This window comes from Paroedura picta, chromosome 1, assembly GCF_049243985.1.
Source record: "Paroedura picta isolate Pp20150507F chromosome 1, Ppicta_v3.0, whole genome shotgun sequence".
Classification (NCBI taxonomy): domain Eukaryota; kingdom Metazoa; phylum Chordata; class Lepidosauria; order Squamata; family Gekkonidae; genus Paroedura; species Paroedura picta.
The window spans coordinates 198,070,501-198,142,211 of NC_135369.1; the positions used below are offsets into that span (position 1 = coordinate 198,070,501).

At 47.5% G+C, this 71,711-nt stretch overlaps 1 protein-coding gene across 2 annotated transcripts; it reads left to right on the plus strand.

Moving 5' to 3' along the window:
• Positions 1–4,705: 4,705 nt before the first annotated feature.
• LOC143826957 (serotriflin-like) lies at positions 4,706–46,760 on the plus strand. Of its 2 annotated transcripts, XM_077316000.1 has the most exons (10): positions 4,708–4,990; positions 5,467–5,529; positions 5,624–5,734; positions 7,064–7,125; positions 22,932–23,123; positions 25,874–25,964; positions 29,409–29,554; positions 33,113–33,207; positions 36,546–36,634; positions 45,977–46,760. In XM_077316000.1, the coding sequence occupies exons 4-10, from the start codon at positions 7,066–7,068 to the stop codon at positions 46,102–46,104; spliced, it is 801 nt and encodes a 266-aa protein (XP_077172115.1). In that variant the 5' UTR covers positions 4,708–4,990; positions 5,467–5,529; positions 5,624–5,734; positions 7,064–7,065; the 3' UTR covers positions 46,105–46,760. The 2 variants fall into 2 exon arrangements, with proteins under 2 accessions (XP_077172125.1, XP_077172115.1); XM_077316010.1 differs by lacking the exons at positions 5,467–5,529; positions 5,624–5,734 and having other exon boundaries at positions 4,706–4,990.
• Positions 46,761–71,711: the final 24,951 nt, after the last annotated feature.

A 71,711-nucleotide genomic window follows, 5' to 3' on the forward strand; every position in this document is an offset into this window, starting at 1 on the left:
TCTTCCCCCTCCGCGTTTTCCACGTGACCCGAAATCGCCGTTTCGGCGGCCGTGCATAATGGGCCTATGAGAAGAAACAGGATCAGTGAGAGTTAGGGCAGAATGTATTTCTCTTCTGTTTAATTTGAACAAAAAGTTGTCCTTGGTGGTTTGATTTGCCTTCCTTGTTGCAGCTATGCATTCAAACCCACTAAATTTGATTTTAAAAACTGTGAAGGGTGGCCATTTGCACAACCCTTCCACCTAATGCCTGACAACGAAAAGTTCTTTGCTGGGAATTTCAGAGAAGGCAAAAGGCTTCTTCCTGCTGGACAAGCCAAAAGGGTTTTGGTAACTGCCCCAAGCATGGAAGTGACAAGTAACACAGACATATAGACGCTGGAAATGGGCCTTGACTCACAAACTTAGATATTGCAATAAATTCATTTTATCACAAAACTCTTTCTTATCACAAAACTCTTTCTTATTCTGGATGATGCAGACTGACATGCCTATGGTAACCCCTCTGGAATAGAGGTGGATATATTGGCTAATTTCAACAAAGTCAGTTTTATTCTGTGAGGTGTTATTTTTAAATGGGTGTTTGAAAAAAGCGATGTAGAAGACTCAGCTCAAAATTAATGAAGGTAAAAAGCAGTTGAGAGTTGTTGAAACATTAGGTTCTTGTTAGATCCATGGGTTCATAGACCTCAGGACGCTGGGAGTTCATTTCAGTTCTAGTGTGACCCCAGCATTATAGGACAAGAATCAAAACGGAACTGAAGAAACCTGCAACCAACCCCAATTTATATACAAAAGCCCCTCAATCAATCTTCTCGCCTGTGCAGAGACCTTGGGGTACTTGTGGATTGTAAACTAAACATGAGCAGGCAGTGTGATGCAGCGGTAAAAAAGGCAAATGCCATTTTGGGCTGTATCAACAGAGGCATCACATCAAAATCACAAGATGTCATAGTCCCATTGTATACGGCACTGGTCAGACCACACTTGGAGTACTGTGTGCAGTTCTGGAGGCCTCACTTCAAGAAGGACGTAGATAAAATTGAAAGGGTACAGAGGAGAGCGACGAAGATGATCTGGGGCCAAGGGACCAAGCCCTATGAAGATAGGTTGAGGGACTTGGGAGTGTTCAGCCTAGAGAAAAGGAGGTTGAGAGGGGACATGATAGCCCTCTTTAAGTATTTGAAAGGTTGTCACTTGGAGGACAGCAGGATGCTGTTTCCATTGGGTGCAAAGGATGCGCAGTAATGGGTTTAAACTACAAGTACAACGATATAGGCTAGATATCAGGAAAAAATTTTCACAGAGTAGTTCAGCAGTGGAATAGGCTGCCTAAGAAGGTGGTGAGCTCCCCCTCACTGGCAGTCTTCAAGCAAAGGTTGGATACCCACTTTTCTTGGATGCTTTAGGATGCTTAGGGCTGATCCTGCGTTGAGCAGGGGGTTGGACTAGACTTTAAACTGACTGGATCCAGCACATGGGATCTAGCCACACATTGGTCAATTACAGTGCAGGCTTATGATCCTGGCTTGGACCTCAAGTTCGGTCCTTGGCAGAACTACAGACACAACAGTCGTAACATTAGGAAAGATGGGCATAGAGCTGTCCCCCTCCAGAATTGATTGATGGCAGAGATCAGTTCCCCTGGACAAAATGGCTGCTTTGGAGGCTAGACTCTGTGGCAGAGGTCCACGGTGTGGTTCCTGTGGGGGAAATGGCATCCGCCAACACCTTTCCTGGCATCCATTAAGTTATTTTAGGAAGTGGATGGGGTCATGCAGGGCTCTTGTCCAGCTTGGCTTCTGATTGGCCACTAGAAACCTGACACAGGGTGCTGGGCATGAGCACAAAAGGGCTACCATAGGAGGTAGAGCCAAGCCCACATAGGAAGCCCAGGTGCCACACAACTTTGAAAGAGGAGTGAGACTAAATAAAACTAGCCCTGTGGAGGCAGCAGCAGCTATATCGATGGTATTTTTATCTGCACAGCTCATTGGCTCTCCAGTGGACATTCAGAAGTCCTGCCAGGCAAAAGACCCCACACGCTTTTTGAAATAACTAGGTGGGTGTCAGGAAAGGGATGATGGGCACCACCCTGGGAACTGCTGATTTGAACTATGTTAGGCATGTCCTACTGTTGGCCAGGCATCCTATTTTTTTGGGGGTGGGGTGGGGTGGGAGGAGAATCCTTCCCTTAAAAAAAATTCACAAGAGGCAAGTCCCGGCCCATCGGAGGTCACATAGTAAAAAGGACAATGTCAAAGGACATTGCTAATTTAGAATGTTCCAGATGCTGATTCAAATGGAACCAACAAAGCACTGGCCCTGCTCTCCTTCAAAGAACACTTTGCCCATGTATGATACAATCACTGAAACTTGGGGAGGAGCGTGTTTCCTGCTGCAAATGTTTTTAACAACGCCCCCCTCCCTTTTTGACTTATCCCTCTTGGTTAAAGCCAGTTAAGGGACCTGCTATGTGCAATTAGAGGGAGGGCAGACATATCCTAAATAAATAAATACATTCAAATGAAAGGTGTCATGCTGATTTTTTAAAATTGCAATTGAAATGCACATCCTTTAACCCATGTAGAAGTGGCTGAACAATTATTTAGTTCTGAAAGATTGCATTTGTAATTTACTCTTGTAACCATTAACTGAAACAAATTACAGCATTAGCATTGAAAACACTGTTCTCTTTCAACTGAACCAATCTGAATAATGTTTCAACCCACATGGTTCACTGAACCTTACTACCATGTTCTTGGTTTATAGCCTTCAGTGATGCTTAAAGCATCATTAAAAATTTTGATCCTTGATCCCTTAAAAAAAAATTAATTTCGGGAAGTTGCCAAACCTTATCTAGGAAGCCTTTGTGCATTCGATAATGACAAGAGCAGGAACTGAATGTCCAATTTAGCATCCCCCTGTTGCTTTGGAAGGCCAACAAACTGGTCATGAAGACCAAGGTCCTCAGAGCTTTATGCCCCGCCACCACCAACCAGCTAATGATCCCTGGCCCTAAAGAAGTCTGCCTGGCCTCAATCAGGGCCAGAGCCTTCTCTGCCCTGGCCCCTACCTTGTGGAATGAGCTCCCAGATGAGATCAGGGCCCTGACAGAGCGAAAGCTGGGCCTGCAAAAGGGAGTGGTTGAGACCAGGTGACCAGCAACATCTACAAGGCCCCTGCTCCTTCCCTCCCAGAAATCCTCCCATGTGTTCTGCTCTGGGCCTGTTTGCATTGTTATATTCTGTTACCTCTGTTATAGTTTAATGTTAATGTTATTATTATTATGAAAAACTAAGAACTGTTATCTGCTTTTTATACCTTCAAGGCCATATGTGTACCTGAGGGACCACCTCCCTGCCTATGCCCCCAAAAGCGCTCTACGCTCCACCGCCACCAACCGGCTAATGGTCCCCGGCCCTAAAGAAGTCTGCCTGGCCCCCACCTGGAGGAATGAGGTCCCTTAGGAGATCAGAGCCCTGACAGAGCTAAGACAGTTCTGCAGGGCCTGCAAAAGGGAGCTCTTCCGCCAGGCATTTGGTTGAGACCAGACATAACCAACAGCATCTGAAGGGCCCCTGCCTCCTCCCTCCCTCCCTCCCTGAACTCCATCAGTGCGCTCTGGACCTGTTTGCACTGTTGCACTGTTTGCATTGTTTGCACTTTTACAATGATCTGTTATAGTATCAATGTTACGGTTATTTATATGTTATGGTTTGTTTCTTGTATTGTTTATACGTTTTATGTAAACCGCTCTGAGCCTCAAAGGGAGGGAAGTATATGAATATGAATATGAATATGAATAAATAAGGCCCTGCAAAGGGCCTTAGGTATAGTTTATCACACAAAAAGGGGGGAGAGACCCCAACAGAAACATCTGAGTTGCAGTGACATTGTCAATCAAATTTGGGTAGCCAGGTTCCCCCTGGCAACTGGCAGGATATGGGGTCTGAAAGAGTGCTACATCCCAACTGGGAAACTCCTGGAGATTTTGGGAGGGCAGGAACCTCAGCGTGGTACAATGTGCATCCTCCAAAGCAGAGGTCCCCAACCCCCGGTCCGGGGACTGGTACCGGTCCGTCGATCTGTCGGTACCGGGCCGCAGCTCCTCCTCATCCTCCTCCCCAGCTGCTGCCTCGGGGGCTGCCCTGCCACTCTGCCACCGGCTCACTTTTGGTGCTCTCCAGCGGCCGCCATGGCTGGGGCTCCCCCTTGACGTAGCACTGTGCAGCTGCTGCTGGCAGCGCCCCCCAGTGGGTGGGGGGAAGTCAGGGGCGCCGGCGGGAAAGCAAGCGGAGGAGGGGCTCAGGCGGCAGTGACATCCCTCGGCAAAAGACTACCCCCCCGGGCCACGGTAAAATTGTCAAGAGTTGACCGTTTCCCGGTGATGAAAAGGTTGGGGACCACGGCTCCAAAGCATCCGTTTTCTTCAAGGGGACTGATTTCCATAGCCTGCAGAAGAGCTGCAATTCCAGGGCTCCTTCAAATCCCACCTGGAGGTTGGCATCCCTAGGACCAAGTAGCTTATTGTGTGGCTCTAAGATGTCTCAAGAGAGCCAGTTTGGTGTAGTGGTTAGGAGTGCAGACTTCTAATCTGGCATGCCAGGTTCGATTCTTCACTCCCCCACATGCAGCCAGCTGGGTGACCTTGGGCTCGCCACAGCACTGATAAAACTGTTCTGACCGGGCAGTGATATCAGGGCTCTCTCAGCCTCACCCACCCCACAGGGTGTCTGTTGTGGGGAGAGGAATGGGAAGGCGACTGTAAGCCGCTCTGAACCTCCTTCGGGTAGGGAAAAGCGGCATATAAGAACCAACTCTTCTTCTTCTTCTTCTCAGCCCTAACCTGGTTAGGCCAGGCTTGCCTGATACCATCAGATCTCAGAAGCTAAGGAGCGCTGGCTGTGACAAATATGTAGATGGGAATTGGTTAGAGAACTGCACTCAAAGAGTTGTTGTCAATGGTGTTTCATCAGACTGGAGAGAGGTGAGTAGCAGGGTACCTCAGGGCTCGGTGCTCGGCCCGGTACTTTTTAACATATTTATTAACGATCTAGATGAGGGGGTGGATACACAGTTTTCTTGGATGCTTTAGGATGCTTAGGGCTAATCCTGCGTTGAGCAGGGGATTGGACTAGATGGCCTGTATGGCCCCTTCCAACTCTATGATTCTATGATTCTATTCTATGATTTTCACACTCTGAAGGAGCCTGAAAGAGGCTTCAAACAACTTTCCCTTCCCCACCCCCTACACTAGACACCCTGTGAGGTTGGTGGGAGCGCTCAGAGAGAACTACTCTGTGAGAACAGCAATAAGAGAACTGTGACTTGTCCAAGGTTACCCTGCTGTCTACATGTGGAAGAGTGGGGACTCAAGCCTGGTTCTTCAGATTAGAGTCCACCACTCTTAACCACTACCATGCTGGCCAGGCCGTCTTCAATAATGATTTTCTTGATTATTAGGGTCCTCACTTCGGGATGTGAATCCAATGAAGATTTGTTCTGCACATATTGCTAGAACCTGAGGTGTGAGTACAAGACTTCTAAAGAACTAATTAGTTCTTTCAGTAATTCCAAAAATGCAGATGGGTCCTGATGTGGGTTTTGATGTTGTTTGCAGTTTGTTCCAAAGCAGGAAGTGTTCCTGCTATATATACACCTCTTCAGTGCGGTTTAATTTTAATTCTCAGCTGGTGCTCCTTGGAGGACGCAAAGGGACCACACTTGAAAGGTAAATTCTAATAAGCCTTTATTGTAAGTGCCAAAATCCTATGGACCAAATTAACAGTTCACATTCCAAACTAGGACCAACTGCTGGCTTTCAAACCTGGTGTATTTGTTTGTTTTTTAAGTCAGTGAAACAAAAATACAGTTTAGGACAGTTCTCCAAATTGGGAAAGTGCCACTTAATAAGGAATGTTTGACTCTGACTCCCCTCCCCCTTCCAATTGCTTTCAGCCCCATTTGGAAAAAAAGATGTGACGTTATTAGTAGGACATGAACACTGCTACCCAATGCAGAACTATACCCTTTTATGCTCAGTTAGCTAGACTATGGTCAGTATAGCTAGGGTTGCCAATCTCCAGGATGAGCCTGGAGACCTCCTGGAATTCCACGTGACCTCCAAATGACAGGGACTAGTAGTTTGCAGCTCCTTGCAATTCTTCCCCACTCCCCTCTCATCCATTCCACTGAAGTCCCCACATACTCAACAGAGGGGGAAAGCAGCCTTCCATCCTTCTGACTCAGCCTTCCATCCTGGAGCCAGTTTGGTGTAGTGGTTAGGAGTGCGGACTTCGATTCTGCGCTCCCCCACATGCAACCAGCTGGGTGACCTTGGGCTCGCCACGGCACTGATAAAACTGTTCTGACCGGGCAGTGATATAAGGGCTCTCTTAGCCTCACCCACCCCACAGGGTATCTGTTGTGGGGAGAGGAATGGGAAGGCGATTGTAAGCCACTTTGAGCCTCCTTCGGGTAGGGAAAAGCGGCATATAAGAACCAACCCTTCTTCTTCTTCTTCTTCTTCTTCTTCTTCTTCTTCTTCTTCTGAGGTCAGTAAAATAAGTACCCAGCTTCCTGCTGGGGGGTCAACAGTAATGACTGGGGAAGGCATTGGCAAAACACCCTGTATTGAGTCTGCCATGAAAACGCTAGATACAATCACACAATTCCTGGGATTTCTTGAAGCCTGAAGAATGTATCAGGGTTTTCTCAATGTTAAAAAAATTGAGGAAGGCTGCACTAGTTTTTGCCCATTACAAAATGAGCCTTTATGCAAGTGCGTTGTAATGTTATTGGACATGCTAAAAAAACAACAAAGTGGCTCTCTTAATATCAAAGGGCATGATGGAAGGCAAAACAGACACCATTTGAAAAAATGCAGTCTGATCCTTGCTTAAACACCCTATTGAGGAACAGATGCAGCAAACTCAAGACATAACGATGTTGAAACAAAGTAAGAGAGGAAATGGTCCATATGGGTGAACTTTAGTACTCCAATGCATACAGAAGTGAAGTTCCCAGACCCAGTACTATATGGCGTTGTCTTTTTCCCTAGAAATGCACCTGCTGATCATGTTCCTGCTCTTGGCTACTGTTCCGGACCAATCTCTAGAAGAGGTACAAACCAAATACAGTGAGCTATGATTGCAATATGTCAATGATGTTTATCAAGTACTCTCACAAGTTCTGGAAATACTTTCCAACCAGCTCTTCCGACCCTAGTTTGGAGATTCCTAAACAGGATATCTGTAGGGGGTCCACTGAAGTGGTGTGATATGGGGGGTCCGGACTGTCTTCTCAGTTCCTACTCTTCTTTCCAGCCTACGTGAGGCACAGCCACCATAGTGGTAGTAAAGGCAGTGGGAGGGAGCAAATGGAGGGCTGAGGGTGGGGGTAGCGGTGGAGGGCTGAGGGTGGGGGTAGCACTTCTGGCGGTGTGGGATGGCATGGACAGCTTCCAGGGCTCCTCACATCTGAAAAAATTATTTCAGGGACTCCTCTGAAAGGTTGAAAAAGGATGCCCTAGTTATTAACCAAGCTACACATCAAATTTCAAAGGGCCAAGACTCAATACGGGGGACAACAGAAAGCTAGCAGAGTGATATTGAGAGCTACAAGAGTGTTACTAGGTTGCATTGAGGTTGCATGTAGGGCAGGTGGCACTTTGTCAGCTGGTAAGGAAGAAGAAGAAGGAAGAGGAGTTGGTTCTTATAGGCCACTTTTCTCTACCAGAAGGAAGCTCAAAGCGGCTTACAGTTGCCTTCCCTTTCCTCTCCCCACAACTGACACCCTGTGAGGGAGGTGAGGCTGAAAGAGCCCTGATATCACTGCTCAGTCAGAACATTTTTATCAGTGCTGTGCTGAGCCCAAGGTCACCCAGCTGGCTGCATGTGGGGGAGTGCAGAATCGAACTCGGCATGCCAGATTGAGTTCAAATCCCCTGGTCCGGATGAAATGCACCCGAGAGTACTCAAAGAACTTTCCAGAAAACTTGCACAGCCCTTGTCCATCATCTTCGGGACCTCTTTAAGGACTGGAGATGTCCTGGAGGACTGGAAGAGAGCAAATGTTATTCCGATCTTCAAAAAAGGGAGGAAGGATGACCCGGGAAACTACAGACCAGTGAGTCTGACCTCTGTTGTGGGGAAGATAATGGAGCAGATATTAAAGGGAGCGATCTGCAAACATCTGGAGGACAATTTGGTGATCCAAGGAAGTCAGCATGGATTTGTCTCCAACAGGTCCTGCCAGACCAACCTAGTTTCCTTTTTTGACCAAGTAACAGGTTTGCTGGATTGGGGAAATTCGGTTGATGTCATTTACTTGGGTTTTAGTAAAGCTTTTGACAAGGTTCCCCATGATCTTCTGATGGATAAGTTGAAGGACTGCAATCTGGATTTTCAGATAGGTGGATAGGGAATTGGTTAGAGAACCGCACTCAAAGAGTTGTTGTCAATGGTGTTTCATCAGACTGGAGAGAGGTGAGTAGCGGGGTACCTCAGGGCTCGGTGCTTGGCCCGGTACTTTTTACCATATTTATTAATGATCTAGATGAGGGGGTGGAGGGACTACTCATCAAGTTTGCAGATGACACCAAATTGGGAGGACTGGCAAATACTCCGGAAGATAGAGACAGAGTTCAACGAGATCTGAACACAATGGAAAAATGGGCAAATGAGAACAAGATGCAATTTAATAAAGATAAGTGTAAAGTTCTGCATCTGGGTCAGAAAAATGAAAGCATGCCTACTGGATTGGGGATATGCTTCTAGGTAACACTGTGTGTGAACGAGACCTTGGGGTACTTGTGGATTGTAAACTAAACATAAGCAGGCAGTGTGATGCAGCGGTAAAAAAGGCAAATGCCATTTTGGGCTGTATCAACAGAGGCATCACATCAAAATCACAAGATGTCATAGTCACATTGTATATGGCACTGGTCAGACCACACATGGAATACTGTGAGCAGTCCTGGAGGCCTCACTTCAAGAAAGACGTAGATAAAATTGAAAGGGCACAGAGGAGAGCGACGAGGATGATCTGGGGCCAAGGGACCAAGCCCTATGAAAATATGTTGAGGAACTTGGCAATGTTCAGCCTGGAGAAAAGGAGGTTGAGAGGGGACATGATAGCCCTCTTTAAGTATTTGAAAGGTTGTCACTTGGAGGAGGGCAGGATGCTGTTTCTGCTGGCTGCAGAGGAGAGGACACGCAGTAATGGGTTTAAACTTCAAGTACAACGATATAGGCTAGATATCAGGAAAATATTTTCACAGTCAGAGTAGTTCAGCAGTGGAATAGGCTGCCTAAGGAGGTGATGAGTTCCCCCTCACTGGCAATCTTCAAGCAACGGTTGGATACACACTTTTCTTGGATGCTTTAGGATGCTTAGGGCTGATCCTGCGTAGAGCAGGGGGTTGGACTAGATGGCCTGTATGGCCCCTTCCAACTCTATGATACTATGATTCTATGATTAGGTCCGCACTCCTAACCACTACACCAAACTGGGTCTACGCCACAACACCAAAATGGGGGGAGGGAACACTGCCTCAGCCTACCGCAGCCCTTGTGGCATTTTAAAATTATATTTTAACTCAGGCTAAGCAAATCCCCAGAGATTTTTCAACCAAGAGTTGGTAGCCCTGATCTGTGAACACCTATATTGTCCTGATGCTGTCCAGAGGACAACTTTGTTTGGCACTACATTTCTTCTCTCAATTTCCTTGGCTTCATTAGACTACACTGCCCTTCTTATACCATTGGCTGTGTTATCCTGTGCTTATGAACACTGGTGAAGTCATCACTTCAGACGTAGGGTGTCGTCAGCCAAACCACAAAAGTCACCATACAGGTCTCAGTATATGTAAAGGATTCTGAGGGGAAGCCAGAAAAATGGGAATGGAGCCATAATGTCACAGAATCAATGCAAAAGCCTGGGCAAAAAGAATGCATATCCCCAGGGAGGAGAGGAGCGTTTGGTCATCCAGAGAAACAAACCCCAGAGAAAGTAGGGCTGCCAACCTCCAGGTGGCACCGGGAGATCTCCTGCTATTATAATTGATCTCCAGATGGTCTATTTAGCCTAGAGAGGAGACTGAGTTGGTTCTTATATGGTTTCTCTACCATCTTCAAGTATTTAAAAGGGTGCCATATGGAGGATCACCTCTTGTGATCTGGACACTATACTCTTAATACGCCTTTTAATACAGCCCCAAATCTGATTTTCACTGCTGACTCATGTTCAGTGTATGGTCTACTAAGACTCCCAGATCCTTTTCACATTTACTACTGCCAAGAAAAGTCTCATGCATCATATAGTGATGCATTTGATTTTTCCTACCTAAACACAGAACTTTACATTTATCACTATTGAAATTAATTTTAGCCAAATTTTCTAGCCTGTCAAGATTATCTTGTATCCTGATTCTTCTGTTGTGTTTGCTACCCCTCCCAGTTTAGTGTCATCTGAAATTTTAATAAGCACCTACTCTATTCTTTCATCCAAATTATTTATGAATATGTTGGACAACATGTCCAGGAAAGATCCCTCAGGCACTTCAGTCATCACTCCTCTCCAAGAAGATGAACCATTTACAAGCATCCTTTGGGTATTATCTGTCAATGAGTTCTCAAACCACCTAACAGTAATAGGATCTATACCACATTTTGCCAACTTACCAATAAGAATATTATGTGGAACTTTATTAAAAGCCTTACTGAAATCAAGGTAAACAGTGTCCACAGCATACCTATGATCTAGCAAGGTAGTAACTTTCTCAAAAAAGAGATAAGGTTAGTCTGACATGACTCATTCTTGAGAAAGCTATGCTGAGTAATCACAGCCATCTGCTCTAGCTGCTCAAGAACCGACTGTCTGATGATTTGTTCTAAAATTTTGCCAGCTATAGACATCAAGCTGATGGATTGGTATTTATCCGGATCCTGCATTTTCCCCTTCTTGAAGATGGGGACGTTTGCCCACCTCCAGTCTTCTAGCACTTCACCTGTTTTTAAAGAATTGTCAAAAATAATGGACAGATGCTCAGAAATTAGACCTGCAAGTTCTTGGATGCAATTCATCTGGCCCAGAAGATTTGGTTTCATTTAAAGAAACTAGGTATCGATGGACTAACCCTATAGTGAGGGCCACAACTCCCACTCCTCATCACATGAAATTGAGCATGATTCCCCTCACAAGAGAAGACTGAGGAGAAGTAGGAATTGAACAATTCAGCCCTCTCTTCATCACCTGTCACTTTTGGATCCCCACAATGGTCCTACCATGTCCCAATTCTTTTTCTTATTTTGAATATAACCAAAGAACCCTTTCTTGTTGTTTTTAGCATTTCTTGCTAGCCTAAACTCATACTGTGCTTTAGCTTTTCTAACACTTTCCCTACAAGCATTGATTATTTGTTTATATTCCTCCTTGGTTATAAGGTCCTCCTTCCATTTCCTAAATGTGTGGGAGTGCCGCACATGCACATTTGCGGCCGCGCATGGCACAAATGCACATGTGCAACCCAGCCGCACATGCGTGCATGCATGGGAGTGCCGTGCATGCGGGTTTGCGGCCGCGCATGGCGCAAAAATATATGCACCGCCCAGCACGGCCCGACGGAGAGAGGGAGCCGCAGCCTGGTGCCAGGGCCTTTGCAGCCCGGCACCGGGCCACAGCCCGGTGGTTGGGGACCACCGATCTACTTGGTTAAGACACATTGAGGGAAAAATTAAATCTATAGGGATCTCTTTAGACTCCTTGTATCTGGTATCTGAAAAGGCTGCATTTAATTCAATTAAACGCAGACTGTTAGACATAGAAATGCAGGAACTTAGCAGTAAAGCTGGAAACGTTTGCTCGCCATTCAGCTTGGGGATCTCACCAAGGTCTCAGCCCCTAGCTGCGTTTTTCTACCATCTAATCATCCCACAACAGCATAGAGCATTCATGTTAGCTAGACCTAATGCTCTACCTTCTGCTGTTCTATATGGGAGATTTCAACAGATCCCGCATTCAGCTAGGTTGTGCCCCTGTGGACAATGCTGTATAGAATCAATTACACAAATTTTCTTCCGTTGTCCATTTATTCCTCGATCCGAGCTAACTTCCTTAACTCAGGTAAAGGTAAAGGTATCCTCTGTGCAAGCACCGAGTCATGTCTGACCCTTGGGGTGACGCCCTCCAGCGTTTTCATGGCAGACTCAATACGGGGTGGTTTGCCAGTGCCTTCCCCAGTCATTACCGTTTACCCCCCAGCAAGCTGGGTACTCATTTTACCGACCTCGGAAGGATGGAAGGCTGAGTCAATCTTGAGCCGGCTGCTGGGATCGAACTCCCAGCCTCATGGGCAGAGCTTTCAGACTGCATTTCTGCTGCCTTACCACTCTATGCCATAAGAGACAGTACTAGAGGGCCGATATTTTAAAAATGCCCCTTCCTCAGAGACTATGCCCCTGCCCCAGAAAGAGGCACTTCTTAACTCACTGCTGTGTAAATGAGAACTGCATTCGGATGAACGTAAGATCCAGTTTCTTTTGACATCCCAGAACCCTGATATAATTGAACCAGTTGCAAAGTTTTTTATATCTTGCCATGAGAAATTGTGAATGTATTATGTCTTCCTCTAACGCATGATCTCTGCCTTTGTTCTCACTAGCAGTGGATCCTTTTGCACTTTCCCTTCTTATATTGTACTTTTGTATGCTATTAAAGGCTTGTTGTTGTTGAGTCTATGATCCAAACTGTCCCCTACCCCCAATACCCACAGACATTCTCCATAAGGAGAGGAAGTACACCTGCCTTGCCCCACCCCAAGAAGGTTTCACACAGAAAAAGTGCTGGGGGGAGTTAGTTCTACTCAAAAAAATCCATTCCTCACAGTTCCTATGTAACTCATTCAAAACACCAAGTGGTTTTCTCATCGATCCTGATGGTGAGGGGAAGAGGAATGAGTTGGGAGCTGATGATAGTGGAGGCAAACCGCTGGCTGCGTTAGCAATGTCGGCAGGTGGGATTTGGATTATAGAATCACAGAATCATAGAGTTGGAAGGGGCCATATAGGCCATGTAGTCCAACACCCTGCTCAACGCAGGATCAGCCCAAAGCATCCTAAAGCATCCAAGAAAAGTGTGTATCCAACCTTTGCTTGAAAACTGCCAGTGAGGGGGAGCTCACCACCTCCTTAGGCAGCCTATTCCACTGCTGAACTACTCTGACTGTGAAAAACTTTTTCCTGATATCTAGCCTATATCGTTGTACTTGAAGTTTAAACCCATTACTGCGTGTCCTCTCCTCTGCAGCCAACGGAAACAGCATCCTGCCCTCCTCCAAGTGACACCCTTTCAAATACTTAAAGAGGGCTATCATGTCCCCTCTCAACCTCCTTTTCTCCAGGCTGAACATTCCCAAGTCCCTCAACCTATCTTCATAGGGCTAGTCCCTTGGCCCCAGATCATCTTCGCCGCTCTCCTCTGTACCTTTCAATTTTATCTACGTCCTTCTTGAAGTGAGGCCTCCAGAACTGCACACAGTACTCCAGGTGTGGTCTGACCAGTGCCGTATACAATAGGACTGGGACATCTTGTGATTTTGATGTGATGCCCCTGTTGATACAGCCCAAAATGGCATTTGCCTTTTTTACCGCGGCATCACACTGCCTGCTCATGTTTAGCTTACAATCCACAAGTACCCCAAGGTCTCGTTCACACACAGTGTTACCTAGAAGCGTATCCCCCATCCAGTAGGCATGCTTTTCATTTTTCTGACCCAGATGCAGAACTTTACACTTATCTTTATTAAATTGCATCTTGTTCTCATTTGCCCATTTTTCCATTGTGTTCAGATCTCCTTGAACTCTGTCTCTATCTTCCAAAGTATTTGCCAGTCCTCCCAATTTGGTGTCATCTGCAAACCTCCACCCCCTCATCTAGATCATTAATAAATATGTTTAAAAGTACCGGGCTGAGCACCGAGCCCTGAGGTACCCCGCTACTCACCTCTCTCCAGTCTGATGAAACACCATTGACAACAACTCTTTGAGTGCGGTTCTCTAACCAATTCCCTATCCATCTAACTATCTGAAAATCGAAGTAAACAACATCAACCGAATTTCCCCGATCCAGCAAACCTGTTACTTGGTCAAAAAAGGAAACCAGGTTGGTCTGACAGGACCTGTTGGAGACAAATCCATGCTGATTTGTCTTGGATCACGGGATACGTTTTCTGGGACCATGGGATAAGTTTTCTAGAAGGCCTCCTAGCACAGGATGAACTTCACATATACAAGTTGGGAAAGAATGGGTTTGGCAAGAACCTGAGGAGATTCATCAGGTGGGCTTTAAACTGAAGTCACAAGGGGAAGTAGATGTACATCAGCCATGTTCAGGATTTAAACATCATGTGGTATGAAATGCACATAACAATTTACTATGAGAGGACATGCAGTGATGGGTTTAAACTACAGGTACAACGATATAGGCTAGATATCAGGAAAAAAATTTTTCACAGTCAGAGTAGTTCAGCAGTGGAATAGGCTGCCTAAGGAGGTGGTGAGCTCCCCCTCACTGGAAGTCTTCAAGCAAAGGTTGGATACACACTTTTCTTGGATGCTTTAGGATGCTTTGGGCTAATCCTGCGTTGAGCAGGGGGTTGGACTAGATGGCCTGTATGGCCCCTTCCAACTCTATGATTCTATGATTCTATGATTCTATGACTATGCTCAAAGTAGGGCTTTTCCCTTGGCCAGGGGCCAAGTACTTCCTTCAGTGGTCTTGGAGGGGTGATACAAAAAGTCCCCTAAGGAAGACAGGTTGTGTCCCTGTGATCAGTGCAGATAGAAATTATGGAACATACTAGAAGCAAACCCCATTTCTAAAAATGGGCAGAAGAGGACCGGCGTGCGGAGCCTCCAGGCGGCTGAGATGGGGGGTGGAAGCCTCCGGCTTGTCGGGCAGGCAGAGCAGTGGCGGTGAGCGGCATGGGCAGGGCTGGGGGGTGTGGTGCACAGCGGGGTGACGGGGCACACTACCAGGCATGCACCGAGCTCCACGCATACATGGTAGATCGCGGCGACACCTGGGGGGCAGGGCAGGCAGAAGCATAAAGCCGAGCGCCACCAGGCATGTGCGGGACTCCCGCGTCGTGGTGCCGGCCGCATGAGTCATGCAGCCTAGCCGCGAGCAGGCTCAAGGGGCAGCAAAGCGGGCGCTGCGGAGAATGGTGAGTAGGGTCAGGGAGAAGGGTGCGCGGGTGGCGAAAGGGACGGTCGGGGTCAGGGTGGGAAGTGAGGGGGTGGCAGGGGTCGGAGAGGTGCGACGCGGCCGTGGGTGCGACGTGGCGGGGTTGGGCACAGGAAAAGAGGTCGGGAGGTGCATGGGGGTTAGCGTGCAGTAGGTTCCCGGGCAAGGGCTGTCGCTGGGTGGAGGGAAAGCAGCAGGGGCTCCGCGTAGCAGCGGCGTCTGGAGACGCTCCTTCCCGGCATCCCCCCCTCGTCCGCAGGCAAACGCTGTCAGTTGGAGGCAGGAAAATGTGTGGAGGGCGCAGCGGCGAGGACGGCTGGCTGGGAGGACTGTCGAGTTGGCGGCGCGGTGTCCCTAGGACGGGCCAAGTAGCCAATGGGGAGCCACAGCTCCCTATTGGCCAGTTGGCCCTGGAGTGCCACTCGGAGGAGCGAATCAGGAGCCGCTTTGAGGCTCCTGATTCACTCCTCCGAGTTTTTGTCATGGACAGCTCACGCCCACTCTCCGCCCACTTAGCCGTTAGCCTTCTATTTATAGCCCTTAGCCTTCTATCCAGTGGAGTGGTGTAAAGATACTTCTCTGTCGCCCCTTTTCTGTTGCCATGTCCCAAGCTCTCCACTCTTAGTAGGCACCCTGGGTAATCAGATCCAATGTACACAGAAGTGCTGCTGATAGATGGAAATCCTCAGGTTAGCACTTACTGTATCAGCACTTATTGCAAAGTGGCAGCTTTTAGAATGCACCATTACTGATGACTTTATTTACACAGTATAGTATTTTAATATTATTTTATCTACTGTTAAGACATTGTTGTTGTTGTTATTGTTGTTCTTGTTGTTAGGTGCGAAGTAGTGTCCGACCCATCGCGACTTCATGGACAATGATCCTTCAGGCCTTCCTGTCCTCTACCATTCCCTGGAGTCCATTTATGTTTGCACCGCCTGCTTCAGTGACTCCATCCAGCCACCTCGTTCTCTGTCGTCCCCTTCTTCTTTTGCCCAGAATCGCTCCCAGCATTAGGCTCTTCTCCAGGGAGTCCTTCCTCCTCATGAGGTGACCAAAGTATTTGAGTTTCATCTTCAGGATTTGGCCTTCTAAGGAGCAGTCAGGGCTGATCTCCTCTAGGACTGACCGGTTTGTTCGCCTTGCAGTCCAAGGGACTCGCAAGAGTCTTCTCCAGCACCAGAGTTCAAAAGCCTCAATTCTTTGACGCTCGGCCTTCCTTATGGTCCAACATTCGCAGCCATACATTGCAACTGGGAATACCATAGCCTTGACTAGACGCACTTTTGTTGGCAGGGTGATGTCTCTGCTTTTTAGGATGCTGTCTAGATTTGCCATAGCTTTCCTCCCCACTAACAAGCGTCTTTTAATTTCTTTGCTGCAGTCCCCATCTGCAGTGATCTTGGAGCCCAGGAAAATAAAATCTATTTCTTCTCCATCTATTTGCCAGGAATTGAGAGGGCCGGATGCCATGATCTTCATTTTCTTGATGTTGAATTTCAAGCCAACTTTTGCACTCTCCTCCTTCACCCTCATCAACAGGCTCTTTAGTTCCTCTTCACTTTCTGCCATTAGAGTGGTATCATCTGCATATCTGAGGTTGTTAATATTTCTCCCTGCAATCTTGATTCCAATTTGTGACTCATCTAACCCCGCCTTTCTCATGATGTGCTCCGCATGCAAGTTAAATAGGCAAGGCGATAGTATACAGCCTTGCCGAACTCCTTTTCTCACTGTTGCTTCTTGACCTGCATATAAGTTTCTCAAGAGACAAATAAGATGCTCTGGTATTCCCATCTCTTTAAGAACTTGCCACAATTTGTTGTGCTCCACACAATCAAAGGCTTTAGCATAGTCAATGAAGCAGAAGTCGACGTTCTTCTGGTACTCCGTAGCTTTCTCCATGATCCAGTGTATGTTGGCAATTTGATCTCTAGTTCCTCTGCCTCTTCTAAATCCTGCCTGTACTTCTGAAAGTTCTCGGTCCACATATTGCTGGAGCCTAGCTTGTAAAATTTTGAGCATAACGTTGCTAGCATGAGGAATGAGTGCAATGGTGCGGTAGTTTGAACATTCTTTGGCATTGCCCTTCTTTGGTTTTGGAATGTAAACTGATCTTTTCCATTCCTGTGGCCATTGTTGAGTTTTCCAAATTTGCTGGCATATCGAGTGTAGCACTTTTACTGCATCGTCTTTTAAGATTTTGAATAGTTCAACTGGAATGCTGTCAACACCACTAGCTTTATTGTTGCTCAGACTTCCTAAGACCCATTTGACTTCACATTCCAGGATGTCTGGCTCCAGGTCAGTGATTATCCCATCATGGTTTTCAGGGATGTTAAGCTCGCTCTTGTATAGTTCTTCTGTATAATTTTGCCACCTTTTTAAAATCTCTTCTGCTTCTATGAGGTCCCTACCATTTTGGTTCCTTATCATACCCATCTTTGCATGAAACATTCTCTTCATATCTCCAATTTTCTTGAAGAGATCTCTGGTCCTTCCTATTCTATTGTTTTCTTCTATTTGTTTGCACACTGTTCATTTAAGAAGGCATTCTTATCTCTTCTAGCTTTTCTCTGGAATTCTGCATTCAATTGGGTGTATCTTTATCTTTCTCCCTTGCCTTTCACTTCTCTTCTCTCCTTAGCTATTTGTAAAGCTTCCTAAGACAGCCATTTTGATTTCCTGCATTTCTTTTTCTTTGGGATGGTTTTAGTTGCTACCTCTTGTACAATGTTGCGAACCTCCGTCCATAGTTCTTCAGGCACTCTGTCTATTTGTCACCTCTACTGTATATTTGTCAGGGATATGATTTAGTTCATATCTGAGTGACCTAGTGACCCTACTTTCTTCAATTTAAGCCTAAATTTTGCAACAAGAAGCTGATGATCTGAACCACAATCAGCTCCTGGTCTTGTTTTTACTGACTGTATAGAACAGTGGTCCCCAACCTTTATTAGGCTGGGGACCGGCAGGGCATCGGGCCACGCCCACGCTTCTGGCCGCGCCCGCGGGCTGCACCCGCGCATCGAGACGCGCCCGGCCGCGCCCGGCCACGCCCGCGGATTGGCCCGCGCCCGCGAGCCATGCCCACTGATCGGCCCGCGGCCTGCACGGGCGCAGCCCGGCCCTGATTCCCTCTTCCCGCCCTCCCGCAGTAAGTAGCTTCCCGGGCTGCAAGCTTGCGGCCTGGGAAGTTTTTTACTGCGGGGCGGGGGGGGGGGCGGGGAGAGGGAGCTGCAGCCCGGCGCCATGGCCTTCGTGGCCCGGCGCCGGGCCGCGGCCCGCAGGTTGGGGACCACTGGTATAGAACATCTCCATCTTTGGCTGCAGAGTACGTAGTCAATCTGATTTCTGTGTTGACTGTCTGGTGATGTCCATGTGTAGAGTCTTGGGTTGTTGGAAAAGAGTGTTTGCTATGACCATTGTATTCTCTTGACAAAATTCTACCAGCCTGTGCCCTGCTTCATTTTGTACTCCAAGGCCAAACTTGCCTGTTATCCCAGTTATCTTTTGGCTTCCTACTTTAGCATTCCAATCCCCCATGATGATAAACACACCATTTTTTGGCGTTGCTTCTAGAAGGTGTTGTAGGGCTTCATAGAACTGGTCAAATTCATCCTCTTCAGCAGCAGTGGTTGGGGCATAGACCTGGGCAGAGTCTGCACTTACTTTCTTTATTCCATTGTCAATCCTGTTGAATTCAGATCGCTTTGAACTTCCTCCCCCCCTCCCCATTGAAACAGGAAAGTCTTCTGCACTTGGTTAGGGTAGTTCAGAAGGTGGGGGGAACCAAGCCTCTTTCTTTCTTTTCTTGAGGGGGGGGGGAGAGGAGCCAGGCAGGGAGCCTCTTTCTTTTCTTGGAGGGGAGGGGGAGAGGATCGAAAAAGGCAGAGGAGGGAGGAAAAATCCAGGACCGACAGAAGTTGAGAGAAATTAGGGGCTTCTCCTTTAAGTAAGCGTGTCCGGAGCTTTCTTTCCCAAGCTGGATATTCAGGCTTAAAAGCAGTCTGAGATATCGCACAATACAGGTTGGGTCACTCCGGATCAATCCTTCTTGCTGCAGAAGGAAAATTAAAATCGCCCAAAATCCAAACGGAAATTGCATTCTGTGTAGAGGGCAGGGACTGAATTGATCTGGGGTTGGAATAAAAGCTCCGTGCAGTTTACACATTGGATTACTGTGATGTTGAAAGGTTTGCCTTGGATTTGAACTGAGATCATTCTGTCATTTTGGGGATTGTATCCCGACTGCTTTTCCTACTCTCTTATTGATTATGAAGGCTACTCCATTTCTTCTGCAAGATTCTTGTCCACAGTAGTATACCTGATGGTCGTCTGAATTAAATTCACCCATTACTGTCCATTTTAGTTCACTGATTCCTAAAATGTCGATGTTCAGTCTTGTCATTTCTCGTTTAACCACGTCCAGCTTGCCTTGATTCATGGATCTGATGTTCCAGGTTCCTATGGAATAAAAATCTTTACAGCATCGGACTGTCTTTTCACTACCAGTTACTTCCACAACTGAGCTTTGGCCCAGCTGCTTCATTCATTCTGGTGCTACTCGTACTAGCTGTCTGCTCATACCCAGTAGCATATTGGACACCTTCCGACCTGAGGGGCTCATCTTCCGGTGTCATCTCGTTTTGCCTTTTGAACTTGTCCATTGGGATTTCATGGCAAAGATACTAGAGTGGTTTGCCATTTCCTTCTCCAGTGGATCACCTTTTGTCAGAGCTCTCAGCCATGACCTGTCCGTCTTGGGTGGCCCTGCACGGCATAGCTCATAGCTTCACTGAGCTACGCAAACCCCCTTGCCACAGCAAGGCAGCGATCTTTGAAGGGGGTGTTAAGACATAGTCCCTTCTAAACATGTACTTCTCACTGAATGTTATCTTATGCACATAACTATATTTATATTATATTCTGACTAGGGGCAAAGCCCGTTGTCTCCAAGAAGACAACGGGCGCTAGAGCTTGGCAGTGGGGAGAGGAAGGGGAGGAGTTGTCCAGTCTGTAAGGGCATGGGGTTGAATGTGTGTGTTGTGTGGGAGGCTGTGGTGGTGTAGTGGCAAATGAGGCCATGGTTGTGGAGATATGGGTGTCAAGAACCTGTGGTATGGAATGTTCGTTGATTGTGGGAGAGGACTGACCTTTGGGAATTGTGGCATAGTGGTTACAGGTGAGCTTTCCAGAGCCATGTCCTCAGATATGTGAAGGGAAAATCACTGGAGACTCTTCTTAGGGGAAGATTACATGGCAACTAGTTCTTCCCAGTTCTGCGTCATTTCCCTTCTTGTGTGAATTAGGCCACATTCACTGAAATGCCCCTCTGCCCTAATACACATGGGGTAGTCACAGTACACAGGTGTCCACCCTGTTCCTTCTGTCTCCCATATTTTCACTGTTGGTAAAATGTTATGTGCCCACATGCTTCTTTCATCGTTGCTCCTTAGAAGAACGGATTTTTGTACCCTATTGCTTACTACACAAAGGAGTCTCATAGCGGTTTACAAACACCTTTTCCATTCGTCTCTCCACAATAGTCAACCTGTGAGATATGTGGGGTTGTGAGAGATCTGAGAGAACTGGGAATGGGCCACAGTGACCCAGCAGGCCTCAGGTGTCTCAAAGCATTTTCCAATCGTCTTCCCTTTCTCTCCCCATAACAGACTCCCCATGAGGGAGGTGGGGTAGCGAGCCTCACAGGGAAGCTGGCAACCCTAAGAGGAAGACTGTCTGTGCACAGCAGTCTTGACCTTAGTAAGGTTTTTTATACTGTTTTTTTTATTTGCCAGGCCAAGATTATTTGCCAGTTACTATTTCAGTTACTATGTGTCTCCAGACATTTACTTGTTCTCTATTTAGTTTCAGGCTGTAAATATTTATTTAGATCTTCCTGCACTTTTCAGACTCACAGGACTGATGCTGGCCCAGAATACAAACAGTTGCTGGTAAGGGCTGGCCATAACCCATAGGCCAGGAGGGACACACCTGCACCACTCCCTCCCTACTGCAGGCAAAAATGGCTCCTTTGAAGGCTGGACTCTGAGGCATTGTATGATTTTGAAGTCCCACCTCCAAACCTCCAGGAATATTTCCAACCCAGAGGTAGCCAACCTACAGGTGCTCCTTTGAAGGCTGGACTCTGAGGCATTGTATGATTTTGAAGTCCCACCTCCAAACCTCCAGGAATATTTCCAACCCAGGGGTAGCCAACCTACAGGTGTGGCCTGGAGAGCTCCTGGAATTACAGCTCACCTGCAGAGTATAAAGATCAGCTCCCCAGGCAGAAAGGGCTACTTTGGACAGGGTGGTGGTAGAGAAGAAACATTTAAGGCTTCCCACACAGGTTGTTGTTGAATTGAAAGACTTGAGGCCTACTGCACAGGGTTGTTGTGCAGATGAAACAGGAGACAAAAGAGCCAGTTTCCTCTGCAGAATAGAATCATAGAATCATAGAGTTGGAAGGGGCCATACAGGCCATCTAGTCCAACCCCGTGCTCAACGCAGGATTAGCCCTAAGCATTCTAAAACATCCAAGAAAAGTGTGTATCCAACCTTTGCTTGAAGACTTCCAGTGAGGGGGAGCTCACCACCTCCTTAGGCAGCCTATTCCACTGCTGAACTACTCTGACTGTGAAAAACATTTTCCTGATATCTAGCCTATATCGTTGTACTTGAAGTTTAAACCCATTACTGTGTGTCCTCTCCTCTGCAGCCAACAGAAACAGCATCCTGCCCTCCTCCAAGTGACAACCTTTCAAATACTTAAAGAGGGCTATCATGTCCCCTCTCAACCTCCTTTTCTCCAGGCTGAACATTCCCAGGTCCCTCAACCTATCTTCATAGGGCTTGGTCCCTTGGCCCCAGATCATCCTCGTCGCTCTCCTCTGTACCCTTTCAATTTTATCTACGTCCTTCTTGAAGTGAGGCCTCCAGAACTGCACACAGTACTCCAAGTGTGGTCTGACCAGTGCCGTATACAATGGGACTATGACATCTTGTGATTTTGATGTGATGCCTCTGTTGATACAGCCCAAAATGGCATTTGCCTTTTTTACCGCTGCATCACACTGCCTGCTCATGTTTAGTTTACAATCCACAAGTACCCCAAGGTCTCGTTCACACACAGTGTTACCTAGAAGCGTATCCCCCGTAGGCATGCTTTTCATTTTTCTGACCCAGATGCAGAACTTTACACTTATCTTTATTAAATTGTATCTTGTTCTCATTTGCCCATTTTTCCATTGTGTTCAGATCTCGTTGAACTCTGTCTCTATCTTCCGGAGTATTTGCCAGTCCTCCCAATCTGGTGTCATCTGCAAACTTGATGAGTAGTCCCTCCACCCCTTCATCTAGATCATTAATAAATATGTTAAAAAGTACCGGGCCAAGCACCGAGCCCTGAGGTACCCCGCTACTCACCTCTCTCCAGTCTGATGAAACACCATTGACATCTGATAATCTGATAAGATTTGTGGTGATCTATGACGGTAATGACTGGGGAAGGCACTGGCAAACCACCCCGTACTGAGTCTGCCATGAAAACGCCAGAGGACGTCACCCCAAGGGTCAGACATGACCCGGTGCTTGCACAGGGGATACCTTTACCTTTACCTTTACTATAATAAAGATTGATTGAAAGTTATTAATGATGTTTTTCTTACGATCATTAGGATGACGAAGAGCAAGAAGGAGAAGGGGAAAATGAAGAGGAAGAGGAAGAGGAAGAAGAAGAAGAAGAGGAAGAGGAAGAGGAAGAAGACATAGGAAGTGGCGTCAGTCCAAAGATCCAGAAGCAAATTGTTGACAAACACAATGAAATCAGAAGAAATGTGGATCCACCAGCCAGCAATATGCTGAAAATGGTAGGATGCTGTTCAAGTTATGCTGCGTTTCATAATGGTCAGGTGACCACAAATGCCCATTGACTTATTAGCCAGCATAGTGTAGCGGTTAACAGGGGTGGACTCTAATCTGGAGAGGTGGGTTTAATTCCCTATTGTGAAGACGGCTGGTTCTTTTGGAACTTTCTCAGCCCCACCTGCCTCACACAGTGCCTATTGTGGAGAGAAGAAAGGAAGGTGATTGTAAGCAGCTCTGAGACTCCTTGGGATAGAGAATATCTGAATGCAATGGGAAAATGGGAAAATGAGAACAAGATGCAATTTAATAAAGATAAGAGTAAAGTTCTGCACCTGGGTCAGAAAAGTGAAAAGCATGCCTACTGGATGGGGGATACGCTTCTAGGTAACACTGTGTGTGAACGAGACCTTGGGGTACTTGTGGATTGTAAACTAAACATGAGCAGGCAGTGTGATGCAGTGGTTAAAAAGGCAAATGCCATTTTGGGCTGTATCAACAGAGGCATCACATCAAAATCACAAGATGTCATAGTCCCATTGTATACAGCACTGGTCAGACAACACCTGGAGTACTGTGTGCAGTTCTGGAGGCCTCACTTCAAGAAGGACATAGATAAAATTGAAAGGGTACAGAGGAGAGCGACGAGGATGATCTGGGGCCAAGGGACCAAGCCCTATGAAGATAGGTTGAGGGACCTGGGAATGTTCAGCCTGGAGAAAAGGAGGTTGAGAGGGGACATGATAGCCCTCTTTAAGTATTTGAAAGGTTGTCACTTGGAGGAGGGCAGGATGCTGTTTCCGTTGGCTGCAGAGGAGAGGACACGCAGTAATGGGTTTAAACTACAAGTACAACGATATAGGCTAGATATCAGGAAAAAATGTTTCACAGTCAGAGTAGTTCAGCAGTGGAATAGGCTGCCTAAGGAGGTGGTGAGCTCCCCCTCACTGGCAGTCTTCAAGCAAAGGTTGGATACACACTTTTCTTGCATGCTTTAGGACAGAGGTAGTCAACCTGTGGTCCTCCAGATGTCCATGGACTACAATTCCCATTAGCCCCTGCCAGCAAATGCTGGCTGGGGCTCATGGGATTTGTAGTCCATGGACATCTGGAGGACCACAGGTTGACTACCCCTGCTTTAGGATGCTTTGGGCTGATCCTGCATTGAGCAGGGGGTTGGACTAGATGGCCTGGATGGCCCCTTCCAACTCTATGATTCTGTGATTCTATGAAAATTGTGGCTGTATGATCTCTCTAGCAGCAAAGGGTTATCTTGTTTTAGAGGAGCGGCCCAAGGTGACACTGAGTCGCTATCCTGGCCTCAACCAAACACCTGGCAGAAGAGTAATGAGGCATCTGTGGCAGAACAGTATTGAGGCATTCTGAAGCTACCAGACAATGGTCACAAAATGTGACAACTACCCATTTTAAGATGGACAGGTTTCAAAAGAAAAGGATTGAGTCCATACTTTTAGTCATTCTCAACCGGAGTTACCAGTTTTACTCCAGAACCCCAGAGGAGTTACTCCAGTTGGGGGTGGGGTAATTTTGAAATAATTTTTAATCTTGAAATTTAACTAAGCCATGGAGGAGTCAGGAGAACAGAATGGTTTTCTGCTTATCTGTCTAGTCTGCAGTGGTCGTGTTGAAGTCACACACAATGGGAAAGGCGTGTGAGGGAAGAGCTGAATCTGCTGCATCCCCCCATTGGCTCCTCCCATTTCCCCCTTCTCAGAATTCCTTCTCCGAGCCCTCCTGGCAGCTATTCAAGCAGGAGAGGACTGTGTCCAGTATCACAGTCCACCCTCCCAAGCAGCCATTTTCTCCAGGGAAACTGATTCTTATAGCCTGGAGAGGAGCTGTATGACAGGGGATTCCCAGGTCCCACCTAGAGCCTGGTATCCCTATAGTTGTTCTCTACAATAACTGGTGTGGATTACTTTTGGTTGTCATGCATGGCAAATGAACAACATAGTTAGGATTAAAGCAGTCTACTCATTTAAAGCATGTTCATATACCCTTCTGGCAATAACGGATTTTCCATTTTCTCGTTTTCCTTACTTCCATATTCCTGTTGCTTCAGGATTCTTTTTTTGCTATTCTGCATGTGTTTTGCTCCCAAGTGGTTGAATTGATATTACTTGGCTTTATCTCCTGCAGATATAACATGCAGGTTTTTATGCCAAACATAACCTGATGTAATAGAAAATGAACCACCAGGGGGAGCAAACCATGTGCAGAACAGGGAAAAAGGAATCCTGAAGCATCAGGCATTCACAGAGGAAAATGAGAATGGGGAAAAACCCTTAGTTGGTGCAATTCCAACCCAACCCAGGGTTCTAATTTTTCATTCTCTTATCTCTATCTGGATGAGCAAGAGCAAGCGGATTTAGACACAGCCAGTTCAATCTAAGGTGGCCAGCTCCCTCCTGGCAACTGGAGGGGGGGATGGGGAGACACTAGGGCAGGACGGGAGGCACTGCTGACATTGCAGTGCTGTGTATCCGTCACTTTCAATGTGATCCAGAAGTGATGCAATGTCAGGGTGATGTTCTGGTATTTGGACAAAGACTCTATGGCAGGGGTGGCCAAACTGTGGCTCTCCAGATGCTCATGGACTACAGTTCCCATGAGCCCCTGCTAGCATGGCCAGTTGGCAGGGGCTCATGATAACTGTAGTCCATGGACATCTCGTTGCAAAGTCTTTGGCATGGGCTAACTGCAATGTGCTGTTTGTTCCACCGACCCCATACAGGTATGGGATGACACAATTGGTGAAAGAGCCAAAAAATGGGTCGACAAATGTCAGCAAACCATGAGTCCCCAAAGTGAGAGAACTATAAATGGTAAGTTTTCTGAATAGAGGAAGGGATGGTTCACAAATTCATGGTGTCTGTGGGCACCAAAGCTTAGACCTTGAATAAAACTTGATGGTCTTAAAGTACTACTGGACTCACAGACTGCACACCTCCCCCAAAACTACTTGGCATGCCGCTTATGCATTCCTTCAGAGTATCTCTTGACACAGCAGCAGTCAAAGCGGCCCTCAACCACAATACAAAACGAAGAATGATTGAACAGAACATTACAATCGATCATTGGGTATGTCAGATCTCACATGTCTCATAAACTTTAACAGGTAGTGGTGCATTTCGGGTTGCCAAGACTAGATTTGTTTGTCTGTTTCTACTCTCTCCCACATTTTTCAACATCTCCATGCGCCCTCTGGCCCAGCGAGTCTGGGGTTTGGAGTTGTGCTGTCACGCATATGATGCAGATGACATCCAGCTCTATCTCCTGATGGATGGCCGGCTGGACTCCCCCCGGAATAATTTGCCAGCTGTTTGGAAGCCATAGAAAAGTCGCCTGAAACGCAACCCCTCCAAGACAGAGGTCCTGTGGCTGGGAAGGAAGGTGGCAGGATCAGGAAGTGCACCTCCCCTGCTTGGATGAGGTGCAGATTACAGCTGTGCCTGTAGCCAGGAATTTGGGGTTGATTTTTGATGCCTCTGTGTCTATGAAGGCTGAGATCACAAAGGTAGCCTAAGCAGCATTTCCCCATCTACACCAGGCTAGGCTACTAGTGCCCTACCTGTCTCCAGAACACTTGCCACAGTGATCCACGCAACGGTCACTTCCAGATTAGATTTCTGTAACTTGCTCTATGCCGGCCTTCCCTCGTCTCTGACCTGGAAATTGCACGTGGTGCAAAATGTGGCTGCAAGAGTTCTCACGAGATCATCTTGGAGGGCCCATATCCAGTGTATGCTGTTGCATGGGTTACCAATTAGCTTCCAGATCAGGTTCAAGGTTCTGGTTCTTACCTTGAAGGCCATCTGCAGCCCGGGCCCTTCTTATCTGAGGGACTGGTTGTCTCTTTATGACCCCCATAGGGCTCTTCACTCTGCGGGTGTGAATTTGCTGCATTTTCAGTCCTGGCCTCAACCTGGTGGAATGAACTCCCAGAAGAGCTGAGGGCCCTGGCAGAGTCTTCCCTCAGGAAGACTTTGTAGGGCGAATGCTTCCCAGGGGCTGGGGTGGGCGGGCCACCTGTGTTTTCGCGGCCCGGGCAGACCCCCACCCCCATGGCAGCGGCCCAGAGGGTTCTGCCGGCCCCGGGGCCAGCAGAAGAGTGCCAGTCCACCCACCCCTCCGACAGCTCTCTAGAGGCTTCTGCTGGCCCCGGGAGCAGGCTCGCAGTGGCGAGTCCGCTCCCAGGGCTGGCAGAAGCGCACCAGCCACTCCCACCCCCCAGCAGCTCTCTGGAGGGTTCTGCCGGACCCGGGAGCGGGCTCGCAGCAGTGAGTCCACTCCCGGGGCCAGCAGAAGAGTGCCAGCCACCCCCCCCCCACCCCCGGCAGCGCTCCGAAGCCTTCTGCTGGCCCCGGGAGCAGGCTCGCAGCGGTGAGTCCGCGCCCGGGGCCGGCAGAAGCGCGGAAGCCACCCCCACCCCCCGGCAGCTCTCCGGAGGGTTCTGCCGGCCCCAGGAGCAGGCTCGCAGCAGCGAGGCCGCTCCTGGGGCCAGCAGAAGAGTGCCAGGAACCCCCCCACCCCTGGCAGCGCTCCGGAGGCTTCTGCCAGCCCCGGGCTCGGCCTCGCAGCGGCGAGGCCACTCCCGGGGCCGGCAGAAGAGCGCCAGCCACCCCCCCACCCCCGGCAGCGCTCCGGAGGCTTCTGCCGGCCCCGGGAGCAGGCTCGCAGTGGCGAGGCCGCTCCTGGGGCCGGCAGAAGAGCGCCAGCCACCCCCACCCACCCCCATATTTAAATATAAATATAAATATAAATATAAATATAAATATAAATATAAATATAAATATAAATATAAATATAAATATAAATATAAATATAAATATAAATATAAATATAAATATAAATATAAATATAAATATAAATATAAATATAAATATAAATATAAATATAAATATAAATATAAATATAAATATAAATATAAATACAAATACAAATACAAATACAAATACAAATAGTTGGGTTTTTGGACTGCCCCTCTCGCCCCAGCTGTCTTGGGGTGGTGTACATCAAATATAATTAACATAGCCACAAACTCTTTAAATTCACTAAAAATCTCTAAATATTTACATCCCTTGATCCCCCCACACACACATGCACAATTAGTTGCCAGAACAAAGCAGCCATTTTATCCAGCGGAATTGGTTTCTGCAGTTTGGAGTGTAGCTGAAATTCCAGAAGGTCTACAGGGCCTACCTGAAGGCTACAGCCTCACTGGATAGACCTTGGATAGATCTTTGTTGGATAGATCCTGAGCCTCCGGGGAGGGCGGTATAGAAGTATGATAAATAAACAAACAAACAAACAAATAAATAAATAAATCCCTTCTGGAAGGCTCTTTCTCAGTCATGGGGGAGCATCAGAAAGGGCCCAGAACTAAGCTGCCGCAGATCATAATCACAAGAGACAGAAGACCTTCTTGGAAAGAATGCAGGTACGGCATGGATTGCTGTCAGGGGAGGTGGTCCTGAAGACACATGAGCTGCAAGTCATGAAGTATCAGTACCTTCAAACCCAGAAACAAACAGCCAGCAAAGAGACTCCAGGACTGGTGTAATGTAGTACCAAGGGCCAGGCCCAATGCTAAATGGGCCACCACATCTTGCATCAGCTGGTTTCCAAACTGACTACTTGAGCAGGGGGTTGGACTAGATGGCCTATATGGCCCCTTCCAACTCTATGATTCTGTGATTCTATGATTCTATAAATGTAGGTGAATACTGCTTAATTCTATTTTGCACTGTTTATGGGTCTGCCTTGAGTGCTGTCAAGCTCACATGGGCTTGGAATCCCTTGGTGAAACTCAGCTTCTCAGGTGCATAGAAATCCAGTTAGGATCAGGCCCATGGAGCATTGGGAGAAAGCACTTAGGGTTTCGTTCCTACACCGTTCTCCCAATCTTACACTGACAACATTTTGATGTCACTTCACACTAGAATCCAGAAATGATGTTAGTAACACTCTAGGGATTTTCCTGATATCTATGGTAAAAAACTACAGAACCCATAAGGTGTCAATATCGTCACTTCTAGGTTCCAGCTAGAAGCAGTGTTGATGCCTCACCAATGCCCTTTTCTTCATGTACCCTCCTAAAAGTTTCCCACAGGTTCACAGCATGCATCTGGCCACCCTCTCTCCTCCCATGGAAGTAAGCCCCATTGAACCACACTGAGTAGGATCTTGCATACCTGCTTAGTATCACTCATTCTTTACTACTCAGTTTTGACAACTGACTCCCCCCCTTCCCATTTCTTCATTTACAGATACCTTTTGTGGTGAAATTTTATTCCAGGCCAATTATATCAACTCCTGGATAGAAGTACTGGAATTCTGGCACAGAAAAAAAGAGAATTTTCAATATGGCGTTGGGCCTATTGATCCACAAGTAAATATATATCCCTATACACAGGTATGAATACAATAAGTATCTGCTAAGTAACTTTTTTTTAATGCTCAGTCACTCCTTACTGTGGACAGGTTTTCCCGTGTCTGACAAGTGCTTTGAGAAATGGGTAGGGCCAAGTGTGGGTTTTGCCCAGCAAAGTTTCTGATTGGCCACTGGTGGTACAATTGGCTGCTGCACAAGGATCTTCACTGTATGACCAAGGGTAAGTTGTTTTGACAATTATGACAATGGCTCCAACCTCATGAGGACATGTGGCATGTCAGAATTCCATAGGTGTCCAAAGAATTCTAGATTTTGACATGGCATGTCAGAATTCCAAAGGCTCAGAATGGTCGGGGACGGATTCAAAGAGTGGCTTAATGGTGAACCAGTGCACTGTGCACTGCGCACTGTGGAGTTTCTCCCTGTTCTTTAGTCTCTGGCCATAGCTCATTACATCACAGAACAGGTTCTTTCCAAAGTTCCCTAAATTTTGGGAGCTCACCGCAGGTAGAAGGAGCTTCCAACGTTCTGTTGCACGGAAGCTTCTTGAACAATTTTACATTACTTTAGCATTTGACCACATTTTAGTTCAATGTAATAGACCCTTAACATGACTTCACTAGGACCCATTCCACACACATTGGATAATGCACTTTAAATGTGCGAAACTGGCAAATCTACTTCTAAAGTGCACTGAAAGTGCATTAGCCAATGTATGTGGGGAAAGGTTGTGTTGATCTTGCACTGAGAAGAGGGTTAGACCAGATGGCCTATATGGACCCTTCCAGCTCTATGAGTTTATGACTTGGAAAAAACCCTGAAAATGTGGTTTAAAAAAAGAGTATATAGACTTTTTAGAAAGGGATAGGTTTCTCATTCCTGAGTCCTGAATGTTGGGTCATGATAAATCTTATTAGAATGGGACATCTAATAAATGGTTTCCTCCTATAGTGGTAGACTTTCTATTCCTTCATTGCCACTTGATAGGCTGGCAAGGTGGAATTTGGGGAGTTTGCTGACATCACCACAACTTCATTTTTGGCACAAAACCAGAGGTATTGCAGGGATGCTCTATGATCCGCAGAGGCATCATCACAGCATGATCATATAACTTCCAGCCTGGCACCAGTTCCTGTGCCCCAGCATCTCCTGGCAGCCCGCTTCCTCTTCCTATGCCTTATCCCGAAATGATAAAATCAGAGTCCAGTAGCACGAAGAGTGCCTGCACTCGCTCACGCCCGGAATAAATCTTTGTTGGTCTCAAAGGTGCTCCTGGACTCTGATTTTATTGTGCTACTTCAGACCAACACGGCGACCCATTTGAATTTATGCTGAAATAGTTTGCTTACTTCCCTTTTTAATGTAGTTAGGCTGTGTTATATAACAAAAACAGAGAATACATGTTGTTGGAGAGGTTGTGGGGAAATTTGAAGTTTTCTATATATGTGGTGGTCCTGTCATTTGGTGTATAATTTTTGGAAAACAGGGTTTGCAGAGATTAGTTTTATTACAAATGAATATTTTGAACCTAAAGTGGAGCTTGCACTTCTTAATTTATTTCTTGGTGATTGTAAATGTAGTAAGCAGAAAATCTTGTAAATATTCTTTTAGGTGCTGCCAAGATGGTTATTGTGGCCAATTAGAAGATTGTTAAGAATATTTTCTTGAAAAATTGGAGATAACTTTGTAATTTTGTAAAAATTGTCTAATAATATTAGAGTGATACAAGGTTGGAAGATTGAAGATGCAGTTAAGAAATTATAGGGGACTCTTTTGGGGTACTTAAGTAAATATCCAGACACTAATATTTGTAACTCCAATGATAAATTCAAGTGGATAGCTGTGTTGGTCTGAAGTAATATAAAATTTGTGTCCAATGGCACCTTTAATGCCAACAAAGATTTACGCAAGGCATGAACTTTCGTTTGCATGCACACTTCCTCAGACAGATTGTATTATACTGATTAAGGGGATGAAGCGAGAATTGTTTTGAATATGAATATGTCTATTAATTTTTGCATGGCGGTTTAATTTCTTTCCCCTTGTGGTTAAAATTTAAAAATAAATACATAAACAAAAGCCTGGAGTCACACAGGAATATGTGTGAGTGTAGGTGTCATAGACAAAGATAGACAATATGGCCTTTTCAAGCCCCTATCCCAGAAAATCCTACTCAACATCCCTTTGATCTAATAATCAAGCCACGGGTTCATGCTCAGAAGTGGTTCCCATTGTTCCTCAGCAAGATGGTCAGTTCACATCTAAGAGTAGGGTTGCCAGGTGGTGGCTATGGATCTCCTGCTATTAGGGGCCATTCTGCTCTTTCTATGTCCTTTTGAAGCTGGATTTTCCTGTGTGAAACAGGAAAGTCTACTTCTAAACTGCATTGAAAGTGCATTATTCAGTGTTTGCGGATTGGGCCTTAATCTCTAAACCAGCCTTACTCAATTTTTTTTTTTACTGTCAAGAGACCCCTGAAACATCCTTCAGGCTTTGAGAAACCCCAGAAGCAGCGTGATCCTGCAGCATATGGCTGGGAAGCAGAGCTGTGGACACTCCCACCCAGGGTCCCTCCCCTTCCCACTCCCTTCAGGCCCATCATTGGCCATTTTGGGAGGGGGGGGTGACGACCATATATGGTCATATCACCCAATAAATGTTTGACAATTTTAAAAAATATAAAAAACAATTAATCAACTCCTACCCATTCTGGAAACCCTTCAATACCACACAAGTCCAAAAATAGCAGGAACAAAAGTGAGAAAAATGAGAAAGCCCTAAGAATCTGATTAGGAGAAGAAATTAGCTTCTATAATGGCAAATGTGGTGTTGTGGCTAAAGGAACTGAAGTGGTTAAAGGCGCTGGAGGTGTTGTTGTTGGTAGGTGCGAAGTCATGTCCGATCCATCGTGACCCATGGACAAAGATCCTCCAGGAGCTGGAGACCCAGGCTCAATTCTCAAATTCGGCCGTGGAAGCTTGCTGAGTGACTGCGGACCAGTTGCATGCTCTTGGCCTAACCTACCTGGTGAAAGTAAAACAGGGGAGAGAAGAATGATAGAAACCATGGTGAGAAAGGCAGGGTATAAATAAAAGTGAAACGGAGGAGGTGGAGAGGGGACAGGATGGCTCTCTTCAAGTACTTAAAAGGTTGTCCGTTAGAGGAGGGCAGGGAGCAGTTCCTGTTGGCAGCAGTAATGGCACAATGCCTTTATTGGCATAAAACAAGTTAGGAGCAAGGGGAACAGAAACAGAACTGTCATAATACACCAGGCAGTTTAGATATTAAAACTGTAGACAAAGAATCAGCTATAATAAAAAAATGGAATCTGCTGCTTAAGAAGACGGTGAGCTCTCCCTCCCACTGGCAGTCTTTAAACAGCAACTGGACAGATACTTCTCCCGAATGCTTTAGGCTGATCCTGCCTTGAGAAGGGGGTGGGCCCTTTCCAACTCTATGCTTCTATAAATACATAAGCATTGTCAGTGTCAGACTGAACTCAGTGCTCAGTCAAAGACTGCATCAAAATGTACAATGTTCAGGTGTAATATGGATGGTTTTCCTCTTTAACACTCACAGATGATTTGGTATAACTCATACCGGGTGGGATGTGCAGCTACTCATTGTGAAGGTTCCAAATACCCTTTCTTCTACGTCTGCCAGTACTGCCCGTCGTAAGTATTCATTCCAAAAACACTCTCTTTTCTAGATTCCCACATACAATCTGATGCTTGTGCAGAACGTACATGTGTCCTGGATCAGTTCCATTCATTCCCATGGAATAATCTGATCAGTGAGCAAAAAAAAGGGGACACTTGCCCGTCTCCAGAAAGTAAACAGGGAGCCAAGCTTTTGTACCCTCACTTTGTACCTGCTTAACCAGGCTCATGAACAGAGTTTTTAAAAAGGGGGAGGGATACAATGCATTCTAGAACCTTCATGAAACTTCTTAATTAGTTCTTTCCCACTTTTTCTTCATTTGCTATTATTTTTCTATCTCATATTATTGTTAATTGGTTTTCTTTGACCCAATGAGTAGCTTTTTGGACTATTTCTTTTTTTAAATCTGTTTTTGGGGTTAAACCCCCCCCCCCTTGTGCATGACCTTGTGCTTAACTGCTATTGATAAGACTGGGGGCGGGGCGGATGTGTAGATCTATTGTCATCCACTACAGTCCAGTTTTTAGAATGAGACCATCTAATGCTGCTTTCTAAAAATGTGAATGGGAGGTTGTTTGGAGAGGGAGAGATTGGTATTGGAAGCTGACTGCTCTACCCTGTCACAAACAGATCTTTTGGCCTTAATTCATCCCCGGAACATTTTTGGAAGTTGTAAAAGCTCTCTTTCCTTAAAACTCATTATCAAAATGACACTGAGACTTCTGTTATCAATCAATTAACAAAAGATTTCATTTGACAAAAAGGAAAGGATTGAGGAATGTACGTTTTGTTATGCAAATCAGTTATTTTACAGTTTGGCGTTTTTTATGTTCTTTCTTAGAATCTTAGTTTTCTTTAAGAGCGCCACACCATGGGGCGCCGGTGTGTAACTCAGCACACACATGCAGGCGCGCCTGCGTGTGTGCACCGAGTTATGCACTGGCGTCTGCACCTCCACTCCCTCCCCGCGGCGTGGCCCACTGCGGCGCTGGCTGCATAGGCCTGGATCGGCCGATTCGGATGCCGCCGCACACAACCCTAGTGGGAACCACGTCTACCATCCTGAGCTCTTTCAGAACAGTAGTTTTATGTATTGTTGTTTGTTCTTATGTAAACCACTCTGAGCCCCCGGGGAGGGCGGTATATGAATGAATGAATGAATGAATGAATGAATGAATGAATGAAAAAAAACAGAGTGGATCAGACCAAAGATCTATCAAGACCAACAGTACATTCACACAGTGCCCGACTTGTTGCCTTGAGGAATCCCAAAAAGAGGAGGATTGCAACAGTATTCTTCTGCCTAGCAACTGATATGAAGAGCTATACTGTTTCTGGTACTGGAGGGAGTAGATATCCATCATGACTAGTCGCCACTAATAGCTCCGGCTTCTGTGAATTGTGTGGAAATCCTCATGGTCTCTAAGTTCTCTACTTGGAATTTATGAATGGATATGATGGCTGGGTCTTTATATAATGAACTTTATAAAATGATGATGGTGAGGTTAGCCGTTCACTTGAGACTGACTCTTGGAGATCCTTATGAATCATAGATGGCATCTCTACGATCCTTGATCCCGCACCACTTCTTTTAGTTGTGCAATGTTCTGGCCGGTGCCCACTTCGATTGCACCCTCTGTTGGCTTGGTATCCTTTATAAAATAATCACAGTATTTGCTGTCGTATAAGACTACTTTCCCCCCCTGAAAAACATGCCTCCAAGTGGGGGGGTCGTCCTATATGCCGGGTGCACTTCAGTTGGGATAGACTGAGCTGTCCATAGTGGCCTCCCGATGCCCGCCCACCTCATTCTACATATTATCCAATATTGCGCGGTATCCAGCGCGGCCGCAGCGGTTCATCAGCGAGGCTGCGGCGAGCATCAGCAGCGAGACAGGGGTGCCAGCCTTTTCGGCATGATTGGCTCGTTCTGCTCGGCGGGAAGCAGCGGCGCTCCGGACTGCCCCTTGTCTATGCAGAGCTCGCACATGCGCACTTGCACACTAGTGCCGGTCATAGGGAGATGCAGGGGCGGGCCGGAGGCGCTGCGGTCGCACTGTAGCCATACAATTGTGACAATGACAGGTACTGTAATGTAACAAACTCTATATTTTGAGTGGAAATGTTGGGGGGGTCGTCTTATACACCGGCAAATATGGTATATGAAATAAAAATAATAATATTTATGAATCACCCTGTTTGTGAGTCTCAAGAGAACCGTATTTTGAAACTATACTATAATAGTACAGGTTTTTGTGCCCGACAGGTGCTAGGCTAGGAATACCTTTTCAGCATTTTTTTTTTAAAGTACACATTGATGGTCCCCGAGTTTCAGCAAGCCTTTTTGGTGGTCCCAGTAGACTGGGTTGCCATCCTGTAGGTGGTCCTCTAGATCTCCCTCTAATACAGCTGATCTCCAGTCAGCAGAGGCCAGTTCTCCTGGAGAACATTGCATCCCCCAAAATCTCTAGATGTCTCCCACCTAAAACTGACAGCTTAGAACTGGATGTGTCCAAAAGGACATCACCGTGTTGGTAACAGGACGGAAGAGACCAACCAAGATGATTAAAGGGGGAGGCTGAAGAGACTCGGATTATACAGTTTATGGGGGGAGGTTGAGGGGGGCCATGATAGGCCATGAGGCAAACCAGGGCTGCTACATAAGATGTTTGTTTCACTTACACGCAAGAATCTGATTCTCACACTAATTCTGTTCAAGGTTTTGGTTTTAACCTTCAAGGCACTTTGCGGTCTGGGACCCACATATCTGAGGGACCACCTGTTGCCCTATGCCCCACACAGTGTTGTTGGTCATTCCCGGCCCCAGAGAAGTCTTTTGGCCTTGACCAGGGCCAGGGCTTTTTTGATCCTGGCCCCTACCTGGTGGAATGACCTCCTGGAAGAGCTGCGTGCCCTGTGGGAGCTACCGGCTTTCTGCAGGGCCTGTAAGACAGAACTCTTCTGCCAGGTCTATGGTTGAGTCTGGTGCAGGAAGAAGATCTGGCTGCACCCCCCCCCCCCCCCCCGAAGACAGATTTGGAACATCTTGGACGATGGCTGGCAGATACAGGCCTCTGCTGCCCAGTGGCAAGCGCTCCGTTAAGGGAGTTTGATGTGTTTTTAATGGGGTTTTATTGATGTGGGATGTATGTTGTAATCCACCACAAGCCGGCATGCTGAGAGTGGTGGGTAATAAATGATAAATGATAAATGATAAATACTAAATACTAAATAATGTCAAAATGCAACTGATTTCTGTCACTACTATGATGTTAAGCTGTCAAAGTATTGCTTCATGGCCTCTTCTCTACCTTTCATTAACTGTACTTGGATAATTGTTCTGTCATTTCAGAGGGAACTTGGATCATGAAATAGCAAAACCTTACAAAAGTGGCCAATCTTGTGGAGACTGCCGTAAGAAGTGTGATAATAAGCTCTGCAGTAAGTTATCAGCAATGCAGATAATCTCTGCTGGATAATTATAAGCCTTTTGCAAACAAGGTTGCCAACTCTGGTTTGGGAAATTCCTGGAGAGTTTGGGGAGGGCGGAGTTTGGGATGGGAGGGACCCCAGCCAGATGCCCTACAATTCCCACTTCAAAGCAGCCATTTTCCTTTTTTAAAATTAATTTGTTCTTTAAAAAATTAGAGAACAAATGGAGGGGGGGGGGAAGAGTCAATGTTTAGCCACTAATAATTACAAAACACAGAAGAAAATGAGTCTATATAAAGTAGAGAAGACAAATATAATGCAAGTGGTGGCAGATCTATACGTAAATCTCTATAAAAGGTTTCCAAATATCTAATAATAATAAAAATAATTTTCTTTAGATCTGTCAGGATGACAGACTTGAAATAAACACTTCTCTTGAAATAAGAACGTTGGTTTATTCAAAGCAGCTCTTCCCGCCCTTCCCTGGCTAAGTTAAAACATTCTATAAAACAAATTATTTATACACCATATGCATAATTTAGGTTTTAAAATTTTAAGGTTGCCTTCCTTTATAATAAACATCTGCTGGGGGGGGGGAACCGATCAAGCAGTGGGAGGGAGGGGGGCAGGGACATCCTACAGGGGCGTCATTGTCAGTTTGATAATGTCACTCCCAGGGGATACTCAGAAGTGTCATTGGTAGCTCTAGGAATTGCTGGAAACTCTATAATTTTAGAAGAGTTGGGCTGATTCTGCACTTACTTTGTTTTTTTCCATTGTTCATCCTGCTGAATTCTGATCAATTTGAACCCAGGTCTGCTTCCCCCCCCCCCAACTTGAAACAAAAAGTGTGCAGCATTTGATTGGGAAGGGTATATATGAAGTCCAGCTAGCATTATTATTTCTTCTCATTTGACTGCCAGTGGAGAAGTGCAGCATGAAGCGGCTCATCTCTTTCTTTCCTTAACGAGCAGCGGTGGAGTTTGGGGGAGCTGAGCGGAACGGCGCCAACAGCAGCCTCTCAGAGAACGAGGCAAATCTCTGCTGAGAGAAGTGTGGGATTCTGGAGGCAGTCACTTTAAATCAGATTCCAAAAGGGGGGCAAAAATAAATCTTGGGAGGAAAGTTTTGCAACTGGGAACCAGGAAGTCTTTGAAGTGGCACCCAGCCAATCAGGGACAGACTGCTTCTCTACCTCAGTGGCTTAATCAGTTGAGTTATATCCATTCCTGGATATTGCAGGGGAAAGGTGAGGTCACCGCAGCTCAATCATGCATGTTGCAGAGGGAAAATTTAAAGCTCCCAAAATCAAAATGGAAATTGAATTCAGTGTAGACGAAGGGGATCTATTTGGATTGGGGGTGGATAAAAAGCCAAAGTGCCCAACCCTATTCCCAATCTCCAGCTAGGGATGGGAGATATTCTACTATTACAGCTGATTATAGCTCTCCCCAGATTCTATTCCCAAACTCTAGGAATTTTACAACCCAGAATTGGCCATCTCCCATTTCTACTTAGAAAAAGGGCTGTGCTTCATATACAGAAAGGAAAGGCTTATGGTTCTGAAACAAATTCAAATCAAAATGGGAATCCTCAGATTGCTGAAATCTGAGATCTACTGTTATAGACCAATTATATAAAATACTAGAAATTAAGCCCGCTGTGGAAGAAATACAGCGGGCGCTAGTGGATGGGGAGACAGACTGTAGGAAAGGAAGGAAGAAGAGGAAAGGAGGTATGAGAGGGAGAAAGGAGGGCAAGGGGTGGAAGAAGGGATGGATAGAAGGGAGAAAGCAAGGAAGGCAGGAAGTATAGAATCATAGAATCATAGAATCATAGAATCATAGAGTTGGAAGGGGTCATACAGGCCATCTAGTCCAACCCCCTGCTCAACGCAGGATTAGCCCTAAGCATCCTAAAGCATCCAAGAAAAGTGTGTATCCAACCTTTGCTTGAAGACTGCCAGTGAGGGGGAGCTCACCACCTCCTTAGGCAGCCTATTCCACTGCTGAACTACTCTGACTGTGAAAATTTTTTTCCTGATATCTAGCCTATATCGTTGTACTTGAAGTTTAAACCCATTACTGCGTGTCCTCTCCTCTGCAGCCAACAGAGACAGCATCCTGCCCTCCTCCAAGTGACAACCTTTCAAATACTTAAAGAGGGCTATCATGTCCCCTCTCAACCTCCTTTTCTCCAGGCTGAACATTCCCAAGTCCCTCAATCTATCTTCATAGGGCTTAGTTCCTTGGCCCCAGATCATCTTCGTCGCTCTCCTCTGTACCCTTTCAATTTTATCTATGTCCTTCTTGAAGTGAGGCCTCCAGAACTGCACACAGTACTCCAAGTGTGGTCTGACCAGTGCGGTATACAATGGGACTATGACATCTTGTGATTTTGATGTGATGCCTCTGTTGATACAGCCCAAAATGGCATTTGCCTTTTTTACCGCTGCATCACACTGCCTGCTCATGTTTCGTTTACAATCCACAAGTACCCCAAGGTCTCGTTCACACACAGTGTTACCTAGAAGCGTATCCCTCATCCAGTAGGCATGCTTTTCATTTTTCTGACCCAGATGCAGAACTTTACACTTATCTTTATTAAATTGCATCTTGTTCTCATTTGCCCATTTTTCCATTGTGTTCAGATCTCGTTGAACTCTGTCTCTATCTTCCGGAGTATTTGCCAGTCCTCCCAATTTGGTGTCATCTGCAAACTTGATGAGTAGTCCCTCCACCCCCTCATCTAGATCATTAATAAATATGTTAAAAAGTACCGGGCCAAGCACTGAGCCCTGAGGTACCCCGCTACTCACCTCAGTCCAGTCTGATGAAACACCATTGACAACAACTCTTTGAGTGCGGTTCTCTAACCAATTCCCTATCTACCTGACTATCTGAAAATCCAGATTGCAGTCCTTCAATTTATCCATCAGAACATCATGGGGAACCTTGCCAAAAGCTTTACTAAAATCCAAGTAAATGACATCAACCAAATTTCCCCGATCCAGCAAACCTGTTACTTGGTCAAAAATGGAAACCAGGTTGGTCTGGCAAGACCTGTTGGAGACAAATCCATGCTGACTTCCTTGGATCACCAAATTGTCCTCCAGATGTTTGCAGATCGCTCCCTTTAATATCTGCTCCATTATCTTCCCCACAACAGAGGTCAGACTCACTGGTCTGTAGTTTCCCGGGTCATCCTTCCTCCCTTTTTTGAAGATCGGAATAACATTTGCTCTCTTCCAGTCCTCTGGGACATCTCCAGTCCTTAAAGAGGTTCCGAAGATGATGGACAAGGGCTGTGCAAGTTCTCTGGAAAGTTCTTTGAGTACTCTCGGGTGCATTTCATCCGGACCAGGGGATTTGAACTCATCCAGTGCAGCTAAATGCCTCTCGACAACCTCTCTATCCATGTTAACCTGCCACCCAGACACTGTCCTTTGGCTATGGCCATCTCTAGATGTGCCTAACCCCTTTGACCTGTGGGAAAAAACAGATGTAAAATAAGCACTAAGCCTTTCTGCTTTCTCTGCATCTTCCGTTAGAGTTTGTCCATCCGCACCCAACAGTGGGCCTATTGCCTCCTTTACTTTACATTTGCTCCTCACATAACTGAAAAATCTTTTCTTGTTACAATGGGCTTCCCTGGCCAATCTTATCTCACTCTCAGCTTTGGCCTTTCTTATGATTGATCTACAGTGCCTAGTAACCTGTAGGTAGTCTTCTTTAGAGCTCTGTCCTTCCCTCCAGTTCCTGAACATTTTCCTTTTCTTTCTTAGTTCCTCTTGAAGTTCTCTGTTCATCCAAATAGGCTTCTTAGAGCTCCTGCAGTCTTTTCATCTTTATGGGATAGTCATTGATTGAGCACGCAATAGCTCTTGTTTGAGTAGCACCCACCCTTCACATGCTCCCTTCCCTTCCAGCATTCTCGTCCATGGTATGACACTCATCACGTCTCTGAGTTTATTAAAGTTTGCCCTACGAAAATCCAACATCCGCGTCTGGCTACAAGCTTCCTTGGCTCCCCATCTCAAAAGGAATTCTATGAGGACATGGTCACTTTCCCCTAGCGTCCCCACCTCCTTCACCTCATCCACCAACTCTTGCCTGTTGGTCAGTATTAAGTCCAGTATGGCTGAACCTCTTGTGGGTTCATCTACCATTTGATAAATGAAATTGTCAGCCAGGCAGGTCAGAAACTTGCATGACTGAGGACGCTTTGCAGAGTTTGTTTCCCAGCACACATCTGGGAAATTGAAGTCACCGATGATGACAAGGTCCTGCCGCTTGGATATTTTCTCAAGCTGCTCACAAAGTGCAGCATCCACATCCTCTCGTTGGTCAGGCGGTCGGTAGCAGACACCAACCACCATACTGTTTGTTTTCCCCTCGCTTATTTTCACCCAGATGCTTTCCACTGTAGATATGCTCTCCACTAGAATTTCCTGACAGGTAAGCCCTTTCCTCACATACAGTGCCACTCCTCCACCTCTTCGATCTATTCTGTTTTTTCTGAACAGTTCATATCCATCCACCATTACATTCCAATCATGAGAATCATTGCACCAAGTTTCTGTGATGAGACAGGAAGTAAAGGAGAGAGACAGGAAGCAAGTGAGAGGGCGAGACAGAGAGACAGGGAGGAGATGGAGAAACAGAGGTAGTCAGGAAGTCAGAAGGAAGAAAGGAAGGCAGGCAGAGAGGTAGGTGAAAGGGTGTGTGTGAAGGGTGGGGGGGAATCGTGAGTGGGGCGAATCGGGAGGTGGAGGTGGCAAGGGAAGAGGGGTGTAGAGAGGGGTGTGTGCGTGGGTGTGTGGGGTGGGGGAAGGGATGGGACAGCATGGTGGGAGGGTGGCTGTGTGTGCGTGTGTGTGTCTGTGGGGGCGGAGAAGCGACGGTGGGGCAATCGCGGGGGGTGGCCAGGGGGGTTTGGCTGGTGAGGCTGTGTGTGTCCGTGTCTGTGGGGGCGGGGAAGCGGCGGCAGGGTGATCGCAGGGGGGGGCGGCCAGGGGGGTTTGGCTGGTGAGGCTGTATGTGTGTTTTGTGTCTGGGTGTGGGGAAGTGGCAGCGGCGCGATGAGCTCGGGCAGGAAAGGAGCAGGGACGCGCGTCTGCGATGTGGTGTCCCTGCTCCTTTCGCAAGGGCGAAGGGAAGCCAGCGGGAGTACTCACCGTTAAGGCTGCTTCTCCTTGTGTGTGGTGAGTCCCCAGCTGGGCAAGGCGAGGCTGGGCCAAGCAGCCAGTGGGGAGCTGCGAGAAGCCACTTGGCCCTGGAGTGACACTCGGAGGGCCCAATCAGGAGACGCTTCACGGCTCCTGATTGGGCCCTCTGGGTTTTTATCCCAGACAGAGCCTGCCCTTTCTCCTCCCCCTTAGGGCTTACTCTTTTATTTATTCCGCTCCGCAGGAGCGGTTAAAGAGGGGTAAAGCCTGTTGTATCCAGGGATACAATGGGTGCTAAAGTTTGGGGGTGGTAAGAGGAAGGGGATGGTTGTCCTGCATTGAAGGGTATGGGGATGAAGGAGTGTTTTGTTCTCTCCCCATAATAGACACCCTGTGATAGAGGTGGGACTGAGAGAGCTCTGAGAGAACTGGAACTTATCACCCAGCAGGCCTCAATTGTCTCAAAGCAGTTTACAACCGTCTTCCCTCCCTCTCCCCATAGCAGACTCCCCGTGAGGTAGGTAGGGCTGAGAGAACTCTGAGAGAACTGAGAAAGGTCCACAGCCACCCAGCAGGCCTCAGGTGTCTCAAAGCAGTTTCCAATACTTCCTCTCTCCATAACAGACTTCCTGTGAGGGTGGTAGGGCTGAGAGAACTCTGAGAGAACTGGAAAGGTCCACAACCACCCAGCAGGTGTCTCAAAGCAGTTTCCAATACTTCCCTTCCTCTCTCCATAACAGACTTCCTGTGAGGGTGGTAGGGCTGAGAGAGCTCGGAGAGAACTGGGGCCATCCCAAGGTCACCTGACTGACTACCTGTGGGGAATCAAACCTAGCTCTCCAGCTTAGAGGCTGTTGTTCTTTAACTGTTACCCCACTATGGCTCCAATGCTATAGTTGCTTTTCTCCCTCCCCCAGCTGTTCCATCCTGCCAAAATAGGTCCAATATTAAAATCTTTGGCAAGGAATCTTCAAGTCACCCCCAACCGGAGGGATTTCTCCTCAGAATTCCCACAGTACACAGAGGACGGGCCTTAAAGGCCCGGCTGATTGGCTGACTCTGGCTGACCCTCTGATTGGCTGATTCTCCTTTGCCCACATTCTCATTGGCTCTCGTTGCCATCTGTTACATGGAGCCTCTTTGAGACCAAGTTCCAGGGTTTCAAAGGCCCCTTCAAGCTTCTTAGGGCCATGTTGTGGATGGACCATTTTTATTCTGTGGAGCCCGCTTCTTTGGGTGGCTCCTTGCTGGGCAGACCTTCTGTGTAGGAGATATGAAGAAATTAGACCCCAGAAAGTTCAAGGGGATGTGAAGGGCCAGAAGTACAGAGAATGGGGATTATGAAAAGTCCATATTTTATCAGGAAAGTCCATGTTTTGTCTGGAAAAGTGCTGAGAATGTTTGCTAAGTTATTCACAAAACTTGCTGACATCTTTGGTAGAACAGCGTTGGACCCCTAATGGCCAATCAGACCTGGTTTGTGCTTGCAGAACTGAGGCGGGAGAGCCCTGAGAGAAGAGAATAGATTAGACCGGCCCAAGCCAAAGGGCCCCCATGCAACCCTGGCAGTCTACTCAGCAGGCACTCGTCAGCTCAGTCAGTAGGCTGAGGCAAAGTGAGTGAAGTTCTTGGACGCGACAATTAATGGTAGGAGATGCAGCCTGAATCGGTGGCCAGCCATTGGGTGGCTGGCTACTCAGGTGACAGGATGACACAGACAGGAACCTTCATTGGCCCTTAAATTGTGAGGCCCAAAAGGTCATTAGGCCTTTTATTATAGTTATGGCACTTTATTATAGTTATGGCACTTTGAATTCTCTAGGGCAGGGGTGGCCAAACTGTGGCTCTCTAGATGTCCATGGACTACAATTCCCACAAACCCCTGCCAGTGCTCATGGAAATTGTAGTCCATGGGTACCTGGAGAGCTATAGTTTGGCCACTACTGACCTAGTACAACTAGTACAACCCTCATCTAATACAACCACACCTGAGTGGTACAACTACAAAATGGCTGTTTCAGGAGGCAGGGCCAACCACAAAATGTCAGGGATTAAGGCTATGTAGAATTCTTGATAACGTTTAACATTTGGGCAGAAGCTCTGTTTATGCTTTTTCAAATGAACATATTGTTTAAAGTATTTTCTTGCGTATACAAAAAATATTCTTAAGTTGCTTTTGGTTCCTGTGCCTCATTGAAGCTATACCTCATGGATCCAAGGTAAAGCATTTACTGCACTCTCTCAAGGTGTGCTAAGTATGGAACCTTATGCAGTGGGGGAAAGGGCAATCTTCCTTTCTAAGTTGTTGGGTGACTTTTGCCATTGTTTCCAGGCAGGTTTGTTATGTCTGGGAAAGTGCAGAAGTAATTGGGCCCACAGTCAGATCCACAACAGGTTTTGGTAGCAGAGGGTAGGATCTGGTGTGGGCATCTCTTCCACCGCCAAAAACCATAAAACGAATATTGTTTTACTTTTTTCACAACAACTAAGAACCATACCCAATTCTTCAGATTACAGGTTACTGCTCTTAACCACTACACCAAGCTGGCTCTAGGGAATAAATTCCATTATTTGGTATCACCACAAAGTAGGCCATATTTTGAATATGTGCAGAATAAATCTTCCTTGGATTCACATCCCTAAGACCGTTTATGCACTGGAGGTTTCATGCTGTGCTGCAGGCTGGAGTTTTAGTCATGGCAGGTTGCCCCACCTCTTCCTGTACTCACATGGGAGAGCATTTGGCCTGGTGCACCTCATCCTCCCCTGATTTGTGCTCCTGCACAGGAGCTGGGGCAGTGAAGTTCCCAGTGCATAAACGGTCCAGGTGAGGATCCAAGTACTCAAGAAGATCATGGTTGGAGATGGGCTAGATGGTCAGCGTGGTGGGTTAAGAACAGCTGCCTCTAATCTTGAGAACTGAGTTCAATTCTCCACTTCTCCACATGCAGCTAGCTGGGTGACTTTGGGCTAGTCACAGTTCTCGTTGGCTGTTCTTGCAGAGTGATTCTGTTAGAGTCCTCTCCGTCCCACCTAATTCACAGAGGGGTCTGTTGTAGGGAGAGGAAGGGAAAGGTGTCAAGCTGCTGTAAGACTCTTCCAGGTAGTGAAAAGCTGGGCATACAAACCCAGCTCATCTTCTTGGCCATGTGAATCCTTGTATCAGCACTATCAATCAAGAAATGTAGCTAGAGTAATATCCGGTCATACGGCATTGTCAATTCACTTTTTTAAATGTATGGTCTGCAGCCTTCTATATGATTTCAAGCTTTGAATATTGTTTTAAGATCTTCCAGGATAACAGGTGGCCAGTATATCTTTTGGCCTGAAAATCAGCCTGAATTTATTTGTTTTATTATTTATTTTATTATATTACTAGTATCACAGCCCATTTTAAAAATGGGCTTTGAAAGGGGTGGCAGGAAGGAGGGCACTTGCCGAGGGAGAAGATTTCTCACTCCAAAATAGGATGCAAAACCACCTGTCATCCTCACGTGCTTATTTACCTCGCCTGCAAGGGGTGGTGCAGCAGTTGTTGGTCCTCCCACAGGAAGGAGGAAAGAAGGTGCCAGGAATGAAAATGCAGAAGCTGCTGCCCCCGCCGCAAATGTGAGAGAGCCAGAGGAGCCCTAAAGCAGGGATAGTCAACCTGTGGTCCTCCAGATGTTCATGGACTACAATTCCCATGAGCCCCTGCCAACAAATCCCCGCTCCCCCACATGCAGCCAGCTAGGTGACCTTAGGCTCGCCACGGTGCTGATAAAACTGTTCTGACCGAGCAGGAATATCAGGGCTCTCTCAGCCTCACCCACCCCACAGGGTGTCTGTTGTGGGGAGAGGCAAGGTAAGCCGCTTTGAGACTCCTTCGGGTAGAGAAAAGCGGCATATAAGAACTGCTTCTTCTTCTTCTTCCTTGGTCAGAACAGCTTTATCATGGCTGTGATGAGCCCACGGTCACCCAGCTGGTGGCCACATGTGGAGCAGCAGGGAATCAAACCTGGCTTGCCAGATTAGAAGCTGCCGCTCTTAACCACTACACCACGCTGGCTCTCTCCAAACTGACTATTCTTGGAATGGGTTGTAGCATTATGGAAACAATATGCTGAGCACATCAGAATAGAATGTAATAAAATCAAGAATGTTTTTCTGCATTACATGTCTAACTTTAATTTGGTTCCTTCTAGCCAATCCGTGCAAGTATGCGAATAAGTCCATGAGATGCAATTTAATAAAAGAGCAGTTCTCCTGCAAAAATCGTGTGGTAAAGAAGGAATGCAAAGCCAGCTGTTTTTGCAAAAAGTCAATTGTGTAATATGTACATAAACACTGCAGCATCAGTCAGGATATAACTGCTATTGGAAGAGGTCAGAAATTTACCATGAAAAAGAGGCTCCCAATTCCACCCCCATAACACTGGTCAAATGCTAGCCTTTCATTTACTGAGGCAAAATAGAACACTGCTAAAAGTTATTTACCAAGATGGGAAGAGAAATTTGCTAAGCCATCAGTTCACGTAATTAAACAAACAAACAAACAAACAAACAAACTGCTAAGCATTTAATACTGGAAAATGCTTGTTATTCCCTCTGACTACCAAATTTACTTTATTATTTTATTATTATTATTTTTCGATTTATTCCCCGCCACTCCCTGACCGGCTCATGGTGTACTAAAACCCCAGTTCTGGTTACAATGAATGTGTTCTGTGCAGTAAATTAATCTTGAATATTGTAACTAGACTTTTTTGGGGGGGTTATTTCTGGTTGTAAGTGCTCCTGGCATTAGTTTTGAACTGTTGTATTCTTCTCTGGCATCAACCTGAGTTTTCCTACTTAAAAAAAAAGGAAATAACTGTAAGAACCCTTAATGTTAGGCATCTATTCCTGAGTTTCATTTGGAGACCTTATTGTACATTTCAGTTGCTGAAGTAAAAGCAACCTTGCAAAATAAATGCATTTTTAAAGGTTACTGATGTTCACTCATCTTTGTTCTTAAGTCTTTACCATTTTGGAGGGAATCAACCACAGTTAAAATCAGGTAGCTAATTGTACACAGATTGCACAGATAGCATGGTGAGCATGAATTCCATACCAAAGAACCAATCTGATTCCCTTGCCATGCATCCAGGGCACAGAACACTGCCAGCATATTTTCTCACTTTTTCTACTGAACAATATTTTGTGCCCACCTTCCCCCTCCACCCAGGGAAGCCTAATGAAATCAGGGTATCATAGGTACCATCACTGGAAGTATCTGGCTATGTTTAGCAAGCAGTATCAACTCGCAAGGAGTGCTTATGGTGAATTTGCGAACATATGGTCCTTTGCTGCACTGGATCATATATAGTGCAGAGTGTTACCCTACTGGTGTCCCTCCCCCAGCCCACAGTGCAAGGGCTGGGGCCTTCATCGCCCTTTGTAAGACCTCTGGAGAGGTTTAGCAGATGGTCACCCACTTTACCCCCTTTCAGTTTTTGATGTGGAACATCTACTGCTGCACTCCCTCAAACAGATATGTAGGCAGATGCAACGTCCATTATCCCAGCTTAGCGAGAATGCCAATGGATGCCCGACAGCAGCACTGGTAGTGCCAGAGCAGTGAGCTCGTTCCTCTCGCGCCACTGCCACTGCCGGTCTTCCAAGGGCGCTTCCACCATCCAAGGAGCAGGAGCAGTCACGGGAGACGGGGGGGGGGGGCGCGGCAGCAAGCCCCCCTCAGTGCGGGCCCCGGCCATAGAGGCAGTGCCAGCCAGTGCATCCAGGAGCCACACACGCAAGTAGGGAAAGGGGGTGAGGGGTGGAAGGGAGGAGGGAGTGGGCAGAGGACAAGGATTCTTGCCCCTTATGTAGATGTTCCATAAGGGAAAAGAATCCTTGTTGGTTGATTTGTTGGGATGACATGGGGGACCATTGGTGAACCTTTCATTAGAGTCAGCTACCTCAGTGATCCCCAACCTTTTTCAGGCTGGGGACCAGTGGCAGCAGGGAGGGCGATTGCCCGACCGCGCATGCGCACTCAAAACATGCAATGTGCATGTGCGGCCAGGCTGCACATGCACGCATGCGCCATGTACGGCCAAAAACATGCATGCGCTGCACTTTTACGCATCCGTGAAAGTGCTGCGCATGCACATTTCGACCGTGCATGGTGCATGCACGCATGCGCGGCCCTAATTCCCTCTCCCCCCCTCCCACAGTAAGAAGCTTGCCGGGCCGTAAGCTTGCGGCCTGGGAAGTTTCTTACTGCGGGGGGGGGGGGGGAAGTTTGCCAATGATGGGCCTAGAAGGAGTGGGAAGGGGGGGAAAGTTGAGAAAGTCTCATCTGAAGGTTAACCCTAAGGTCCAGTTATGAGATTGAACGGGGGTGTCAAGCTTGAAGAGAACTCACAACAGGCTTCTTAATTAAAGAAAGCTTTATTGGAAATTACTACAAGGCATAGGACTGCAAAGTCAAATCTGACTAGAGTACAGATTTGCCTCAGCTTATCAATACATTTCTCCCGCCCAAAATTTGACAGTTCCCAGGGGAGGGGAGCAAGAGGAAAACCACATGTGTAAAGAAAGCAGACATATATTCTCATAGCCTTGGGAAGGTGACAACAAACCCAGGCTCTGCCGAGAGGCTTCAAACAAGAGATAAGGTTATCACAACAAGTTGTTAGAACTAGCAGGAATACATGACCTGGGACAGTCAGGCGCCTAACAATATAAAACCATATAACTGACATGGAGGAACTCAAGCTAATTTATGACAGGAATTCTACAATCCTGACATCCCTCCGCACTAAAAAGAACTCCCCCTCCCTCAACCTGCGTCTACGGGACGGGGGCAATCAGGGAAAGCTCAGTGGAAAGCCCTAAGGAGGCGGGGCGCTTTCACATTTTCTGCCGCCACCCATTCTCTTTCCCCAGACGGAAAATCTTTCCAATCCACCAAATATTGGAGGTGGCCCTTGCGTATACGAGAGTCCAATATTTGATTGACATCGTAGTGGGTGTCTTTATCGATGTAGATCGGCACCGGCGTGGACAGGGGGGGGTGCCAATCATCCGGAACCGGAGCTCTTCGCAGCAGGCTGGAATGAAAAACCGGATGCACATTCCTGTAAGTTTTTGGCAGGGACAACTCCACCGTCACAGCATTGATCAATTTTACAATTGGAAAGGGCCCCACGTATTTAGGACCCAGCTTCTTGGACTTCTGTTGACAGCGTAGGTTTTTAGTGGATAGATAAACAAGGTCCCCCACCTTCCAGGCAGGAGCAGGCGACCGTTTCTTGTCAGCTTGCTGTTTATAAGCCTGTTTAGCAGTCTTAAGACTGGAGACAATGTCAGGCCAGCCTGCACTGATGGATGCAGACCACTTGGTGACTTCAGGGGCTTCGTTAGATTTCAACTCCCAAGTGGGGGCTGCCACTAAGTCGGTCCCATACACTACTTTGAATGGGGATACCCCTGTGGAAGCATGTGCCCCATTGTTATAAGCGAATTCAGCAAGCGGCAGAAGCGCCACCCAGTTATCTTGCTGGTGGTTGATGAAACAGCGCAGGTACTGTTCCAGGATTTGGTTCACTCTTTCAGTCTGGCCATTAGATTCAGGGTGATAGCCTGAAGTCAAAGCTTGCTCTACCCCCAACAACCTCAGGAGCTCCCGCCAGAACTTGGCAACGAACTATGGCCCCCGGTCTGTGAGCAGACGCCTCGGGATCCCATGTAGGCGTATTACGTGGTTTACAAACATGGAGGCTAATTTGGCCGCTGAGGGCAAGCCTGCACACGGGATGAAATGGGCTTGTTTTGAAAACGCATCTACTACCACCCAGATCACTGATTTGCCCTGGCTAGGCGGTAAGTCTGTAATAAAGTCCATGGTGACATCAGACCAAGGGCGAGAAGGGGTGGGTAGGGGCTGTAACAACCCCTTCTTCTTTCCCCCCGCAGGCTTGGAAACCAGGCAAGTGGGGCACCCCTGCACATATTTTTCCACGTCGGTCCGTAGCGTTGGCCACCAATAATGTCTCCTGACCAGGTGCAGAGTTTTCACACACCCAAAATGCCCGGCAGTCTTGGCATCATGACAAAGTTTCAAAACGTCCCCTCGCGCTTTAGCCGGGACATAAAGCCGTTCTCCTTTGAAAAACAAGCCCCCCTTCTCGCTCAAGTCGGGGCGGAGGGAGGCAAACTCAGAGTCTTGAAGCACCTCCCTCTGTACCCACCCTCCCGGGATTGAGTGTCCCGCCTTAGATTGACTGCGCGTCACTGCGGCCATTCCCAGTTGGGCGGGGGTGAACACCGTGTCCACCAATGGGTCGCGTTTGCTGTTGTACTGGGGTAGGCGGGATAAGGCGTCCGCCAAAAAGTTCAGTTTGCCTGGCAGATGCTTGAGAGTAAAGTTGAAACGAGAGAAAAACTCCGCCCACCGCATTTGCTTGGCCGAAAGCGAGCGGGGCTGCTTCAGCGCCTGGAGATTCTTATGGTCTGTCCAAACCACGAAGGGGACGGCGGACCCCTCTAACCAATGCCTCCAGGTAGCCAGGGCTAGTTTTACTGCGGCGGCCTCCTTCTCCCAGATCGCCCAATTTCGTTCCGCCCCCGAGAATTTCTTAGACAAGTAAGCTAACGGGTGCAACTTCCCATCCTCCCCCTCCTGTAGGATTACGGCCCCCATTGCCACATCCGAGGAATCTACTTGCACGGTGAATTGCTTGTTTGGGTCAGCATGAGCCAGCACGGGCTCAGACGTGAACAGGAGCTTCAGCTTCTCGAAAGCCTCCTGACACTGGGGGGTCCATTGGAGCGGGGCGCTTGGCCGGCTTGCCGCTTTTCCCCCAGCCTTTGTTTTTAGTAAGTCAGTGAGAGGCAAGGCCACTTTAGCAAAATTGGGGATGAATGTCCTGTAAAAGTTTGCAAATCCTAAGAAACTTTGTAACTGCCGCCGGGTGCGGGGCGGTTCCCAAGACAGCAAGTCACGCACTTTGCCCGGGTCCATCTCAATTCCCGCCTGGGAAACCCAGAAGCCCAAAAATTCCACCGAATCCCGGTGAAACTCGCACTTGGAAAGTTTAGCGAACAATTGGTGCTTCCGCAGTCGGCGGAGCACTTCGCACACCAATTTTGCATGCTTCCCCACATCCTCTGAGTACACCAAAATATCATCAATGTACACCAACACCCCCTGATACAATAAATCATGCATAATTTCATTAATCATGTTCATGAACACGCCCGGAGCGCCGGCGAGGCCGAACGGCATGACAGTGTACTCAAATTGTCCCAAAAGGGTGTTAAAGGCAGTCAAGTATTCATGCCCCTTCTTTATCCGAACCCGGTAGTAGGCTTCCCTCAAGTCCAGCTTTGTAAAGACTCGTGCCTTCCCCAAATGCCCCAGCAAGTCCTTGATTAACGGCAAGGGGTAGGCATTACAGGTGGAAACTGCATTCAGCCCCCTGTAGTCGGTGCAGAGGCGCAGAGACCCGTCCTTCTTTTTCACAAAGAGGACTGGGGCCGCCAAAGGCGAAGTCGCCGGTCTGATAAATCCCCGGGCTAGGTTTTTGTCCAAGAACTCTCTAAGTTCTTTCATCTCCCTCGGGCTCATTGAATATAGTTTGGCTTTAGGGAGGGGTTCCCCCTTCTTTAACTCAATGGCACAGTCCGTTTTTCGGTGGGGTTGGAGTTGATCACACTCTGCCTCTGCAAACACATCTGCAAAGTCTTGATAATCCTGGGGGATGGTTCCCCCCCCACGGGAGAGAGCGCGGCCACGATCTGGCTAGGCTGGCTAGGCTGGGGCCGCACATGCTGCTTGCATCGGGGCGAGGAGAATTTCACCGCTCCCTTTTTCCACTTCACTGTGGGATCGTGCTCCCTCAACCAATCCAGCCCCAGGACACACGGGAATGCGGAGTGGGGTGCTACCAGGGGTTGAATTTGCTCCCAATGTTTTTCTACATCCAAGTCCATAGGGAGCATTTTGACCGTAGCCTCCCCCCCCGGGGCGCACTTCCCGTCCAGTTGGGTAATAGGTAGTGGCTCCTCCAAAGGCACCTTTCCCACCCCCAAAGTCTTGGCCAGATCTGGGCTCACCAAAGTCTGCGTGCACCCTGAGTCAACTATGCAACGAACCCCCACGCTGCGCCCCGACTCGGGCTCCGTGAGGGTCGCCGGCAAAAGAATCAGGGGAGAGTCACTCACCACTCGTTTGCCCCTTCCGGAGGCCTGCTGGCGGGGCAACTTTACAGCAGACCGTCTTCGTTTCCCGACTGCTCCCCGGATTGGCCGTCTTCATCCTGACCGCTACTATCCTCGGATTCTTCCACCACGGAGGCGACTCCAGCTGGCACCAGGAGGGACTTGGCACTTTTCTTCGGAGCCAGTTTCTTGGTAGAGGGTGCTTTGGCTGGGGTTCCTCCTGTAGACTTGGCACCGGACACCACCTTGGTGGGGCACTGCGCGAGGAAATGGCCAGCTTGGCCGCAGCCCAAGCACAGTCCCTTTTCCATGCGCCGGGTGCGCTCGCTCGGCTCCAACTTCGCGCGGGGCTTGACTTTCTTTGGAGTAGAAGTCTTCGCCCCCGTCTTGGTGGCGGCTCCTTGAAATTCGGCCGCTCTTTCCAGGCGGCTTTCCATCTCTCCCGCTAGTTGGACCCATCCTGCCACCGTGAGTGGGTCTTCCAGGAGGAGGCACTTGCTGGACAACTCTCCGGACAGGCCCCCGACGAATGCGTGCACTCGCTGGGGCTCGGTCCAGTCTGGTACTGCCGAGGACAGCTCCTTTAATTCCCTGGCGTACTCGACCACGGTCATCTTTCCTTGCTTCAGGGCTTTGAGTTTCTTCTCCGCGGTTTCCCTCTCGAATGGCTCTACGTACATGGAGCGCATGGTTCTCAGGAAGTGGTCGTAGTTACGAACGGCCCTCGGGTTGTAGCGATAGAGGTTCAAGAACCATTTTGACGCCTTCCCTTCCAGAGATTCTCCCACGAACTGAACGCGCTCCGCATCGTCATGAAAGGTAAATCCCATGTCCATCATGTAGGCTTGCAATTGCACCAGGAACGCCGGGAAGGTTGCCGGATCTCCTGAAAACTTGGCCTTAAATTTGTAGGAGATGGGGGGGCAGACGTCCTGGTCCCCAGTTCATCGGGACCACGGCTCCTCGACCTACGCCCCGACCGATTCCTGCCACTGCGCGTGCCACCGCCGCTGCTCGCTCCGCCAAAGCTGCTCGCACCGCCGCCGCTGCCTGTTCTGCCGCCGCCGCCGCCTCCGCTTCGGCCCGCTCGGCATCCACCTCTGCTCCTTCAGCTCCTCCGGCACCTCCCGCCGCTCCGGCGCCACCCGCGGCACCAGCTCCGCCGAGGTCGGCTTCCTCTTCCCGTTGCCGTCGTGCTGCCGCCCTCGCCTCCGCCAGGGCGATGGCTTCGGCGTCCGCTGCCGCCTGCATCGCCGCCTCTTCGCGTTCCCGCAGGGTGGGGAGCCCTTGCGTCGCTCGTCCTCCGGCCTCCCGGGCGTCCCCTTGCAGCTCGCGCAACAGACGTCGCGCTTCGCGCTGTTCCTCCGGATCCAACCGGCCCGAGACATCCTGCAGCCAAGTGGTCACCTTCTCCAATTTCTGCTGTAGGTCCCGCATGCCTCCGCCGGGCTCCGACCCGTAGCTGGGCATCCCCAGTTGATCCGGCCATTGCTCATCCCCCGTCAGGTGGTCGTACTTCGACAGCCTCCTACGTTCGGTGATGTGCTTTTCCAAGAATTCTGCATGCCCCGGAGTTGCCTCCGCAAGGGCTCGGAGCATGCCCGAGCTGTAAGGGCCCGCACCAGCCCCATCGCTCTGGGAGAGGTCCCAATCCAGGCCCTCTCCCGGTTCGGAAAAAAGGTTTTCTTCGCCCTGCATGTTGGCAGGTGAAAGGAGTGGTCAGATTTGACTTAATGTCAAGCTTGAAGAGAACTCACAACAGGCTTCTTAATTAAAGAAAGCTTTATTGGAAATTACTACAAGGCATAGGACTGCAAAGTCAAATCTGACTAGAGTACAGATTTGCCTCAGCTTATCAATACATTTCTCCCGCCCAAAACTTGACAGTTCCCAGGGGAGGGGGGCAAGAGGAAAACCACATGTGTAAAGAAAGCAGACATATATTCTCATAGCCTTGGGAAGGTGACAACAAACCCAGGCTCTGCCGAGAGGCTTCAAACAAGAGATAAGGTTATCACAACAAGTTGTTAGAACTAGCAGGAATACATGACCTGGGACAGTCAGGCGCCTAACAATATAAAACCATATAACTGACATGGAGGAACTCAAGCTAATTTATGACAGGAATTCTACAATCCTGACAGGGGGTCTTTGATCAGTTGTTCATATAATTTTCGGGTGAGGGAGGGCTTTTTAGGTCACTACCTGTGAAGCTTCTCCAGCTCCAGGTATACAATAAGTAAATTCAGTTTCTTTTACATCTTTTATATACCAGAAGGAACAACCATAACGGCTTCTAGATAAATCCCGTTTTCATTGGCTTCATCAGTGATTGAAACCTCCAATCCTCCAAAAACAGTTTGTAGTATCAAAGGTGGCAAAATCGTATTGGCTTTCCTTATATTACCATTTTAATATTTTAGTATCAATCGGCCATAGGCTCTCTAGGATACTGCGGGGAATGCTAGTCCAGTGGTCCACAACCTTTTTCAGGCTGTGGATCAGCGGCGGCGGGGAGGGCGATTGCCCGGCCGTGCATGCCACACATGCATGGTACTCCCATGCATGTGTGCATGCGTGGTCGGGTCATGCATGCACGTTTGCGGCCGCGCATGGCACAAACACGCATTCACGACCCAGCCGCACATGTGTGCATGCACGGGAGTGCTGCGCATGCACGTTTGCGGCCATGTATGGTGTGAACGTGCATGCTCAGCCGGGCACGGCCCTGCGGAGGCAGGGAGCCGCGGCCCAGTGCCAGGGCCTTTGCGGCTCGGCACTGGGCCACGGCCCTGTGGTTGGGGACCACCGTGCTTGTCAATGACCACTAGCATGGTGGGGAACATGACACCAGACCCGTAAATTTCCCTCTCCCCTCTACTGAGCAGAGCAGTTCACACCCTGAGCAGAAGAGAACCAATGTAAGCTTAAAATGGCCATGGGCAGTGCAAGTCCATGAGCAGCCCCCGATTGCTGCTGTGTGGAGCTTAGATAGCCCTGCATAGCATTGATACTCAGGGGCTCCAAAGCCATACGTGGCTCTTTGCTATCTAAGCACAATTGCCCAACGTGGTGCCTGTCTCACGTTTCAGAAAAGTGGGCAAGGCGCTTGCTTGCTGGGGCTAGTGTTGGCAAGTGGTTTCTATTTTGAAACAGCCATCACCAAAGAAACAGCCACAAACCTCATGGTAGGGATGGAAGTAAATGTGGCAGTCAGCTGATGGCCATTGCATATGTGGCTGTCCACACCTCGGAGAAGGAATGCCAGTGATCCGTAACATGGCTTATGGGGAGCAGCATTTAAACAGAGCAGGAAGATCACCATGGATTTCTGGTCATGACTTCCCGGAATTCTACATGGACTGCAGGGACGGGGTTCAAAGCAACCTGCTTGGAGAAATTAAGTTTTAACAAGCATGGTTCATTGGACCGCACTGCCACGTCCTTGGGTAATAGTCTTCTGTCATGCTTGGCTACAGCTGTGGCATTATTAGAGAGCATTCCGTGGAACTGTTTTTGAGGATTGTTGCTTATCAGGAAATTATCTGAATGTTCTGCATATTGTCCAGAAATGATAACTGAATGTCCATCTACCTCTCGTAAGTTCTTGTAAAAATTACTAGGTGGACTTAGGAAAGGAAAGCGGTATAAACTTACAAGATGCAGTAACAATAAGCAGGAATAATTTGCAACTTAAAGGGCTAACAAGTCTTTATTCCAAAATAGAATCATAGAATCATAGAGTTGGAAAGGGCCATACAGGCCATCTAGTCCAACCCCCTGCTCAACGCAGGATCAGCCCTAAGCATCCTAAAGCATCCAAGAAAAGTGTGCATCCAACCTTTGCTTGAAGACTGCCAGTGAGGGGGAGCTCACCACCTCCTTAGGCAGCCTATTCCACTGCTGAACTACTCAGACTGTGAAAATTTTTTTCCTGATATCTAGCCTATATCGTTGTACTTGAAGTTTAAACCCATTACTGCGTGTCCTCTCCTCTGCAGCCAACGGAAACAGCATCCTGCCCTCCTCCAAGTGACAACCTTTCAAATACTTAAAGAGGGCTATCATGTCCCCTCTCAACCTCCTTTTCTCCAGGCTGAACATTCCCAAGTCCCTCAACCTATCTTCATAGGGCTTGGTCCCTTGGCCCCAGATCATCTTCGTCGCTCTCCTCTGTACCCTTTCAATTTTATCTATGTCCTTCTTTAAGTGAGGCCTCCAGAACTGCACACAGGACTCCAGGTGTGGTCTGACCAGTGCTGTATACAATGAGACTATGACATCTTGTGATTTTGATGTGATGCCTCTATTGATACAGCCCAAAATGGCATTTGCCTTTTTTACCGCTGCATCACACTGCCTGCTCATGTTTAATTTACAATCCACAAGTACCCCAAGGTCTCGTTCACACACAGTGTTACCTAGAAGCATATCCCCCATCCAGTAGGTATGCTTTTCGTTTTTCTGACCCAGATGCAGAACTTTACACTTATCCTTATTAAATTGCATCTTGTTCTAATTTGCCCATTTTTCCATTGTGTTCAGATCTCGTTGAACTCTGTCTCTATCTTCTGGAGTATTTGCCAGTCCTCCCAATTTGGTGTCATCTGCAAACTTGATGAGTATTCCCTCCACTCCCTCATCTAGATCATTAATAAATACGTTAAAAAGTACCGGGCCGAGCCCTGAGCCCTGAGGTACCCTGCTACTCACCTCCCTCCAGTCTGATGAAACACCATTGACAACAACTCTTTGAGTGCGGTTCTCTAACCAATTCCCTATCCACCTAACTATCTGAAAATTCAGATTGCAGTCCTTCAATTTATCCATCATGGGAACCTTATCAAAAGCTTTACTAAAATCCAAGTAAACGACATCAACCGAATTTCCACGATCCAGAAAACCTGTCACTTAGTCAAAAAAGGAAACCAGGTTGGTCTGACAGGACCTGTTGGAAACAAATCCATGCTGACTTCCTTGGATCACCAAATTGTCCTCCAGATGTTTGCAGATAGCTCCCTTTAATATCTGCTCCATTATCTTCCCCACAACAGAGGTCAGACTCACTGGTCTGTAGTTTCCCAGGTCATCCTTCCTCCCTTTTTTGAAGATCGGAATAACGTTTGCTCTCTTCCAGTCCTCCGGGACATCTCCAGTCCTTAAAGAGATCCCGAAGATGATGGACAAGGGTTCTGCAAGTTCTCTGGAAAGAGCAGTCTCAGGTACATTTCATCCGGCCCAGGGGATTTGAACTCATCCAGTGCAGCTAAATGCCTCTCAACAACCTCTCTGTCCATGTCAACCTGCCACCCAGACACTACCTCTTAGTTACTGCCATCTCTAGATGTGCCTAAACCCTTTGACCTGTGGGAAAAAACAGATATAAAATAGGCACTGAGCCTTTCTGCTTTATCAGCATCCTCCGTTAGAGTTTGTCCATCCGCACCCAACAGTGGGCCTATTGCCTCCTTTACTTTACGTTTGCTCCTCACATAACTGAAAAATCTTTTCTTGTTACAATGGGCTTCCCTGGCCAATCTTAGCTCACTCTTAGCTTTGGCCTTTCTGATGATTGATCTACAGTGCCTAGTTACCTGTAGGTATTCTTCTTTAGAGCTCTGTCCTTCCCTCCATTTCCTGAGCATCTCCCTCTTCTTTCTTAGTTCTTCCTGAAGTTCTCTGTTCATCCAAATAGGCTTCTTAGAGCTCCTGCAGTGTTTTCATCTTTCTGGGATAGTCATTGATTGAGCATGCAATAGCTCTTCTTTGAGTAGCACATGCTCCCTTCCCTTCCAACATTCTCGTCTATGGTATGACACTCATCATGTCTCTGAGTTTATTAAAGTTTGCCCTAAGAAAATCCAACATCCACGTCTGGCTACAAGCTTCCTTGGCTCCCCATCTCAAAAGGTCAGAAAGTTGCAGGACTGAGGACGCTTCACAGAGTTTGTTTCCCAGCACACATCTGGGAAATTGAAGTCACCCATGACGACAAGGTCCTGCCGCTTGGATATTTCAAGCTGCTCACAGAGTGCAGCATCCACATCCTCTCGTTGGTCAGGTGGTCGGTAGCAGACACCAGCCACCACACTGTTTGTTTTCCCCTCACTTATTTTCACCCAGATGCTTTCCACTGTAGATATCCTCTCCTTCACTAGAATTTCCTGACAGGTGGGCCCTTTCCTCACATACAGTGCCACTCCTCCACCTCTTTGTTCTATTCTGTTTTTTCTGAACAGTTCATATCCATCCACTATTACATTCCATTCATGAGAATCATTCCACCAAGTGGAATGATAACCCTTTGGCCACTTGAACCCACTGTATCTTTACTAAGCAGATCACACAGTACATCCCAACCCAATCAAAGAATGAATCCATTTTCCTACAAGACTTGTGACAGTAACTTTGCTTTTTCAGACAAAGTATTGTTTACTAAGCCTGTGTGCTGCCAAACCCTCTCCAGTTCCCCCACTGCACAGAACTACTCCTTTGAGTCAACTGTCAGGAATTCTGACTTCTAAGTTGTAATTTGGCTACTTGTACAAGAGTCTGCTTGGTGAATTCCCTTGATGCACTTATAGTTGGTGCTTTTTACAGTAGGGGTCGTTAACCCCTGGTCTGAGGCCCGGTATCGGGCCGCAAAGGCCTCGGTACTGGGCAGCTCGCGGCTGCGCCTGCCTTCCCCCCCCCCGCGTAGTGAGAAGCTCACCAGGCCGTGAGTGAAGCGGCGGCCAAAGCGGCCACCAATGTGATTGCCAAAGTGGCCGCTTTGCTTGCGGATCGGCTAGTTACTCGCTGCGAGGAAGCGGAAGAGGCAGGTGCGGCCGCCGGCACACTGGCAGCCGCAAACGCACATGCGCAGAGCTGCCGTGCATGCGCATTTGCGCCCCTGCTGGCACAAACACACATATGCGGCAACTGCGTATGCGCGTTTGCATGCAGGTGCCGCACATGTGGGGCGCCCGGGGCGCCGGCTTCCCCCCACCCCCGGAGGCGGTCCTCAACCGCAGAAAGATTGGGGACCGCTGTTTTACAGAATTGGTGCAGAACATCCCACCAGGGGAATCTGGAGCTGGCCATGTGTTTGTGAAGAATGTTCAAGATATTTATAAATGTAGATTTTTCTGTGTCAGGCACTTCTTTTCAAAGTAGGAAGTGTTCCTGCTACATCTACGCCAGCACAGTTGAGGTTCAATTCCAGCTGCAGCTCTTTGAAAGACGCAAAAGCTAACCTTTCCTTTTACAAACTGCTATTGCATAGTAGCGCTTCTAAAATTTTGGTCTAAATGACCGTAGATTAATGATTTGATTTGAAAGACGCAAAGGAACCACGCTGGAAAGTTAATCAGGAAAGCCTTTATTGTAAGTGGCAAGACTGTTGTGGCCTGGATCAATGGTTCATATTTCCTACTTGCTTCCGCCTAATGATTTAAACTAAAATTGTAATTTAAAACTGCTGTGGGGAAGTGATTGGACTGGCAGCAGACTGTGGGGCTTGCTGGTGGGGGACTGTAGAGCAGGGGTGGCCAAACTGTATCTCGATACTGAAGATTGTAATCCTGTTTCTGGGTTGTTGCCCCCCCACCGGGAAATGCTTTTTCTGACCATAGTTCTGCTCTTCTCTAGGAGAGATGGGAGCCTAATAGGGTATCCAGCAGACTTATGGTTGTAATGTCTATCTGGGATGATTTGATCACGAATTTGAGATGAACTGGGGGGTGGGGAGAAGAGGAACATGGTGGAGTGTTAGGACCTTCATCTCCACAAGCAGGCTAAGCAGACCCAGGATTTGGGCACTGCAGATTGGCAGGAGGTGCATGAATTCCTCCCGCCCCATATTCCCCCAGCACTTCTTTGCTGGGTGGCACAACTGAAACTAGCAGGATTTGACAGGACCCATCAGGAAGTTGTGGCCGCCTGGGCATTGGAGCTGGACTCCACCTCCCCGACAAAGCTTTCCACTCCTTTCCTCTCTCCCCCCTTTCATAGAATCATAGAATCATAGAATCCCCTTCTCTTTTCTGTGCCACTTGCTGGTTCCATGGGGGGAAAACAGCAGAATAGCTGTGGGCTCAAGAAAACTGGGTAAGCCTCAGAGTTAGTCTTCATCCCTGCATGGTCTTCCAGCATTCTCAGACAGGCTCCAGGTTGCATAAACTCGATACTTCAAGCCCCTGCCAGCAACTGGAGCCAAGGCTGAGAGTGCTTAGATATCTAGATATTTTGTACACCTCCCCTTCTCCTTACCCTTTTCCTTTTCACTCCCTGTGTTCTCTTTAATTCTCAGATTCTGCACTTACTTTGTTTTTTTCCATTGTGGATCCTGCTGCATCCAGATTGATTTCTTCCTCCCCCCCCATTAAAACAGAAAAGTGTTCTGCACGAGGTTTAGGGAGGCTCAGAAGGAGAGTGGGGAGCCAAGCCCAGACAGAGTTTCTTTCTTTCTTTCTTTCTTTCTTTCTTTCTTTCTTTCTTTCTTTCTTTCTTTCTTTCTTTCTTTCTTTCTTTCTTTCTTTCTTTCTTTCTTTCTTTCTTTCTTTCTTTCTTTCTTTCTTTCTTTCTTTCTTTCTTTCTTTCTTTCTTTCTTTCTTTCTTTCTTTCTTTCTTTCTTTTCTTGAAGTGGGGGGGGAAAGAGGATTGAAGACAACAGAGGTGGGAGAAACAAAAACACGAGGCAAATCTCTACCCACAGAAATTACTGCTTCTGCAACTTCTGGGGAGAGAAAATTAGGAGTTCCCCTTTAAGAAAAGCTTACAGCCTGGGCAGCCTTGGCCAATCAGGGCTTCTCTACCACAGGCGTCTACCACCACAAATATGACACAGCCAGAGATCCACATGCTTTCTCAATTCGATTCTGAAAAATATTGAGGGTTATTTCCAGTAATAAATATTGCAGGATAAAGGTAGGGTGACTCTGGATAAATCCTGCTTGTTTCACAGGGAAAATTTAAACTGCCTAAAATCAAAATGGTAATCGCATTCTGTGTAGATGGCAGGGACTGAATCAACCTGGGATTGCAATAAAAGCTCCGTGCAGCTTACACCCTGGCTCGAAGAAATAGTCCCACAAGACTTGCAGACCAAGACCAGGAAAATGATTCAGGCAAGATAGACCCTATCGTAGAGCTCCTATACAGGGGCCTAGGGAAGCCATAAGTGAAAAACTCCCTTTGAGCTCTTTTCCAAGCCACCCCCAGAAACTGGCTCATGGCGGGTTACAAAATAGTCCATAACACTAAAAAAAGCCCATTAAAACACTAATACAAAGACATAAATACAAAAATACAGAATGCAAAAAGTCAGGGGGAGCTTACTACCAAAGGTGACTGTATGACATACATTAAAAAAAATAAATCACCCAACAAGAACATCCACATAAGGGACGACAATCCTTGTTCCCTGCATCCTCACTCCCCCCACCCTCCCTTACCTGCTGGCGTTTTGCGCTGGCCCCGCCCCTGCCCCCAAGGCTGGCCCTGTTCTCCGGAGGGCAGGAGCGGCCTCAGAAGCCTGGCAGCGGTGGTGATGCCAGAGCAATGAGTGCACCTCAGTGCTTTGGTGCCACTGCCTCAGTCCATCTACTGGCGTGGTTCCTGGCGTGGTTCCTGGGGGGGACTACAGATGTCATATCCGTAGACTTCTGTTTGAGGGAGCACACCAGCAGATATTCCACATCAATAAGACATTTCAAGAAGTCTCACAAAGGAAGAACAGTAGATGAACTGATATCTCATTTTGAGAAGAGCAGAGATTTGGCAGCAGGAAAAGCAAAAAAGCAGATAGGGTTGTAGGGGCAGAGGACAAATTAAGCCCATTTTATGAAGGAATAAAATGGGCGCTAGGCCCCCCTCCCTCAGGAAGACTTTGTAGGGCGAATGCTTCCCAGGGGCTGGGGTGGGCGGGCCACCTGTGTTTTCGCGGCCCGGGCAGACCCCCACCCCCTGGCAGCGGCCCAGAGGGTTCTGCCGGCCCTGGTAGTGGGCTTGCAGTGGCGAGTCCACTCCTGGGGCCGGCAGAAGAGCGCCAGCCACCCCCACCCCCCGACAGCGCTCCAGAGGCTTCTGCCGGACCTGGGAGCGGCCTCGCAGCAGTTTTTATCCCAGATAGGGCCCGCCCTAACTCCTCTCAGACAGCCCTTACTGCATTATTAAGTCCGCGGTGCGCCGCGGGCAGGGCTGTTTAAAGATGGATGAATATTGTCATACAGCACCATGGGCCTGATTTAAGGTGAATCTAAAGTATGGCTTCCATGAGTTTTGAGTTAACCTATTTCTGATTTTTCTTCTTCACTCAGTCCTTCCCATTTCCATGGACTACTCTGTTATCAGGTGTGGAATCCAAGCAAACAAAGAACAGAAATGCTACATGGAAGAGAAAACAGAAAACCTGCCTGGAATTAGCTAAGATCTGAAAGGCTGAATGTCGGCACAATTTAGACAATAGCTTATTAAATTATGTAAGCTTTTGTGTGCAGCTAAGTTTTTTTAATGTTAAAAACTTTCACAAAGCCCATGAGCCAAAAATATCATATGCACCATACCATCTTAGGCCTTAGACTGGATACATTTAGAACCACACTGGATCTTCTTCAGAGGTCTGGTTTTTGACACACATATTGATAAAATGCAAGATACACAAAGCAGCCAGTAAAATAAACAAAATATAGGAGCCTGTGAAAGAGAAGAGAATGGAATAATAGTTATAAATCTAAACAACTCAAATCAATAATGTTAAGGAAAAAAAAGACTATTTTTCGGGATGACAATATCAATCAAAATGGATCAGATGGGAAATGTCCATTTATCAGATAATAGTCCCCTGTAAGAAATGTAAATAATTGTTGTTCCTATTTAGTTATACAAAAGAAAAGTTGTTAATACAAAAAATGATAGAATAAAGTCTTCATTGGTTACATTTACATTTACACCTCCTCCATTAGGTGCCTCCTTTTAGTTAAGCTTTAAATTTAGACTGGGAGTCACTATGGAGATATATTTGATATTCAGCTTGTGTAGGAAATCAAAGACCCCGCACTAACTACATAATAGTATAAACTTAGCAGTATAGTATAAACTTCCTTCCCTCTACAATTTCCCCCCTGAGAATCTCCATCTCCCAGCCATCTTATCCCTACTGACGATATAGTGCAGGTGTGACTCATGAAGCATAAATCTGGGCCTGAAGAATGGGTTGATTAGCAATTTCTCAAGTAAAAAAGGTGAGAGGGTGACTGGGTGTGAAGTGGGTTGGGTCAGGAATTTCTGGCTTCAGTGGTTAGTGTGCTAAGATAGTTGCTGTGCCGGTATCCAGTTATTGTGTAACATTTTACCTGTGTCTCTCCAATAAAGTGCTCCAGTTGAGGACGCTGTAACTTCCCTTCCACCACTAATCTGTGCCCTTTGCCAGTTTCTCTTAAGAGAAAGCAAAAAAAAAAAAAAAATCTGGGAGGTAAGCCGAAGAAACATCTGGAGAAACATCTGGTGGAAGCCAGAAATGAAGCAGACTGTCATAAAGGAATTACCATGCCTCCTTTTCCTGTACAAATGAAGTGATTGGGGAGGGGGGACAACCATGGAAATCATTTTAGTTAGGAAGCTCAGCTAATCAGGGAAAACAGGATTGCTGATCAGAACAATGCAGATGTTTAGAGGATATTTCATCATAGTTTATAATTTAGAATTATAAGTTAAATAATTCAGCTTCTTACTGATTGATATTTTGCATGTGAATTGACTTGCGGGAGGGCATATTGGGCTCAAGGCACACATTTCCGTTGGCTTAAACGTGGCCACAGCTTTACTAATACTCCCCAGGAGTGTTGGCATAGCATGGGAGAGGGAGCCTGACTTGCAGTCAGAAGACCACGAGAACCTGGACCCAGCAGCAGCTGGAGCCCATCCAGATCCTTGCTGGGAACACAAATCTCCTTGCTGCTGGGATCCTGTCCATGGGAAGAGCCAGTGGCATCCTGGGGCCCACCTGGTTCCCCTGCCAGGACACGGGTCCCCTTGTCATAAGGAAGTGTCCACCTGGGGTGCCTAGAGGAAGCGCCCACTCCCCTTGGCACCATCCCAGGTTACCTGGCACTGTAAGCCCTTGGGTGCTAAGGAGAGGCGCCCACCTCTTTCCTGGCCCCACCTGGGCTACCTGGCACTGCAAGCCCCAAGCCTCCCCAGCTGGGTTGGCCCTGCTCACAGACCTGTCACCTTGAAGGCAAGTCCTCAAACTGGGCAGACCAAACTCCCCACAAACAGGCTCCATCCCATGCCAAAACCACCAGCTGTGACAAAATGCAATATAAGGACATCATCCAGTTGTCATACAGACATAAGTTGAACAGCCAACAAAACAGGGTGGGTGGGAGGGAAGCTGCTTGGGCAGCGACTCTGGCCAAGAGGCAGGGCTCCTCCACATGGCACTTTTTAAGGCGCCTTAACCCCAAACCCAGGTGCTTAGTACCAGCTCTCCTCTATTATGCTGGTCATGACACAGGCAGCCCTTCAAAATGCAGATAGATCTCCCATATAGAACAAAGCCACATCCCAATAATTGAATGGTCCTTGGAAATTTGTAGTTGTGTCCTTCATCATCATCACTCCATCACCATCCTATCATTCAGGGGATATCAAGAATTGATTGTTGGCATTCTGGTATGTTTAACCTTTTTTTCCGACACAATAAAAGATCTCCCTCTCTGATAGAGTCAATAAAAGTAATCAAGTCAAGTCTTTATTATTACGGTACTAGACCAGTAGTCAAATTACAAGGTACCGTATTTGCCGGCGTATAAGACGGCTTTTTTCCTCTCAAAAACATACCTCCAAGTGGGGGGGCCGTCTTATACGCCGGGTGCACCAGTCTGGATGCGGCGGGCGGCGGGCGGCGGGCGGCGGGCGGCGGGCGGCGGGCGGCGGGCGGCGGGCGGCGGGCGGCGGGCGGCGGGCGGCGGGCGGCGGGCGGCGGGCGGCGGGCGGCGGGCGGCTCCCCCCCCGACACTGAGCTCACGGCGGCGGCGGTAGCTCCCCCCCCCACTGGGCTCACAGTGGCGGCGAGCGGCGAGCGGCGAGCGGCGAGCGGCGAGCGGCGAGCGGCGAGCGGCGAGCGGCTCCCCCCCACTGGGCGAGCAGCACCGGCAAGCAGCGGCGGCAGTAGATCCCCCCCCTGGGCGAGCGGTGGCGGTGGTAGCTCCCCCCCCCACTGGGCGAGCGGCGGCGAGCAGCTCCCCCCCACTGGGCTCACTCCATATTTTGAGTGAAAATGTTGGGGGGTCGTCTTATACGCCCAGTCGCCTTATACGCCGGCAAATACGGTACATAAAAACATCTGGCATTAGCAAGATAAAAGAATCATTGATGACTTAAATAATATAAAAGATAAAAACATTCCAGCTATAAGAATCATTCTGGTTTTAAAACTCACAAGCATTATCTCAAGCAATTGAGTCTATCTCTACCTAAGTTGCTCAGAATCCAACCAGCTCTTCCTTGTTTTGATTGCTCTCCAAGCAAATCTGGCCACAACAGAAGTTATTTCTGTGCTTTTGTCTGACAACATGTCTGTGATTGCCTCTGAGTTGGCCTTATTCTGTAGGGAAGATATAAGTTCTCCCCTGAATTGATCGTATAGCCTACATTGGAGTAATACATGTTCAGATGTCTCAGTGTTCCCATCCTGGCAGCATTAAATTATAAAAGTAATCAGGCCCGAGTTCTTTGAGCTCACCCTCAGTATTTTGAAACCAGCTGGAGTTTTCAGGTTCTTTCAACATATACTGAACCACACTCCTTCCTTCACTAGTCAAGTGAACTCATAGTGGTTTCTACCTTGAAACCGCCACCACCAGAAAGGCCAGGAACAGAAAGGCCAGGAAGCTCCCTCTGATGCAAGGCTTGTGTTAGAGATGGACATAAATGTGGCTTTGTGGGTTGATGGCAATTGTGAATGTCCACAACTCGCAGCAAGAAAGCCACGAATCTGAACCATGGCATATGGGGAACAGGTTTAAACAGAGCAGGAAGATCATTGCGAAATTATGGTCACAGAATGGGAAATTCCTTTCCAGGAAGCAAATGATGGAATTGACTGCTTGGGGAAGTTAGGTTTTAAGAAACGCAGTTTATTTAACCTCATGATCGTGTCCTAGGCCATGCTTGGGTAAAGCTGTGACATTATGAAAGAGCATACCATAGAAATCTTATTGAGCATTTGTGCTTATCAAGGAATTATTTGTCTACAGGATGTTCTGTATATTGTCCAAAAATGAGAACTGAATGTCCATCCATGTGTTAATAATTAAAAAACAACACCAAAATCTCCAGCGGCCCTAGCAAAGCTGTTGACTTTCGTGTCTGTAGTATGGAATAATAGCAGCAACAACAACCAGAATAATTCCCTGCTTGCTTAAAGGTTGTAGCAACAATAAGCAACAACAAGGAATGTCCTGATACCTTGAAGACTAATGTTATGAAGACTAATGTCTCCCAGAATTACAACTGAACTCCAGACAGCAGACAGCAGCCTCCCTGCAGACAATGGCTGGTGGTGGAACCTATAGCATTAGGTTTAGTTCCTGACAAGTCCCTCCCCTCCGCAAATTCTGCTGTCCCCAGGTGCCACCCCCAAGCCTCCAGAAATTCTCAACACAGAGTTGGCAACCCTAACAGGATCACCTGAAAACTTTTACCCAGAAACAAACTTTGTTGGTATTAAAGTTGCCGCTGGACACAAACGTCTATTTTTCACAAAGACTGTAACTCTAAACCAATCAAAGATTGAACCTGTTTCGCATCAAAATCTTCCATAAGAACTCTGGTTTCTCAGACAAAATATTTTTACCAAGCCCATGTGCTGTCAAACCCTCCCCAGTTCCCTCCCAACATAGAGCTACTCTTTCATGTACTCTTTCAAGGTAGAATCATAAAATCATAGTGTTGGAAGGGGCCATAGAGGCCATCTAGTCCAACCCCCTGCTCAACGCAGGATCAGCCCAAAGCATCCTAAAGCATCCAAGAAAAGTGTGTATCCAACCTTTGCTTGAAGACTGCCAGTGAGGGGGAGCTCACCACCTCCTTAGGCAGCCTATTCCACTGCTGAACTACTCTGACTGAAATTTTCCCCCCTGATATCTAGCCTATATTGTTGTACTTGTAGTTTAAACTAGCGATCCCCAACCTTTCTCAGGTCAGGGACCGCCTCCGGGGTGAAGAGAGAGCCGATGGCCCAGGTGCTGCTTAAACGCGCACGCGCAGTTGCCACGCATGCATGTTTTTGCCACCAGGAGCGCTAATGTGCATACGCAGCTACTGTGCGCATGCACGTTTGCGTTGCCGGCGTGCCGGTGGCTGCGCCTGCCTTTTCCCTTCCTTCTCACTGTGGGCAGGGGGGAGGCAGGTGCAGCTGCCTGCGCCCCGGTACCGTGGCATTCGCGGCCCGGCACCAGGCCGCAGACTGGGGGTTGATGACCCCGGTTTAAACCCAATACTGTGCATCCTCTCCTCTGCAGCCAATGGGAACAGCATCCTGCCCTCCTCCAAGTGACAACCTTTCAAATACTTAAAGAGGGCTATCATGTCCCCTCTCAACCTCCTTTTCTCCATTCTGAACATTCCCAAGTCCCTCAACCTATCTTCATAGGTCTTGGTCCCTTGGCCCCAGATCATCTTCGTCGCTCTCCTCTGTACCCTTTCAATTTTATCTACGTCCTTCTTGAAGTGAGGCCTCCAGAACTGCACACAGTACTCCAGACTATGACATCTTGTGATTTTGATGTGATGCCCCTGTTGATACAGCCCAAAATGGCACTTCCCTTTTTTACCGCTGCTCCCAAAATGGCATTTGCCTTTTTTACCAGGTACTGCTGTCAGAAATTCTGACTTCTAAGTTGTGATTTGCCTACTTGTAGAAGAGTCTGCTTTTGAACTCTGGTGCTGGAGAAGACTCTTGCGAGTCCCTTGGACTGCAAGGCGAACAAAACAGTCAGTCCTAGAGGAGATCAGCCCTGACTGCTGCTTAGAAGGCCAGATCCTGAAGATGAAACTCAAATACTTTGGCCACCTCATGAGAAGGAAGGACTCCCTGGAGAAGAGCCTAATGCTGGGAGCGATTGAGGGCAAAAGAAGAAGGGGACGACAGAGAAAGAGGTGGCTGGATCGAGTCCCTGAGGTAGTCGTTGAGAGCTTAAATGGACTCCAGGGAATGGTAGAGGACAGGAAGGCCTGGAGGATCATTTGTCCATGGGGTCGCAATGGGTCGGATACAACTTTGCAACTTACAACAATAGCAAGAGTCTGCTTGATGAATTCTCTTGATGCACTCATAGAGTGGCTGGTGCTTTTTACATAATAGCTGCAGAACATCACGCTTGAATTGGAACCTGGAAATGGCCAGATGTTTGTGGAGAAGGTTCAGGATGTTTTAAAATGTAGATTTGTCTGTCGGGCACTTCTTTTCAAAGCAGGAAATGTTCCTGCTATATATATGCCACTCCAGCGCAGCTGAGGTTCAATTCCAGCTGCAGCTCTTTGAAAGACGCAAAACATCACATTGGAAAGGTAATATAGAAAAGCTTTTATTGTAAGCAGCACAAACGTTGCTGCCTGAATTAATGGTTCACATTTCCTACTTGTATTTACACAATTATTTAAATTAAAGGTATAATTTAGAGCTGCTGTGGAGAACTGCTTGGAGTTGCAGCAGGCCATGGGCTTGCTGGTGGGAAACTGTAGAGGATACTGAAGATCATAATTCTATTTATGGGTTGTTTTTCCCCCCAGAAATGCTCTTTCTGACCATAGTTCTGCTCTTGGCTGCTGTTCTGGACCATTCTCTAGGAGAGGTATGAGCTAAATACAGTATGTATCAGACTTATGCTTGCAATGTTGCTTAGAGATGTCTTGATCAAAAATTTATGATAAGTTGGAACTTCCATAATTTCTAGAACTACTTTCCCTTTAGCACTCGCTATGGTAATGTTTAAACATCCCTTCAAAATAAGATACAGACACGCCACAACAATGAAGTGTGTTGTAAAGGGATGGGGGGGGGATGAAGTAAAGGGCTGGGGGGGAGAAGGCGTCCTTCGGGGCCCACCTCCAATTAGTCAAAAGACCACATGTGGTCCGCAGCCCACAGGTTGGTGATCGCTAAAGTGTAAAGTGCATTATCCAATGTGTACATGATGGACCCTGGTTAAGGGTGGGCATGGAACAGAATATTCCTGTTTGGTTCAGGCTATACAGAACACCAAACCACCAACCCATGATGATTCAGCCCCATGAAATGAACTGGCCCCATTCAGGTTGATCCATTTCGCATCTGCATTTTGCTTCTGCTCTTGGAAGCAGGGGGAAGTGCAACCAACCCCACAAAAGGCTGGCAGCTATTTTAGACTGCTGTTAGCCATTATTTCATAGAATCATAGAACCATAGAGTTGGAAGGGGCCATGCAGGCCATCTAGTCCAACCCCCTGCTCAATGCAGGATCAGCCCTAAGCATCCTAAAGCATCCAAGAAAAGTGTGTATCCAACCTTTGCTTGAAGACTGCCAGTGAGAGGAAGCTCACCACCTCCAGAACTGCACACAGTACTCCAGGTGTGGTCTGACCAGTGCCGTATGCAATGGGACTATGACATCTTGTGATTTTGATGTGATGCCTCTGTTGATACAGCCCAAAATGGCATTTGCCTTTTTTACCGCTGCATCACACTGCCTGCTCATGTTTAGTTTACAATCCACAAGCACCCCAAGGTCTCGTTCACACACGGTGTTACCTAGAAGCATATCCCCCATCCAGTAGGCATGAACTTTACACTTATCTTTACAGATGCAGAACTTTACACTTATCTTTATTAAATTGCATCTTGTTCTCATTTGCCCATTTTTCCATTGTGTTCAGATCTCGTTGAACTCTGTCTCTATCTTCCAGAGTATTTGCCAGTCCCCCCAATTTGGTGTCATCTGCAAACTTGATGAGTAGTCCCTCCACCCCCTCATCTAGATCATTAATAAATTTGTTTAAAAGTATCGGGACGAGCCCCGAGCCCTGAGGTACCCCGCTACTCACCTCCCTTTCGATGTACCATCATAAAGGTAAAGGTAAAGGTATCCCCTGTGCAAGCACCGAGTCATGTCTGACCCTTGGGGTGACGCCCTCTAGCGTTTTCATGGCAGACTCAATACGGGGTGGTTTGCCAGTGCCTTCCCCAGTCATGACCGTTTACCCCCCAGCAGCAAGCTGGGTACTCATTTTACCGACCTCGGAAGGATGGAAGGCTGAGTCAACCTTGAGCCGGCTGCTGGGATCGAACTCCCAACCTCATGGGCAAAGTTTTCAGGCGGCTGCCTTACCACTCTGCGCCACAAGAGGCTCTTCTGTACCATCATAGCAATATCTAAATCAAGTATCCTAAATTCTCAGCTTACATTTTAAAAAATCTCTAGCTCCTTTTATTCCAGACATATAAGAAAAAAGTGTACCTCTGCAAGAAAAATAAAATCTAGAGCTGGTATATAACTTCTCCATAAGAGTACATAAGAGTACGTTGAGATACAGACTCCGAGAGCCAGCTTGGTATAGTGGTTAAGAGCAGAGAATTCTAATCTGGAGAACAAGTTTTGATTCCCCACTCCTCCTCCACATGCAGCCAGCAGGTCGACCTTGGGACAGTCTCAGTTCTCTTAGAGCTCCCTCACTCCCACCTACCTCACAGGGTGTCTGTTATGGGGAGAGGAAGGGTAGGCAATTGGAAGCCATTTTAAGATGCATTTGGGTAGTAAAAAGTGAGGAAATAAAGCTCTTCTTCTATCTTGCATTATGACTTTGTGTTATTCACAGTAAAAAGAAGTGGTATAGTTTATCCGCACAAAAGAATTTGGCATAATTTGTTTCTTTTTAGGATGATGATGCGGAGGGTGACAGCGAGAGCAAAGGTGGCAGGGAGATCAGGGATGAAGATGAAGACAATAGCGATGAGGATGATGAGGATGAGGATGAGGAAGAGGAGATAACGGGGAGTGGAGTCCCTCCAAATGCACAGAAGCAAATTGTTGATAAGCACAATGAAATCAGGGCCAAGGTGAAACCAACAGCTGCCAATATGTTGAAAATGGTAAGATACAATTCTGGATGTGGTTGAAATACTTCCTTTCAGTATGGTCAGGAGGGGCCTGGCAAACCTAGCTCTTACCAGGCCTGAAAATTTGGATCAGTTGTTGTTGTTAGGTGCGAAGTCGTGTCCGACCCATCGCGACCCCATGGACAGTGATCCTCCAGGCCTTCCTGTCCTCTACCATTCCCTGGGGTCCATTTAAGTTTGCACCGACTGCTTCAGTGACTCCATCCAGCCACCTAATTCTCTGTCGTCCCCTTCTTCTTTTGCCCTTGAACGCCCCCAGCATTAGGCTCTTCTCCAGGGAGTCCTTCCTTCTCATGAGGTGGCCAAAGTATTTGAGTTTCATCTTCAGGATCTGGCCTTCTAAGGAGCAGTCACATCTGTTCTCCTCTAGGACTGGCCAGTTTGTTCGCCTTGCAGTCCAAGGGACTCGCAAGAGTCTTCTCCAGCACCAGAGTTCAAAAGCCTCAATTAGTTGACGCTCGGCCTTCCTTATGGTCCAACTTTCACAGCCATACATTGCAACTGGGAATACCATAGCCTTGACTAGACGCACTTTCGTTGGCAGGGTGATGTCTCTGCTTTTTAGGATGCTATCTAGATTTGCCATCACTTTCC

Coding starts and splice junctions, on each gene's coding strand:
- LOC143826957 (XM_077316010.1), top strand. CDS start 7,066: ATGCACCTGCTGATCATGTTCCTGCTCTTGGCTACTGTTCCGGACCAA. Junction 25,965..29,408: donor AAGTGAGAGAACTATAAATG/GTAAGTTTTCTG, acceptor CTTCATTTACAG/ATACCTTTTGTGGTGAAATT. Junction 36,635..45,976: donor GTGTGATAATAAGCTCTGCA/GTAAGTTATCAG, acceptor GGTTCCTTCTAG/CCAATCCGTGCAAGTATGCG.